This window comes from Somniosus microcephalus, unplaced genomic scaffold, assembly GCF_052327205.1.
Source record: "Somniosus microcephalus isolate GS21.2 unplaced genomic scaffold, FLI_Smic_1.0 unresolved_chr3, whole genome shotgun sequence".
NCBI lineage: Eukaryota > Metazoa > Chordata > Chondrichthyes > Squaliformes > Somniosidae > Somniosus > Somniosus microcephalus.
In genome coordinates this window covers 30092168-30164256 of record NW_028225181.1, presented here as the reverse complement: position 1 = coordinate 30164256, position 72089 = coordinate 30092168, and the positions used below count along the sequence as shown (strand labels likewise).

Below are 72089 nucleotides of genomic sequence, written 5' to 3'. Positions count from 1 at the left end.
GACAGAGAAAGAGAGAGCGACAGAGACAGACAGATAAACAGAGATTATGGGCAGGGAAAGAGACAAAAAGGGACAGAGAGGCACGAAGGGAGAGAAAGACAAATAGAGACAGTTAGTCAAAGAAGGAGAGTGATATAGACAGCCATACATACTGCCAGATAGAGAGAGAGAGAGAGAGAGAGAGAGAGAGAGAAAAGCGAGACAGACAGTGTGCGATACATACAGAGACAGAGAAACACATCAACACAGAGAGAGAAAGACAGCTAGCAGTGAGATGTATAGAGTGACAGAGGAAGATAGCTGGAGTCAGAGAGATATAAAGGAGCTGATACTGGGGCGGAGAGACAGAGAGACATTGACACAGAAAGGCAGTAAGAGGGACAGGAACATAGATTGAGGGAGAGAGAGACATAAAGCGAGACAGAGATAAGTGGAATCAGAGGGTGAGCAATAGACGGATGCATGGAGAGACAGAAACACAGAAATACAGAAATAGAGAGACAGAGTGAGAGAGAGAGAGAAAGACAGAGCGACCGAGAGTTATAGGGAGACAGATACAGAGACAGAGAGAGCTACAGCGACAAAGATGGGGAGAGAGAAAGACAGAGAGAGAGAGACAGCGTAATCATACATGGATAGACAGGGAGGGGAGAGAGGTAGATGGAGAGATGTACAGAGTGAGACACAGACTGATTGTGAATGGCAAAGAGAGAGAGGCAGAGATAGAAAGTGACATAGAGATTGAAAGAGAGAGATGGAGGGAGAAACATAGTGAGAGTGAAACAAGGAGAGAGAACGCTAGAGAAAGTGAGACAGATAGAGATAGAGAGAGAGACAGAGGGCGAAAAAGAGGGTGAAACACAGCGAGCGCGGCAGACATAGAGAGAGACAGGAGACAGGCTAAAATACAAGAGGCAGAGAGTGAGATCATCTGCATCGACTCCGTTCACCAGCCCTATCCCCTTATCCCTTGATGCCATTACAAGTCAAAAATGCATCGACTTCTGTTCTGAATATACCCAGTGACTGAGCCTCCACAGCTCTCTGGGGTAGAGAATTGCAAAGATTCACCAACCTCTGTTTGAAGAAATTTCTTCTCATCTCAGTCCTGAATGGTCTACCATTTATCCTGAGTCTCTCGCCCCTAGTTATAGACTCCCCAGCCAAGGGAAATATTCTCCCAACATCCAGCTATCAAGCTCTGTAATAATGCTGTATGCTTCATAGAAACATAGAAGCTAGGAGCAGGAGTAGGCTATTTGGCTCCTCGAGCCCGCTCCGCCAATTAATGAGATCATGGCTAATAATCTATATTCAGTACCCTGTCCCTGCTTTCTCCCTATATCCCTCTCATTCTTCTGAATTCAGGAGAATACAGGCCTAGTTTATTCAATCTCTTCAGATACGACAGTCCCGCCATCCCAGGAATCAATCACATGAACATCCGTTGCACTCCCACTAAGGCAAGTACATCCTTCCTTAGCTAAGGAGACCGAAATTGTACACCAAATTGTACACAGGTGTGGTCTCGCCAAGGCCCTATATAATTGTGGTAAGACTTCTTTACTCCTGTACACATATTGTCGTGTGATGAAGGCCGGCATATCATTTGCCTTCCTAATGACTTGCTGCACCTTCACATTGACTTTCATTTACTCATTTACAAGGACACACGTTGAGCTTCTGCATTCCCCAATCTTTCACCATGGAGGAAATACTCTGCCTTAATTTTTTTCTTCCAAAGTGGATAACTTCACATTTATCCACATTACATTCCATCTGCCATGATCTTGCCCACTCACTGAGCCTGTCTAGATCCCCTTGAAGCCTCTCCACATCATCTTCACAACTGACATTGCCACCTAGCTGTGTATCATCAGAAATTTGAAAATGGTACATTAAGTCCCCTCATCCAAATCATTGATATAGTTTGTGAATAGCTGGGACACCAGCAATGATCCTTGCGGTACCACACTAGTCACAGCTTGCCACCCTGAAAAAGACCAGCTTATCCCTACTCTTTGTTTCCTGTCTGTTAACCAATTCTCAATCCATGCTAGTAAATTACCGCCAATTCCATGTGCCCTCATTTTGTTCACTAACCTCTAGTGTGGGCCCTTATCGAAGGCCTTCTGAAAACCCAAATAAACCACATCGACCGGTTCCCCTTTGTGTACTCCACTAGATACATCCTCAAAGAAATCCAATAGGTTTGTTAAACAGGAAATCCATGTGGACTCTGCCCAATCTTACTATCAGTTTCTAATTGCCCAGTTGTTGCATCGTTTATAATAGATTCCAGCATTTTCTCAACTACTGATGTGAGGCTAACAGGTCTGTAGTTCCCCGTTTTATCTCTTCCTCCTTTCTTAAATAGTGTGGTTACATTTGCAATCCTCCAATCTGCAGGAACCGTTCCTGAATCTATAGAATTTTGGAAGATGAGAACTAATGCGTCCACTATTCCAGTGACCACCTCTTTTAAAGCCCTGGTATGTAGTTCATCCGGTCCTTGGGATTTATCGAATTTAATGCAGAAAGAGGGAAACAGGACAGAAAGAGGGTGTATATAAGAGAGACAGAGAAACAGAGAGGGGCAGAGAGACAGAGACAGACTGAGAGGAAGAGAGATAGCATGAGAGCGGGGGAATAAAACAGATACAAGGAGAGACAGAGATATTCAGAGTGAGGGATAGAAACAGAGAGAGAGAGTAAGAAATGAAAGTAAGTGAGACAAAGTGGGGGACAGCGAGAAAGAGAGACAGAACAAGAAAGAATGAGAGATAGAGCGTGAGCGAGGGAGATAGTAAGAGGGGGAGAGAAACTTCGAGATAGAGATTTAGACATAGAATAGAGAGAGTGACAGTGACGGGGAAAGAGAGGTAGACAGAGTGAGAGAAGAGGAAATATGCAGTGTGAGAGCAGTAGGCAGAGTAATAGATACATAGACAGAGAGGTACCGATTGGGACAGAGAGTGTGAGGGAGACAGAGAGAGAGAGAGTGACAGAGAGTAAGAAGGAGACAGAGAGAAAGAGACAGGTACAGTGGTATGGGAAAAGACAGATGGGGAGGGAGAGGCAGAAAAGGCGAGACCGAAGGAAAGGAAAAGAGTCCGGTGTGGGGAGACAGGGGAGGGAGCAGACAGAAGGAGGAGCGGGGAGGGTGTGAGAGACACATATTGGGAGTGAGCAATAGAGACCGACATAGAGAGACTGCGAGTGAGAGAAATAGAAATAGTGTTAGAGGGAGGTGTAGCTTGAAAGGGAGTGACATAGAAGATGGAGGGACACGGGGATAGTGAGAGAGACAGAGACGAATACAAGAGCAGATATGTAAGAGGAGGAGACAGAGAAAGACAAACAGACAGATAAACAGAGATTATGGGCAGAGAAAGAGACCAACAGGGACAGAGGGGGACAGAGAGGGAGAGAAAGGCAAACAGGGAAAGGTAGTCAGAGAAAGAGACAGTCAGAAAGAGAGAGAGACACAGAGAGCCAGAGAGAGAGAGGGAGAGAGTGAGAGAGAGAGCAAGAGAGAGAGAGCCAGAGAGAGAGAGAGAGAGCCAGAGAGAGAGAGAGAGACAGAGCGAGAGACAGAGAGAGAGACAGAGAGAGAGAGATGGAGAGCAGGAGTGAGGCATATCGCGGGAGACAGACAGAGAGTGGGAGTGGGTTGGAAAGTGGGAGTGATACGTTAAGCGGGAATGGCATGGGGAGCGGGAGGGGGACAGAGAGCAGGAGTGAGATGGAGAGCAGAATTGAGATAGAGATCGGGAGAGTGGGAGGCAGAGAGAGGGTGGAAGGGAGGGCGAGCGAGAAAGAGAGGCAGAGGGCGAGCGAGCGAGAGCGACAGAGAGAGATACGGGGAGCGCTGGATTGGGGAAGAGGATTGTTGTAGGAGAGGGGGGGAGATAACTTTGTATCTAACCCATGCTGCACCTGCCTTGTGAGTGTTTGCTGGAAAATTCTCGAGGGCGCTGCACTCTGTTTTAACCAGTGCTAAAACTGCCCTGGAGGTTTATGATGGGAAAGTGTAAAAGGACCTTAACTCTGTATCAAACACGTGACGTACCTGTACCTGCACTCGGAGTGTTTAATGGGACAGTGTAGACGGAGCTTTACTCTGTATCTAACCTGTGCTGTACCTGCCCTGGGATTGTTTGATGGTACAGTGTGGAGGGAGTTGTACTCTCTATCTAACCCATGCTGTACATGCCCGGGAGTGATTGATAGGACAGTGTAGAGGGAGCTTTACACTGTATCTAACCTGTGCTGTACCTGCAGTGGGAGTGTTGGCTGGCACAGTGTAGAGGGAGTTTTACTTTGTATCTAACCCATGCTGTACATGCCCTGGGAGAGTTAGATGGGACAGTGTAGAGGGAGCTTTACTCTGGGTCTAACCTGTGCTGTACCTGCACTGGGAGTGTTTGCTGGCACGGTGTAGAGGGTGTTTTACTCTGTATCTAACCCATGCTGTAAATGTCCTTGGAGGGTTTGATCGCACATTGTAGAGTAAGCTTTACTCTGTATTATATCCGAGCAAAACCTGACCTGGGCGTATTTTCTGGGACAATTTGAAGGGAGGTTAACTCTGTATCTAACCTGTGCTGTACATAGCTTGGGAGTATTTGATGGGACAGTGTAGAGGGAGCTTTACTCCGTATCTAACCCATGCTGTAACTGACCTTGGACTGATGGATCGGACAGTTTAGAGGGCGCTTTACTCTGTATCTACCTTGTGCTGTACCTACCGGGGCAGCAGTTTATTTATCGAACGTTTCTATTCCCCACACCTCACATTTCTGACCATTAAATTCAGAGATAGTGTTTGTGTTGGACAGTCCTTTTATTACAAACGTCTTTCTGATCACCCAGAATGTTCTGCCTCTCGCTGAGTTCAGGTTCCAAGGCTACTTCCTTCATGGTTCAGTGCTGAGCATTGCTATTGAACCACAGGAGGTGTCGCGGCCAGTTCCAATCGTGAACTACCTCAACAGGTTCCAGCCATTAACTCCATCCCTCTGCTCAGCCACAGTCTGAGGCTGAACCCCGGCATTTTACAACCTCGGGCGCATATTTGATCCTGAGCTGAGCCCCCGACCCCATATCCTCTCTATCAGCAAGACCACTACGGCCCTCTCCATAACATCGCCCCTCTCCGCTCCTGCCTGTGCTCATCTTCTGCTGGATCCTACATCCATGTCTTGGTTACCTCTAGACACGACTATTCCAATGCCTTCCTGGTTGGCATCCCACATCGCAGCTTCTGTAAACCTGTGGTCAACCAATCCTCGCCTGCACATGTCCTAACACGCACCAAGTCCCGTTCACCAAGTCCCGGTCACAAAGTCCCATTCACCCAGCAACCCTGTGCTCACCGACCTTCATTGGCTCCCCGTCTGGCAACGCTTTGCTTATAAAATTCCCATCCTCGTGTTCAGCCCCAATTCATTCCCAAGTGTACAGTAAAGGAATTGAATCCCCAAAATGCCAAACGTTATCTTGTCTTTAGTGTTCTACCGTAAGTACATTTCACCCCACGATAACAGTTTGATTCCTACAATTGGCATCAAAGGGGCAATAAGCACAGGAGCACCTTCACCAAACTGACTGCAGCGGCTCAAGAGGATGGCCCACCATTTTCTGTTGGGTAACCAGGGATGTGCAAGTAATGCTGGCCCTGTGAGCGTCACACATATCCTGAGAACAAATAAATAGAAATAATGGCCCAGAAATTCGGTTCGGGGGCTTCCTTGCCTTGCGCACCGGCCATTGAGCTGTGGGCCTACGCAGGATTCTGATCCTGGGCATGCGCCAGCTGCCAGCGCACAGTGCTTGCGTATCCCAGGGGCACAGTTCGTTCGATGCCTTCCCCTGGGATCACTTGGGCCATGGGGAGCCAATCGGAGCAGGGAATGCTCCATTCATATGATTGACAGGAAGACCTGTCAAAACTTATAAAAACTACGGCCCCAACACAGCACTAAATCTTCAAATAATTTTTTTTTAAATATCTCATTTTTTAAACAAACTATAAATTACATGAAATAGCTATTTTAAACAACAATTAAAATTTTTGAAAAATAAACTTACCTTGCTTTAAAGCATTTAAAATTATAAACCTGTGGAAAAAATGTTTTAATTTCAATTAATTCACCACTTAGTATGTAAAAAGCAGGCCTTACAAATTCTGTGTAAATTCTGGAGACTTACCTTCCCGGGAAAACCTGTAAAGGAAATTCAGTCTATGCACACACGCAGCCTCTCCTGTGCACGCGTTCGATCTCTGAACCCCTTCTTTCAGAGGATCAGAAGTGCGCGTTTCCCATGCATGCGCAGTGCATGCAGGAAACCGGCGCTTCCATGGGGCCTACGGGTGAGTACCCCATGCATACTCACCCGTGGAGACCCGAATATCTGGGCCAAAAAAATAAGAATACAATCAATGGTTTATAATTCACTTATTGAATCCCGACTAAGCCTATGATCAGAGCGGGGCCTCTTGCTCCGCTCAACAAATACACAGAATATACAGCACAGAAACAGGACATTCAGCCCATCTGCGCCATGCCTATCTTTATGCTGCACGTGAACCTCTTTCCTCCCCTCTTCATCTAACTCGATCAACATAACCGTCTATTCCTTTCTCCTTCTACTGTTTACCTCCCGTCCCCTGAAATACATCCACGCTATTCCCCTCCACTACTTCCTCTGGTAGTGAGTTCTCACCACTCTCTGGGTGCAGAAGTTTCTCCTGAATTCCTTATTGGATTTATTGGTGACTATCTTACATTCATGGCCCCTACCTTTGGTCTAATAATTATTTCATGATTTCAGTTATTTCAAATCTAATAACAATATTATCAACACACTTTGTCTCACCAGCCCAATGTGTTTGATTTTCGGATGTTGCCTTTATCAGAATACAAGTAACGATTAGAATCTGGCTCAAAAACTGCAGAACGCCGATTCTACAAATGAGATAATGTCTCAATGACTTCTGTTATCTCAGAATCATACATTACAGAAGGAGGCCATTCAGTCCATTATGCCTGTGCCGGCTCTTTGAAAGGCATCTTCAATTAGTCCCACTCCCCTGTTCTGTTCCCATAGCCCTGCAAATCCCTCACTTCCAGTATTGATCCCGTTCCATTTTGAAAGATATTATTGAACATGCTTCTATCACCTTTCCAGGCAGTGCATTCCAGATCACAACAACTCGTTGTGTGGAACAAATGATCGTCATCTTTCCTGTGGTTCTTTTGGCAATTGTCTTAAATCAGTGTCTGATGGTTGCCACCCCTTCTGCCACTGGAAACAGCTTCTCATTATCTACTCTATCCAAACCCTTCAACACCGATATTAAATCTTCCCTTAACCTGCTCTGCTCCAAGGGGAGAAATCTCAGCTTCTCCAGTCTCTCTATATAAGTGAAATGTCTCATCTTTGGTACCATACTCGTAAATCTCCTCTGCACCTGCTACAAGGCCTTGGTGTCCTTCATAATTGGACACGATACTTCAGCTCAGGCCCAACCAGTCATTTGTAAAGGTTTAGAATAACTTCCTTGCATTTGTACACTAAGCCTCTATTTAAAAAGCCAAAGATCCTCTATGTGTTTTTAACGATCTTATTAATGTGTCCTGCCACATTCAAAGATTTGTGCACATAAACTCGCAGGTCTCTCACTAACTGCAGTCCTTAAAAAAATTGTACGATTTAGTTTAAATTGTCTCTCCTCGTTTTCCTCCCAGAGTGTATCACTTCACACTTCACTGAGTTAAATTGTATCTGCCATGTGTCTGCCCATTTCACCAGTCTGTCTATGTGCTCCTGAGGTCTGCTACTCTCCTCACTGTTTACTACATTTCACCAGTCTGTCTCTGTGATCCTGAAGCTTCTACTCTCCTCTCTGTTTACTACATTTCACCAGTCTGTCTCTGTGCTCCTGAAGTCTGCTACTCTCCTCACTGTTTACTACATTTCACCAGTCTGTCTCTGTGCTCCTGAAGTCTGCTACTCTCCTCTCTGTTTACTACATTTCACCAGTCTGTCTCTGTGCTCCTGAAGTCTGCTACTCTCCTCTCTGTTTACGACATTTCACCAGTCTGTCTCTGTGCTCCTGAAGTCTGCTACTCTCCTCTCCGTTTACTACATTTCACCAGTCTGTCTCTGTGCTCCTGAAGTCTGCTACTCTCCTCTCTGTATAGTCCATTTCACCAGTCTGTCTCTGTGTTCCTGAAGTCTGCTACTCTCCTCTCTGTTTACTACATTTCACCAGACTGTCTCTGTGCTCCTGAAGTCTGCTATTCTCCTCACTGTATACTACATTTCACCAGTCTGTCTCTGTGCTCCTGAGGTCTGCTACTGTCCTCACTGTTTACTACATTTCACCAGTCTGTCTCTGTGCTCCTGAAGTCTGCTACTCGCCTCTCTGTTTACTACATTTCACCAGTCTGTCTCTGTGCTCCTGAAGTCTGCTACTCTCCTCTCTGTATACTGCATTTCACCAGTCTGTCTCTGTGTTCCAGAAGTCTGCTACTCTCCTCTCTGTTTACTACATTTCACCAGTCGGTCTCTGTGCTCCTGAAATCTGCTACTCTCCTCTCTGTTTACTACATTTCACCAGTCTGTCTATGTGCTCCTGAAGTCTGCTATTCTCCTCACTGTTTACTACATTTCACCAGTCTGTCTCTGTGCTCCTGAAGTCTGCTACTCTCCTCTCTGTTTACTACATTTCACCAGTCTGTCTCTGTGCTCCAGAAGTCTGCTACTCTCCTCTCTGTTTACTACATTTCACCAGTCTGTCTCTGTGCTCCTGAAGCATGCTACACTCCTCTCTGTTTACTACATTTCACCAGTCTGTCTCTGTGCTCCTGAAGTCTGCTTCTGTCCTCTCTGTTTACTACATTTCACCAGTCTGTCTCTGTGCTCCTGAATTCTGCTACTCTCCTCTCTGTTTACTACATTTCACTAGTCTGTCTCTGTGCTCCTGAAGTCTGCTACTCTCCTCTCTGTTTACTACATTTCACCAGTCTGTCTCTGTGCTCCTGAAGTCTGCTACTCTCCTCTCTGTTTAGTACATTTCACCAGTCTGTCTCTGTGCTCCTGAAGTCTGCTACTCTCCTCACTGTTTACTACATTTCACCAGTCTGTCTCTGTGCTCCTGAAGTCTGCTACTCTCCTCTCCGTTTACTACATTTCACCAGTCTGTCGCTGTGCTCCTGAAGTCTGCTACTCTCCTCACTGTTTACTACATTTCACCAGTCTGTCTCTGTGCTCATGAAGTCTGCTACTCTCCTCTCCGTTTACTACATTTCACCAGTCTGTCTCTGTGCTCCTGAAGTCTGCTACTCTCCTCTCTGTTTACTACATTTCACCAGTCTGTCTCTGTGCTCCTGAAGTCTGCTACTCTCCTCACTGTTTACTACATTTCACCAGTCTGTCTCAGAGCTCCTGAAGTCTGCTACTCTCCTCTCTGTTTACTACATTTCACCAGTCTGTCTCTGTGCTCCTGAAGTCTGCTACTCTCCTCTCTGTTTACTACATTTCACCAGACTGTCCCTGTGCTCCTGAAGTCTGCTACTCTCCTCTCTGTTTACTACATTTCACCAGTCTGTCTCTGTGCTCCTGAAGTCTGCTACTCTCCTCTCTGTTTACTACATTTCACCAGTCTGTCCCTGGGCTCCTGAAGTCTGCTACTCTCCTCTCTGTTTACTACATTTCTCCAGCCTGTCTCTGTGCTCCTGAAGTCTGCTACTCTCCTCTCTGTTTACTACATTTCACCAGTCTGTCTCTGTGCTCCTGAAGTCTGCTACTCTCCTCACTGTTTACTACATTTCACCAGCCTGTCTCTGTGCTCCTGAAGTCTGCTACTCTCCTCTCTGTTTACTACATTTCACCAGCCTGTCTCTGTGCTCCTGATGTCTGCTACTCTCCTCATTGTTTACTACATTTCACCAGCCTGTCTCTGTGCTCCTGAATTCTGCTACTCTCCTCTCTGTTTACTACATTTCACCAGCCTGTCTCTGTGCTCCTGAAGTCTGCTACTCTCCTCTCTTTTTACTACATTTCACCAGTCTGTCTCTGTGCTCCTGAAGTCTGCTACTCTCCTCTCTGTTTACTACATTTCACCAGTCTGTCTCTGTGCTCCTGAATTCTGCTACTCTCCTCACTGTTTACTACATTTCACCAGTCTGTCTCTGTGCTCCTGAAGTCTGCTACTCTCCTCTCTGTTTACTACATTTCACCAGTCTGTCTCTGTGCTCCTGAAGTCTGCTACTCTCCTCTCTGTTTACTACATTTCTCCAGTCTGTATCTGTGCTCCTGAAGTCTGCTACTCTCCTCACTGTTTACTACATTTCACCAGTCTGTCTCTGTGCTCCTGAAGTCTGCTACTCTCCTCTCTGTTTGCTACATTTCACCAGTCTGTCTCTGTGCTCCTGAAGTCTGCTACTCACCTCACTGTTTACTATATTTCACCAGTCTGTCTCTGTGCTGTGAAGTCTGATACTCTCCTCTCTGTTTACTACATTTCACCAGTCTGTCTCTGTGCTCCTGAAGTCTGCTACTCTCCTCTCTGTTTACTACATTTCACCAGTCTGTCTCTGTGCTCCTGAAGTCTGCTACTCTCCTCACTGTTTACTACATTTCACCAGTCTGTCTCTGTGCTCCTGAAGTCTGCTACTCTCCTCTCCGTTTACTACATTTCACCAGTCTGTCGCTGTGCTCCTGAAGTCTGCTACTCTCCTCACTGTTTACTACATTTCACCAGTCTGTCTCTGTGCTCATGAAGTCTGCTACTCTCCTCTCCGTTTACTACATTTCACCAGTCTGTCTCTGTGCTCCTGAAGTCTGCTACTCTCCTCTCTGTTTACTACATTTCACCAGTCTGTCTCTGTGCTCCTGAAGTCTGCTACTCTCCTCACTGTTTACTACATTTCACCAGTCTGTCTCAGAGCTCCTGAAGTCTGCTACTCTCCTCTCTGTTTACTACATTTCACCAGTCTGTCTCTGTGCTCCTGAAGTCTGCTACTCTCCTCTCTGTTTACTACATTTCACCAGTCTGTCCCTGTGCTCCTGAAGTCTGCTACTCTCCTCTCTGTTTACTACATTTCACCAGTCTGTCTCTGTGCTCCTGAAGTCTGCTACTCTCCTCTCTGTTTACTACATTTCACCAGTCTGTCCCTGGGCTCCTGAAGTCTGCTACTCTCCTCTCTGTTTACTACATTTCTCCAGCCTGTCTCTGTGCTCCTGAAGTCTGCTACTCTCCTCTCTGTTTACTACATTTCACCAGTCTGTCTCTGTGCTCCTGAAGTCTGCTACTCTCCTCACTGTTTACTACATTTCACCAGCCTGTCTCTGTGCTCCTGAAGTCTGCTACTCTCCTCTCTGTTTACTACATTTCACCAGCCTGTCTCTGTGCTCCTGATGTCTGCTACTCTCCTCATTGTTTACTACATTTCACCAGCCTGTCTCTGTGCTCCTGAATTCTGCTACTCTCCTCTCTGTTTACTACATTTCACCAGCCTGTCTCTGTGCTCCTGAAGTCTGCTACTCTCCTCTCTTTTTACTACATTTCACCAGTCTGTCTCTGTGCTCCTGAAGTCTGCTACTCTCCTCTCTGTTTACTACATTTCACCAGTCTGTCTCTGTGCTCCTGAATTCTGCTACTCTCCTCACTGTTTACTACATTTCACCAGTCTGTCTCTGTGCTCCTGAAGTCTGCTACTCTCCTCTCTGTTTACTACATTTCACCAGTCTGTCTCTGTGCTCCTGAAGTCTGCTACTCTCCTCTCTGTTTACTACATTTCTCCAGTCTGTATCTGTGCTCCTGAAGTCTGCTACTCTCCTCACTGTTTACTACATTTCACCAGTCTGTCTCTGTGCTCCTGAAGTCTGCTACTCTCCTCTCTGTTTGCTACATTTCACCAGTCTGTCTCTGTGCTCCTGAAGTCTGCTACTCACCTCACTGTTTACTATATTTCACCAGTCTGTCTCTGTGCTGTGAAGTCTGATACTCTCCTCTCTGTTTACTACATTTCACCAGTCTGTCTCTGTGCTCCTGAAGTCTGCTACTCTCCTCTCTGTTTACTACATTTCACCAGTCTGTCTCTGTGCTCCTGAAGTCTGCTACTCTCCTCTCTGTTTACTATATTTCACCAGTCTGTCTCTGTGCTCCTGAAGTCTGCTACTGTCCTCACTGTTTACTACATTTCACCAGTCTGTCTCTGTGCTCCTGAAGTCTGCTACTCTCCTCTCTGTTTACTACATTTCACCAGTCTGTCTCTATGCTCCTGAAGTCTGCTGCTCTCCTCACTGTTTACTACATTTCACCAGTCTGTCTCTGTGCTGTGAAGTCTGCTACTCTCCTCTCTGTTTACTACATTTCACCAGTCTGTCTCTGTGTTCCTGAAGTCTGCTACTCTCCTCTCTGTTTACTATATTTCACCAGTCTGTCTCTGTGCTCCTGAAGTCTGCTACTCTCCTCACTGTTTACTACATTTCACCAGTCTGTCTCTGTGCTCCTGAAGTCTGCTACTCTCCTCTCTGTTTACTACATTTCACCAGTCTGTCTCTGTGCTCCTGAAGTCTGCTACTCTCCTCACTGTTTACTACATTTCACCAGTCTGTCTCCGTGCTCCTGAAGTCTGCTACACTCCTCACTGTTTACTACATTTCACCAGTCTGTCTCTGTGCTCCTGAAGTCTGCTACTCTCCTCACTGTTTACTACATTTCACCAGTCTATCTCTGTGCTCCTGAAGTCTGCTACTCTCCTCTCTGTTTACTACATTTCACCAGTCTGTCTCTGTGCTCCAGAAGCCTTCTACTCTCCTCTCTGTTTACTACATTTCACCAGTCTATCCCTGTGCTCCTGAAGTCTGCTACACTCCTCTCTGTTTACTACATTTCACCAGTCTGTCTCTGTGCTCCTGAAGTCTGCTACTCTCCTCACTGTTTACTACATTTCACCAGTCTGTCTCGGTGCTCCTGAAGTCTGCTACTCTCCTCTCTGTTTACTACATTTCACCAGTCTGTCTCTGTGCTCCTGAAGTCTGCTACTCTCTGCTCTGTTTACTACATTTCAACAGTCTGTCTCTGTGCTCCTGAAGTCTGCTACTCTCCTCTCTGTTTACTACATTTCTCCAGCCTGTCTCTGTGCTCCTGAAGTCTGCTATTCTCCTCTCTGTTTACTACATTTCACCAGCCTGTCTCTGTGCTCCTGAAGTCTGCTACTCTCCTCTCTGTTTACTACATTTCACCAGTCTCTCTCTGTGCTCCTGAAGTCTGCTACTCTCCTCACTGTTTACTACATTTCACCAGCCTGTCTCTGTGCTCCTGAAGTCTGCTACTCTCCTCTCTGTTTACTACATTTCACCAGCCTGTCTCTGTGCTCCTGAAGTCTGCTACTCTCCTCATTGTTTACTGCATTTCACCAGCCTGTCTCTGTGCTCCTGAAGTCTGCTACTCTCCTCTCTGTTTACTACGTTTCACCAGCCTGTCTCTGTGCTCCTGAAGTCTGCTACTCTCCTCTCTTTTTACTACATTTCACCAGGCTGTCTCTGTGCTCCTGAAGTCTGCTACTCTCCTCTCTGTTTACTACATTTCACCAGTCTGTCTCTGTTCTCCTGAATTCTGCTACTCTCCTCACTGTTTACTACATTTCACCAGTCTGTCTCTGTGCTTCTGAAGTCTGCTACTCTCCTCTCTGTTTACTACATTTCACCAGTCTGTCTCTGTGCTCCTGAAGTCTGCTACTCTCCTCTCTGTTTACTACATTTCTCCAGTCTGTCTCTGTGCTCCTGAAGTCTGCTACTCTCCTCACTGTTTACTACATTTCACCAGTCTGTCTCTGTGCTCCTGAAGTCTGCTACTCTCCTCTCTGTTTACTACATTTCACCAGTCTGTCTCTGTGCTACTGAAGTCTGCTACTCTCCTCACTGTTTACTACATTTCACCAGTCTGTCTCTGTGCTGTGAAGTCTGCTACTCTCCTCTCTGTTTACTACATTTCACCAGTCTGTCTCTGTGGTCCTGAAGTCTGCTACTCTCCTCTCTGTTTACTACATTTCACCAGTCTGTCTCTGTGTTCCTGAAGTCTGCTACTCTCCTCTCTGTTTACTATATTTCACCAGTCTCTCTCTGTGCTCCTGAAGTCTGCTACTGTCCTCACTGTTTACTACATTTCACCAGTCTGTCTCTGTGCTCCTGAAGTCTGCTACTCTCCTCTCTGTTTACTACATTTCACCAGTCTGTCTCTATGCTCCTGAAGTCTGCTGCTCTCCTCACTGTTTACTACATTTCACCAGTCATTCTCTGTGCTGTGAAGTCTGCTACTCTCCTCTCTGTTTACTACATTTCATCAGTCTGTCTCTGTGTTCCTGAAGTCTGCTACTCTCCTCTCTGTTTACTATATTTCACCAGTCTGTCTCTGTGCTCCTGAAGTCTGCTACTCTCCTCACTGTTTACTACATTTCACCAGTCTGTCTCTGTGCTCCTGAAGTCTGCTACTCTCCTCTCTGTTTACTACATTTCACCAGTCTGTCTCTGTGCTCCTGAAGTCTGCTACTCTCCTCACTGTTTACTACATTTCACCAGTCTGTCTCCGTGCTCCTGAAGTCTGCTACACTCCTCTCTGTTTACTACATTTCACCAGTCTGTCTCTGTGCTCCAGAAGCCTTCTACTCTCCTCTCTGTTTACTACATTTCACCACTCTATCCCTGTGCTCCTGAAGTCTGCTACACTCCTCTCTGTTTACTACATTTCACCAGTCTGTCTCTGTGCTCCTGAAATCTGCTACTCTCCTCACTGTTTACTACATTTCACCAGTCTGTCTCGGTGCTCCTGAAGTCTGCTACTCTCCTCTCTGTTTACTACATTTCACCAGTCTGTCTCTGTGCTCCTGAAGTGTGCTACTCTCTGCTCTGTTTACTACATTTCAACAGTCTGTCTCTGTGCTCCTGAAGTCTGCTACTCTCCTCTCTGTTTACTACATTTCACCAGTCTGTCTCTGTGCTCCTGAAGTCTGCTATTCTCCTCTCTGTTTACTACATTTCACCAGTCTCTCTCTGTGCTCCTGAAGTCTGCTACTCTCCTCTCTGTTTACTACATTTCACCATTCTGTCTCTGTGCTCCTGAAGTCTGCTACTCTCCTCTCTGTTTACTACATTTCACCAGTCTGTCTCTGTGCTCCTGAAGTCTGCTATTCTCCTCTCTGTTTACTACATTTCACCAGTCTGTCTCTGTGCTCCTGAAGTCTGCTACTCTCCTCTCTGTTTACTACATTTCACCAGTCTGTCTCTGTGCTCCTGAAGTCTGCTACTCTCCTCACTGTTTACTACATTTCACCAGTCTGTCTCTGTGCTCCTGAAGTCTGCTACTCTCCTCTCTGTTTACTACATTTCACCAGTCTCTCTCTGTGCTCCTGAAGTCGGCTACTCTCCTCTCTGTTTACTACATTTCACCAGTCTGACTCTGTGCTCCTGAAGTCTGCTACTCTCTGCTCTGTTTACTACATTTCAACAGTCTGTCTCTGTGCTCCTGAAGTCTGCTCCTCACCTCTCTGTTTACTACATTTCACCAGTCTGTCTCTGTGCTCCTGAAGTCTGCTACTCTCTTCACTGTTTACTACATTTCACCAGTCTGTCTCTGTGCTCCTGAAGTCTGCTACTCTCCTCACTGTTTACGACATTTCTGAGTTCAGTGTCATCTCCAAAATTTGAAATGTTGCCTTTAGACTTTAGTCCAGGCCATTAACGTCGAACAAAAACGTTCTTTTTCTTTCACAGCTGGTGCAGTCGGGAGAGCAGGAGGACAGTAACTGGTGAGTTTAAAAGCTCACCTTTCGCGGGCTTTTTCTTTCACAGCTGGTGCAGTCGGGAGAGCAGGAGGCCAGTAACTGGTGAGTTTAAAAGCTCACCTTTCGGGGGCTTTTTCTTTCACAGCTGGTGCAGTCGGGAGAGCAGGAGGCCAGTAACTGGTGAGTTTAAAAGCTCACCTTTCGGGGGCTTTTTCATTCACAGCTGGGGCAGTCGGGAGAGCAGGAGGCCAGTAACTGGTGAGTTTAAAAGCTCACCTTTCGGGGGCTTTTTCTTTCACAGCTGGTGCAGTCGGGAGAGCAGGAGGCCAGTAACTGGTGAGTTTAAAAGCTCACCTTTCGCGGGCTTTTTCTTTCACAGCTGGTGCAGTCGGGAGAGCAGGAGGCCAGTAACTGGTGAGTTTAAAAGCTCACCTTTCGGGGGCTTTTTCTTTCACAGCTGTGGCAGTCGGGAGAGCAGGAGGCCAGTAACTGGTGAGTTTAAAAGCTCACATTTCGCGGGCTTTTTCTTTCACAGCTGGTGCAGTCGGGAGAGCAGGAGGCCAGTAACTGGTGAGTTTAAAAGCTCACCTTTCGGGGATTTTTCTTTCACAGCTGGGGCAGTCGGGAGAGCAGGAGGCCAGTAACTGGTGAGTTTAAAAGCTCACCTTTCGCGGGCTTTTTCTTTCACAGCTGGGGCAGTCGGGAGAGCAGGAGGCCAGTAACTGGTGAGTTTAAAAGCTCACCTTTCGCTGGCTTTTTCTTTCACAGCTGGTGCAGTCGGGAGAGCAGGAGGCCAGTAACTGGTGAGTTTAAAAGCTCACCTTTCGGGGGCTTTTTCTTTCACAGCTGGGGCAGTCGGGAGAGCAGGAGGCCAGTAACTGGTGAGTTTAAAAGCTCACCTTTCGCGGGCTTTTTCTTTCACAGCTGGTGCAGTCAGGAGAGCAGGAGGCCAGTAACTGGTGAGTTTAAAAGGTCACCTTTCGCGGGCTTTTTCTTTCACAGCTGGTGCAGTCGGGAGAGCAGAAGGCCAGTAACTCTTATATAGGTGGAGCTGTTGCTAAACCCGAAACACTACAGTGTAGTGTCTCCCACCCTTCCACCTCCTCTAACCTTTTAGGGGTTAGGGGAAGTTGAAAGGGTAGGTTCAATTTATTTTATTTCAGGAGCCTAACCTAGGTGGAAAAGGTTCCAGGACAGGAGGCGGCAGTGAAAATACAACACCAGAAAACAGGTAGGTGACTGGTTGGTGAGTCCTTTCACAAACTTATTCTAAGTAGAATTCAATAATTAAGCTAAATCGTAGTAAATAAAAGGGTATTGTAAGGGTTAAGTCATGGAAGGGCAGCTCGGACCCGTGTCATGCTCCTCCTGTGCCATGTGGGAATTCAGGGACACTGTCCCTGACAACTATGTGTGCAGGAAGTGTGTCCAGCTGCAGCTCCTAGCGGACCGCATGGCGGCGCTGGAGCTGCGAATGGACTCACTCTGGAGCATACGCGATGCTGAGGATGTTGTGGATAGCACATTCAGTGAGTTGGTCACACCGCAGGTAAAGGCTAGCTCAGACAGTAAATGGGTGACCAAAAGGCAGGGTAAAGGCAGGAAGGTAGTGCAGGAGTCACCTGCGGTCATCTCCCTCCAAAACAGGTTTACCGTTTTGGGTACTGTTGGGGGAGATGACTTATCAGGGGAAGGCACCAGCAGCCAGGTTCAGGGCACCATGACTGGCTCTGCTGCACAGAAGGGCGGGAAAAAGAGGGATAGGGCTATAGTGATAGCGGATTCAATTGTAAGGGGGATAGATAGGAGTTTCTGTGGCCGAGACCGAGACTCCAAGATGGTATGTTGCCTCCCTGGTGCAAGGGTCAAGGATGTCTCGGAGCGGGTGCAGAGCATTCTGAAGGGGGAGGGTGATCAGCCAGTTGTCGTGGTACATGTAGGTACCAACGATGTAGGTAAAAAGAGGGAGGAGGTCCTACAAGCTGAATTTAGGGAGTTAGGAGCTAAATTGAAAAGTAGGACCTCAAAGGTAGTAATCTCTGGATTGCTACCAGTGCCACGAGCTAATAAGTTTAGAGAGAGTAAGATAGATAAGCTAAATACGTGGCTTGAGCAGTGGTGCAAGGGAGAGGGATTTAAATTCTTGAGGCATTGGAACCAGTTCTTGGGGAGGAGTGACCTGTACCAAGGGGACGGTCTACACCTGAACTGTGAGGGAGCCGATGTCCTCGGGGTAATATTTTCTAGGGCGGTTCGGGAGGATTTAAACTAATTTGGCAGGGGGATGGGAACCTAGGTAGTGGAAAAGAGGGAAGTCATATGAAGTCAGAAATAGATGGTAGAAAGGTGAGAAGCAATAAGCAAAGGAGAGAAACACAAAGGGCCAAACTAATTCATAATGAGAGTGTGAAAAAAGCAAGCCTGAAGGCTTTGTATCTTAATGCTAGAAGCATTAGGAACAAGGTGGATGAATTAGTTGTGGAAATAGAGGTAAACAAGTATGATTTGATTGGGATTACAGAAACGTGGCTGCAGGGTGGGCAAGGCTGGGAACTTAACATCCAGGGATATACAATATTTAGGAAGGATCGGCAAAAAGGTAGGGGAGGTGGGGTAGCATTGCTGGTAAAGGAGGGGATTAATGCAATGGAAAGGAAGGATATTAACTCGGATGAAACGGAATCTGTATGGGTAGAAATGAGAAATAGGAAGGGGAGGAAAACGTTAGTGGGTGTGATATATAGGCCTCCAAATAGTAATATGGAGGTGAGGGAAGGCATAAAAAGGGAAATTAGAGAAGCGTGCGATAAGAGCACAGCTGTCATCATGGGTGACTTTAATTTACATATTGATTGGACTACCCAAATTAGTAAAAATTCTGAGGAGGAGGAATTTCTGGAATGTTTTCGGGACGGTTATCTGGACCAATATGTCGAGGAGCCGACTCGAGATCAGGCCATTTTAGACTGGGTATTGTGCAATGAGAAGGGACTTATCAGCAATCTTCTTGTACGAGGCCCCTTGGGTCAGAGCGATCATAATATGATCGAGCTCTCAGTCGAGATGGAGAGTGAGGAAATTGAATCAGAGACTAAGGTCCAGAACTTAAATAAAGGGAATTACGAGGGTATGAGACGGGAATTGGGTAAGATTGATTGGGTGGTGTTTCTGGGGGGATTGACAGTGGATAGACAATGGCAAGCATTCAAAGATAGAATGGAAGAATTCCAGAACATGTTTATACCGGTTTGGCATAAAAATAAACCTAAAAAGGTGACTCAACCGTGGATAACGAGGGAAATTAGGGACAGCATAAAATCAAAAAAAAGGGCATATCAACTGGCAAAAAAAAGCACCAGACCGGAAGATTGTGGGCAGTACAGGATACAGCAAAAGAGGACAAAGGGATTAATCAGGAAGGGGAAAATAGAATACGAAAGTAAACTTGCAGCAAACATGAAGACAGACTGCAAACGCTTTTATCGGTATATCAGGAGGAAAAGACTGGTAAAATCCCAAGTCGGTCCCTTGCAGTCCGATTCGGGAGAATATATAATGGAGAATAAGGAAATGGCAGACCAATTAAACTCATACTTTGGTTCTGTATTCACAAAGGAGGACACAAATAACCTCCCAGGAATATCGGCAAACATAGGGACTAATGAGAGGGAGGAGCTGACAGAAATTAGTATCTCTAGGGATATGGTGTTGGGTAAGTTGAGGGGACTGAAGGCCGACAAATCCCCGGGGCCTGATAAACTACATCCTAGGGTACTTAAGGAGGTGGCCCTGGAGATAGCAGATGCTCTAAGGATCATCTTCCGGAACTCCATTGACTCAGGAACAGTACCCGTGGATTGGAGGGTAGCTAATGTTACCCCAATATTTAAAAAGGGGGTTAGAGAGAAAGCAGGGAATTATAGACCAGTAAGCCTTACATCGGTTGTGGGCAAAATGCTAGAGTCCATTATTAAGGATAAAATAGCGGAGCACTTGACAAATGGGGAAAGGATCGGACAGAGTCAACATGGATTTACAAAGGGTAAATCGTGTTTGACTAATCTGCTGGAATTTTTTGAGGAAGTAACTGGTAAAATAGATGGGGGAGAGCCAGTGGATGTGGTGTACCTTGACTTCCAGAAAGCCTTCGATAAGGTTCCACACAAAAGATTATCATGCAAAATTAATGCTCATGGGATTGGGGGCAAAGTATTAACGTGGATAGAGAACTGGCTGGCGGATAGAAAACAGAGAGTTGGAATAAACGGCTCGTTTTCGGAGTGGCAGGCAGTGACCAGCGGGGTGCTGCAAGGATCTGTCCTGGGACCCCAGCTGTTCACAATATATATAAATGATCTGGATCAGGGAATTGGATGCAATATTTCCAAATTCGCTGACGACACTAAACTAGGAGGAGGGGTGGGCTCTGATGAGGATGTCAGGAGGCTACAGTGCGATTTGGACAGGTTGGGGGAATGGGCGGATACGTGGCAGATGCACTATAATGTGGATAAATGCGAGGTTATCCACTTTGGGGGTAAAAACAGGAGGGTAGATTATTATCTAAATGGCAATAGATTGGGAGATGGGGAAGTGCAGAGGGACCTGGGTGTTCTTGTGCACCAGTCACTGAAGGAGAGCATGCAGGTGCAACAGGCGATTAAGAAGGCAAATGGTATGTTGGCCTTCATATCAAGGGGGTTCGAGTATAGGAATAGGGATACCTTACTACAGCTGTACAAGGTGCTGGTGAGACCGCATCTGGAGTATTGTGTACAGTTTTGGTCGCCCCATCTGCGGAAGGATGTTCTTGCCATGGAAAGAGTGCAACGGCGATTCACCAGGCTGATACCTGGAATGGCGGGAATGACCTACGAAGAGAGATTAAATAGTTTGGGCTTGTACTCACTGGAGTTTAGAAGATTGAGAGGGGATCTCATCGAAACATATAAAATTATGGCAGGCCTGGACAGGCTGAATTCAGAGAGAATGTTTCCAATGGCCGGGGAGCAAAGAACCAGGGGCCACAGTCTAAAAATAGCGGGCAAATCATTTAAAACAGAGATGAGGAAGAATTTCTTCACTCAAAGAGTGGTGAGCCTGTGGAATTCCCTGCCACAGAGGGCTGTGAAGGCTAATTCAATAAATATTTTCAAGAGAGAATTGGATATATTTCTGAAGGCTAAGGGGATTAAGGGTTACGGAGAAAAGGCGGGGACGGGGTACTGAACTGGTAAGATCAGCTATGATCTCAGACGAAGATCAGCCATGATCTCATTGAATGGCGGAGCAGGCTCGAAGGGCCGAATGGCCTACTCCTGTTCCTATCTCTCTAAACCCTCTAAACTCTAATATCAGCCCCTGGGGGACACCACTGTACACTTCCCTTCTGTCTGAAAAACTACCTTGCACCACTACTCTCTGTTATCTGTCCCTCAGCCAATGTCGTATCCACGCAGCCACTGCCTCTTTAATTCCATGCGTTTCCGTTTCCCTATCAAGTCTATTAAGTGGCACTTTATCAAACACCTTTTGAAAGTCCATATACACAACATCAACCATACTACCCTCATCAACACTCTCTCTTAGTTCATCAAAGAATGCAATCAAATTAGTCAGATGGACTGGACTTTAAAAAATCTGTGCTGGTTGTCATTTATTAATCCATGTTTTAAAAATGACAGATCATTTTTTTCCCTGGAAAATGGCCTATAGAAGTTTCCCCACCACTGACGTTAGGTTGACTGGCCTGTAGTTACAGGATTTATCCATCTCTCCTTTTTCAAACACGGTGTAAAATTTGGAACTCTCCAGTCCTCTGGCACCAATCCCATATCCGAGGAGGATTGAACGATTCTGGCCAGTAACTGCGCTATTTCCACCATTCCCTCCCTCAGCAACCCTCATACATTCAATTCGGTCTGGGGAAATGTTCTACATTTCGTTGGTGCAAAAAGTGCTCGATTGAAAGGGGTTAACTGAATCTGTTTGTTCAGTGACTATAATTAATGTTAGCCTCCACGGGTTCACTGAAGCTGTTTGTTCAGTGACTTGAATTAATGTCATTCTCCATGGACACTAATTGTATCAGCACAGGGTTTCCCTCTTCTATTAATAAGGGACTCCTTTCAATGTGTCATCCCACAGTGTCAGTGAGAGCATCACCTCTGGCACTAACAGGGATCAGCGCACTGCTCTACTGAGAGCGAGTCAGAACCTGAGAACAGTAGATTGGAATGCTGCAACAATGGATCGGAATCTGAGAACAGTAGATTGGAATGTTACAACAATGGGTCGGAATCTGAGAACAGTAGATTGGAATGTTACAACAGTGGGCAGGGGTTTCATCTGGCAGTTCGACGTGCTTTCAGAATATTATGATATATTTTCATTCGATTTCCGTATCTATGTCGCACTTCAGATTATTCAATACATTTACTATCCCCTCCTTGCTGCTGTTGGTATTCCTGGTAAGTTTCTCTATTCAGCTATTAATTCTATAAACCATGTTTTACTGTATTACTGTTCTTGTCGTTTACTTTTCCCTCCTTCTTGCGGTTGTTGTACCAGATAAGTCTCAATATCCAGCTATTAACTCTGCAGAGCTTTGCTAACTGTATTACTGTTCTTGTAATTAACTCTCTCATCTTTGCTGCTGTTGTTGTCCCTGGTAAGTCTTTATATCCAGCAATTGGATCTGAAAACCATAATTCACTTTATTACTGTGTTTATCATTTAAAACTTTGGAAGAGCAAAGCCATTATCTTCTGTGCTCGTCACAAACTCTGTTCTCTATCTATCGACTCCATCCCCCTCCCTGGTCAATGTCTGAGGCGGAACCAGACTGTTTGCAACCTCAGCGATCTCTTTGTCCCTGAGCTCAGTTCCGACCTCATATCCTCTGAATCACCGGTCCTGCCTACTACCACCCCCAAAATTTCACCCATCTCCGCTCCACCTCAGCCCTACCATTGCAGAAAACATCATCCACGTCTATGTTACATTCAGACTCGACTATTCCAATGCTCGCCTGGCCAGCCTCCCAGCTTCAAGCCTCCATAAAGTAGAGCTCATCCAAAACTCTGCTGCCCACTTCCTAATTCGCATGATGTCCCGTTCCCCCATCACCCCTGCGCTCGCTGACATACTTTGGCTCCCGACCCAGGACACCTCGATGTTAATATTGTCATGCTTATGTTCAAATTCCACCATGGCCTCACCACTGCAAATAATCCCATTCCCCTGCTATTTCCCAGATTCGTTCAAATTGTTCCACTTCAGGTATTTATCCAATTCCCCTTTAAAAGCTCATTTATTTCCCTCTGCACCTCTCCCTGTCTTTCAGTCACTATTTACATTTCTCTCTTTCTCACTCTCTCTCTCCCTCTTCTCTCTCACCCTCTCTCTGTCTCTGTCTCTTGCTCATTGAATTATAGATCAGTACAGCACAGAGACCATTCGGCCCATCGGGTCCGTGCTGTCTCTTTGAAAGAGCTATCTAATTAGTCCTCCACTTTAATCAGAGCCCTGTAAAACTTTACCCTTCCACTAATTATCCAATTCCCTTTAGAAAGTTACGATTGACTCTGCTTCCACCATGTTCTCCGACAGTGCATTCCAGCTCATAACTCACTGTGGAAAAGAAATTCTCCTCATCTTTCCTCTGGTTATTTTGCCAATTGCCTTAAATCTGGAGCCTCTGGTTACCCACCATTCTGTCCCTGGAGACAGACTTACTTAATCTATCAAAACCCATCACAATCTTGAACATCTATATTCAATCTCTCCTAATGGAAAAGGACGAGTTGAGGTGTAAAGGTTTTGACAAGGTTTAAAAGTTTTCATTTGGGGAAAGGCCAATTTTACTAAGCCGAGATGTGATTTAGCCACAGTGGACTGGAAACAGCTACTTGATGGGAAATCAGTGTTAAAACAGTGGGGTGCATCCAACGAGGAGGTAGTGAGGTTTCAGAGCAAATTTATTCCCACAAAGAAACTGGATGGGACTTCCAAATCTAGAGCCGCCTGGACGTCAAGTGGAATACAAGGTAGGATAAGGGAACAAAAAGGGAAGCTTTTGTAAGATAACACAAGCTCAATACTACAGAAAGGCTAGATGTGTATAGAAAGTACAGGGGTTAAGTTAAAAAGGAAATTAGGAAAGCAAAGAGAGGGCATGAAAAAATATCGTCAATTAAAATCAAGGAAAACACAAAGGTGTTTTATACATACATCAAGAGCAAAAGGATAACGAAGGAAAGAATAGGGCCTACTGAAGACCTAACCATTAATCTGTGTGTAGAGGCGGAAGACATGGATATGGTTCTTAATAACTACTTTGCATCTGTCTTCACAGAAGAGTGAGACGATGCAGACATTATAGTTAAGGAGAAAGAGTGTGAAATATTAGATTAGATAAATATAGTGAGAGATGAAATATTAAGGGGTTTAGCATTTTGAAAGTAGATAAATCACGAGGCCTGGATGAAATGTATCCCAGGCTGCTAGGAGAGGCAAGGGAGGAAATAGTGCTGGCTCAGAACATATTTTCCAATCCTCTCTGGCTGCAGGCGTGGTGCTGGATGACTGCTAACTTTGTACCATTGTTTAAAAAGGGAGAAAGGGATAGACCGAGTAATTACAAGCCAGTCAGCCTAACCTTGGTGGTGGAAAAAATATTGGAAAAATTCTGAGGGACAGTATAAATTGGCATTTAGAAAGGCACAAATTAATCAAGGACCATCAGCAAGGTAATGTTAAGGAAGGTCGTGTCTGAAAAATTGACTGAATTTTTTGAGGAGGTAACGAGGAGCATCAATGCGGGCAGTGCATTTGATGCAGTCCATATAGGTATTACTAAGGCCGTTGACAAGATACCACATGACAGGTTGGTCATGGGATCCAAGGGAAAGTGGCAAGTTGGATCCAACATTGGCTGAGTGGCAGGAATCACAGGGTAATGGTCGAGAGGTGTTTTTGTGACTGGAAGGCTGTTTCCAGTGGGGTTCCACAGGGCTCAGTACTAGGTCCCCTGCTATTTGTTATAAATATCAATTACATAGAATTCAATGTTGGGACCATGATGAAGAAATTTGCAGATGATACTAAATTAGGCCATTTTGTTGATAGTGACGAAGGTAGCTGTAATCTGCAGGAAGATATCAATTGACTGGTCAGGTGGGCATAAAACTAGCAATTGGACTTCAATTCGGAGGAGTGTGAGGCAATGCATGTGTGGAGGGCTAAATAAAAGGGAATACACAATACATGGTAGTATACTGAGAAGTGCAGAGGAACAGAGGGACCTTGGAGTACATTTCCACATATCTATGAAACTATCAGGACATGTCGATAGGGTGGTTAAGAAGGCAAATGGGATATATTTTTTTAGTAACCGAGGCATAGATTATAAAAGCAGGGAGGTTACACTACAACATTATAAAACACCAGTTAGGCCACAACTAGAATACTGCGTGCAACTCTGGTCAGCACATTACAGGAAAGATGTGATTGCAGTATAGATGTTATAAAGGAGATTTACGTGCATGTTGCCAAGACTGGAGAATAGCCTGGGATTATTTATATTGGAACAGAGGAGGCTGAGGGATGATTTAATTGAGGTGTGTAAAATTATGAGGGGCCTAGATAGACTGGAAAGGAAGCACCTATTTCCCCTAGCAGAGAGGTCAATAACCAAGGAGCATAGATTTAAAGTAATTGGTAGTGGGATTAGCGGGGAGATGAGGAGAATTTCTTTCCCCCAGAGGGCGGTGGTGGTCTGGAACTCACTGCCTGAATAGCTGGTAGAGGCAGAAACCCTAATGTCTTTTAAAACGAACTTGGATATGCACTTGAAGTGCCATAACCTACAGGGCTCCGAACCAAGAGCTGCAATGTGGGATTCGGCTGGATAGCTCTATTTCGACCAGCGCAGATACAATGAGCCAAATGGCCTCCTTCTGTGCCATAAATTTCTATGATTCTATAATTCTATGATTCTTAAACTTCGCTGCTCTAAAAATTACAATTCCAGCTTCTCCTGTCTCTCCACGTAACTGAAGTCCCAGATCCCTGTTACCATTCTGGTCAATCTCTTCTACACCTTCTCTAATCCTTGACATGCTTGGCAAAGTGTGGTGCTCAGAATTGGACGCAATACTACAGCTGGGGCCTAACCAATGATTTTTAAATGGTTCGCATTTCTTTCAGGATTTGTTACTGTGTCTCTGTTTGTAAACCCAAGGACTCCGTATGCATTAACAGCCATTGCTACTTGTCCTGTCACCCTGAAAGGGTTGTGGAAGCACACCCTAGATCGCTATGATCGTGCACTCGCTTTAAAATTGCACCGTTTATTTAATATTACCTCTGCTCATGCTTCTTATCAACATGTATCACTTCACCCTTCTCTGCATTAAATTGTATCTGCCATATGTCTGCAAATTTCACCAGTCTGTCTATGCCCTCCTGAAGTCTGTTACTATAACTCTCACTGTTCATTAACATTTACAAGTTTCCTGTCATGTGAAAACTTTGAAATTATGCACTGTGCACCCAAGTCCATAGCATTGATATTCATGAAATGGGCAATTGTCCCAACACCGAACCCTGGGGAACACTACTGTAGACTGATTCTGAAAAACAACCGTTTACCACTACTCTCTGCTTTCTGTCTATTAGCAATTTTCTGAGCCATGTTTCCACTACCAATTTAATCCCATGGCCTTCAATTTTCGTATTATGTGATACTTTTCAAGCACATTTTTACAGGACAGGGCAATTGGGAAAGTATGGGCAGTATCAGTCATAGAATCATGGAACTGGTGAGCCCATTTGTACGACAATTTCTTTAGTGGAGCATGATTCTGATCACAGGCCTCGTCTGTGTACAAAGAATGAATTACAAAATCATTACATTGATTCTCATTTTATTAATTCTATCTATTTGTCCTCCGTGTATGGGTAACGCTGTCAAGACTGGTATCACTTACCCATTCCTAGTTACCCTTGTGAAAATGGTGGGCCGTCATCTTGAGACAATGCAGCCCCTGTGGTGAAGATATTCCCACAATACAGTTAGGGAAGGAGTTTCAGGCTTTTGACCCAGTGACAATGAAGGAATGACAATATATTTGAAGGGTATGGTAGCATAGTGGTTATGTTGCTGGATTGATAAACCAGATTCCTGGACAAATGATCCAGAGGCATGGTTTCAAATCCCACCAGCGGGGGAGTTTAAATTCAATGAATTAATCATATCTGGAATAAAAAGCTAGTGTAAGTAATGGTGACCATGAAGCTATCGGATTGTCGTAACAACCCATCTGGTTCACTGATATCCTTTAGGGAAGGAAAACTGCCATCCTTACCCAGTCCAGCCGAAATGTGACTCCAGACCCAGAGCAATATGATTGATTCTTAACTGCCCTCTGAAATGATCTTGCAAGCCACTCAGTTGTATAAGGAGGTTCACCTTCTCAAGGGCAGTTATGGATGGACAATAAATACTGGCCTTGTCAGCGATACCCACATCACGTGAATTAATAAATAATAATGCCCCAGTATGGATGGTGTGTGACTTGAAGTGGGGATCTTGGAGGTGATGGTGTTTGCACTACAGTCCGAGCCGATTTCTACCCCCTCCCCTGTGCCTCTTGTCCCTTTGATGCCATTTGTGGAAATCCACCTGTGGCCCTGGGGATCAAGTATGCTTACGGTAATGTACTAAACATAAACTAATGATTGGCATTTTCAAGATGCAAATCCTTTACTGGGCACTTGGCGATGATTTGGGGCTGAACACGAGGATGAGAATTTTTAAATCCAGGCGTTGCCGTTCCGGGAACCAATGTAGGTCAGTGAGCACTGGAGTGATGTGTAAAGTGGACTTGATGCGAGATAGGACATGGACAGCAGAGTTTTGAATGAGACAGAAATGCTTGTAATTAATTTTAGATCTAATTCCTATATCTCCCCACCCCTCGAGCAATCTGTCTTGGATGATAACAAATGGCTCTGAATGGGTTCATGTCGAGCCTTTCAGAGGCAAATTCTTAATCCAATTCGTCAGCACGCTGTGACATTTCATATCTGCTGTTGTCTGCAGAAAAGGGCTGGGAAATTCTTCTCGGGCGGTGGGTGAAACCATTACACGCAGTGCCTGATATTCAGTTCCACTGCAGTCAGTGAAGGATTTCTAGGCCTAGAGCTTCAGTTCTTAACATTACTTTTCCAGCAAAGGTTTCTCCGTAACTCAGTGAAGTCACTTCAGTATCAAAGAACTAACACTGCACCATCACCACCCCTATGGATCCAAAATCCATGGTACCCTATTTAAAAAAAGATCCATTCTGACGCTTCTTAATTATACAACATGAAATGAAAACTTAAACCAGAGGGTAGAACCATAGCCAAGGAAACATAAACATTCACACAGGCTTTTTAAAGTGACAAGTTCAGTCACACAGGCTTTTAAAGAGACAGGACCAGTCACACAGGCTTTTTAAAGAGACAGGAGCAGTCACACAAGCTTTATAAAGAGACAGTACCAGACACACAGGCTTGAAAAAGAGACAGGGCCAGCCACACAGGCTTTTAAAGTGACAGGATCAGACACAGAGATGTTTTAAAGAGACAGGACCAGACAAACAGGCTTTCAAAAGAGACAGGATCAAACACAGAGATGTGTTAAAGAGATAGGACTTGTCACACAGCTTTTCTCAAGAGAAAGGCGCAGTCACACACGTTTTCTAAAGAGACATGATCAGTCACACAGGCTTTTGAAAGAGACAGTACCAGTCGCACAGGCGTTTTAGAGACAGTACCAGTCGCACAGGTTTTTAAATAAACAGGACCAGTCACACAGGCTTTTCAAAGAGGCAGGAGAAGTCACACAAGCTTTTTAAACAGCCAGGATCAGACACAGTGATGTATTAAAGAGACAGGTCCAGTCACACAGGCTTTTTTAAGAGACATGGTCAGTCTCACAGGCCTTTTAACGAGACAGGACCAGTCACACATGCTTTTTAAAGAGACAGGATCAGTCACACAGGCTTTTTAAAGAGACAGGACCAGTCACACAGGCTTTCTAAAGAGACAGGTCCAGTCACACAGGCTTTTTAAAGAGACAGGACCAGTCACACAGGCTTTCTAAAGAGACAGAACCAGTCACACAGGGTTTTTAAAGAGACAGGACATTTCACACAGGCTACTTAAATAGACAGGATCAGAAACACATGCATTTTAAAGAGACAGGCACAGTCACACAGGCTTTTTAAAGAGACAGGAACAGTCACACAGGCTTTTTAAAGAGTCAGGACCAGTCACACAGGATGTTTAAAGACACATTTCAGTCATAAAGGCTTTTTAAAGAGACAGGACCAGTCACACAGGCTTTCTAAAGAGACAGGTCCAGACACACAGGCTTTTTAAGGAGACAGGACCTGTCACACAGGCTTTCTAAAGAGGCAGAACCAGTCACACAGTGTTTTAAAAGAGACAGGACATTTCACAAAGGCTACTTAAATAGACAGGATCAGAAACACATGCATTTTAAAGAGACAGGCACAGTCACACAGGCTTTTTAAAGAGACAGGACCAGTCACACACGCTTTTTAAAGAGTCAGGACCAGTCACACAGGCTTTTTAAAGACACATGACCAGTCACACAGGCTTTTTAAAGAGACAGGACCAGTCACACAGGATTTTAAAGAGACAGCACCAGTCACACTGGCTTTTTAAAGAGACAGGACCAGTTAAACAGGCTTTTTAAAGAGACAGGACATTTCACACAGGCTACTTAAATAGACAGGATCAGAAACACATGCATTTTAAAAAGAAAGGCACAGTCACACAGGCTTTTTAAAGAGACAGGACGAGTCACACAGGCTTTTTAAAGAGTCAGGACCAGTCACACAGGCTTTTTAAAGACACATGACCAGTCACACAGGCTTTTTAAAGAGACAGGCCCAGTCACACAGGCTTTCTAAAGAGACAGTTCCAGTCACACAGGCTTTTTAAAGAGACAGGACCAGTCACACAGGCTTTCTAAAGAGACAGAACCAGTCACACAGGGTTTTGAAAGAGACAGGACATTTCACACAGGCTACTTAAATAGACAGGATCAGAAACACATGCATTTTAAAGAGACAGGCACAGTCACACAGGCTTTTTAAAGAGTCAGGACCAGTCACACAGGCTTTTTAAAGACACATGACCAGTCACACAGGCTTTTTAAAGAGACAGGACCAGTCACACAGGCTTTTAAAGAGACAGCACCAGTCACACTGGCTTTAAAAGAGACAGGACCAGTTACACAGGCTTTTTAAAGAGACAGGACCAGTCACACAGGCTGTTTAAAGAGACTGGACCAGTCAAATAGTCTTTCTGAAGAGACAGGACCAGTCACACAGACTTTTAAAAAGACAGCACCAGAAACACAGGCTATTTAAAGAGACAGGACCAGTTACACAGGCTTTCTAAAGAGACAGAATCAAACACACAGGCTTTTTAAAGAGACAGGACCATGCACACAGGCTTTGTAAAGCGACAGGACCAGTCACCCAGTCTTTTTAAAGAGACAGGACCAGTCACACAATTTTTTTAAAGAGACAGGACCAGTCACACTGGGATTTTAAAGAGACAGGACAAGTCATACAGGCATTTTAAAGAGACAGGATCAGTCACACAGGCTTTTTGAAGAGACAGGACCAGTCACACAAACTTTTAAAGAGACAGGACCAGTCACACTGGCTTTTTAAAGAGATTAGACAAGTCACACAGTCTTTTTAAAGAGACAGGACCGTCAAACAGGATTTTTAAAGAGACAGGACCAGTCACACAAGCTTTTAAAAAGACAGGACCAGTCACACTGGCTTTTTAAAGAGGCAGGAACAGTCTCACATGCTTTTAAAGAGACATGACATGTCACACAGGCTTTTTAAAGCGACAGAACCTGTCTCACAGTCCTTTTAAAGAGACAGGACCAGTCACACAATCTTTTTAAAGAGACAGGACCAGTCACACAGGCTTTTTAAAGAGACAGCACCAGTCACACAGGCTTTTCTAGAGACAGGACCAATTATGCTGGCTTTTTAAAGAGACAGCACCAGTCACACAGGCTTTTTAAAGTGGCAGGACCAGTCACACAGGCTTTTCTAGAGACAGGACCAATTATGCTGGCTTTTTAAAGAGACAGGAGCAGTCACACATGCTTTTTAAAGAGATAGGACCAGTCACACCGGCTTTTTAAAGTGGCAGGACCAGTCATACAGGCATTTTAAAGTGGCAGGACCAGTCACACAGGCTTTTTAAAGTGACAGGACCAGTCACACAGACTTTTTAAAGAGACAGGACCAGTCATACATGCATTTTAAAGAGGCATTACCAGTTACACAGGCTCTTTAAAGAGACAGGACCAGTCATACAGGCATTTTAAATGAGACATAACCCATAACACAAGCTTTTAAAAGAGACAAGACCAGTCATATATGCATTTTAAAGAGGCAGTACCAGTCACACAGGCTTTTTAAAGTGACAGGACCAGTCACACAGACTTTTTAAAGAGACAGGACCAGTCATACATGCATTTTAAAGAGGCATTACCAGTCACACAGGCTATTTAAAGTGACAGGACCAGTCACACAGACTTTTTAAAGTGACAGGACCAGTCACACAGGCTTTTTAAAGAGACAGGACCAGTCGCACAGGCTCTTTAAAGAGACAGGAGCAGTCACACAGGCTTTTTATAGAGGCAGACCATTCACACATGCATTTTGAAGAGACATGACCGGTCACACAGGTTTTTACAGCGAGAGCGTGTCACACAGGCTTTGCAAAGAGACAGGGCCAGCCACACAGGCTTTTTAAAGTGACAGGATCAGACAGAGAGACGTATTAAAGAGACAAGACTAGTCACACAGGCTTTTGAAAGAGACAGTACCAGTCACATAGGCGTTATACGAGGCAGTTCCAGTCACACAGGTTTTTAAAGAGACAGAACCAGTTACACAGGCTTTTTAAAGAGACAGGAGCAGTCACACAAACTTTTAAAAAGACAGGATCAGACACAGTGACATATTAAAGAGACAGGACCAGTCCCACAGGCTCATTTAAGAGACAGGAGCAGTCACACAAGCTTTTTAAAGAGACAGAAGCAGTCACACAGGCTTTTTAAAGAGACAGGACCAGTCACACAGGCTTTTTAAAGAGACTGGACCAGTTACACAGGCTTTTTAAAGAGACAGGAGCAGTCAGACAAGCTTTTTAAAGAGATAGGATCAGACAAAGAGACATATTAAAGAGACAGGACCAGTCACACAGGTTTTCTCAAGAGATAGGCACAGTCACACAGGCTTTTAAAAAGGCAGGATCAGACACAGTGACGTATTAAAGAGACAGGACCAGTCACACAGGCTTATTTAATAGACAGGACCAGCCACACAGGCTTTTAAAGAGACAATACCAGACACACAGGCGTTTTAAAGAGACAGTACCAGTCACACAGGTTTTTAAACAGACAGGACCAGTCACACAGGCTTTAACAAGAGGCAGGAGCAGTCACACAAGCATTTTTATGAGACAGGACCAGTCACACAGGCTTTCTAAAGAGACAGGACCAGTCACACAGGATGTTTAAAGAGACAGGACATGTCACACAGGCTATTTAAATAGACAGGATCAGAAACACAGGCATTTTAAAGAGACAGGCACAGTCACACAGGCTTCTTAAAGAGGCAGGATCAGTCACACGGGCTCTTTAAAGACACAGGCACAGTCACACAGGCTTTTTAAAGAAACATGGTCAGTCACACAGGCTTTTTAAAGAGATAGGACCAGTCACACAGGCTTTTTAAAGCGACAGGACCAGTCACACAGGCTTTATAATGAGACAGAACCAGTCGCACGGGCTTTTTTAAAGAGACAGGACCAGTCACACAGGCTTTTTAAGGAGACATGAGCAGTCACACAGGATTTTAAAGAGACAGGACCAGTCACACAGGCTTTTTAAAGAGGCAGGACCTGTCGCACAGGCTTTTTGAAGAGGCAGGACCTGTCAAACAGGCTTCTGAAGAGACAGGACCAGTCACACAGGCTTTTTAAAGAGGCAGGAACTGTCAAACAGGCTTTTTAAAGAGACAGGCCCAGTCACACAGGCTTTTTAAAGAGACAGGACCAGTCACAAAGGCTTTTTAAATAGACAGAACCAGTCAAGCAGGCTTTCTAAAGAGACAGGACCAGTTACACAGGCTCTTTAAAGGGACAGGACCAGTCACACAGGCTTTTTAATGAGGCAGGACCTGTCACACAGGCTTTCAAAAGAGAGAGGACAAGTCACACAGGCTTTCTAAAGAAGCAGGATCTGTCACACAGGCTTTTTAAAAAGACAGGACCAGTCACACAGGCTTTTAAAAGAGACAGGACCAGTCACACAGGCTTTTTAAAGAGGCAGGACCTGTCACACAGGCTTTTTAAAGAGGCACGACCTGTCACACAGGCTTTTTAAAGAGGCAGGACCTGTCACACAGGCTTTCTAAAGAGACAGGACCTGTCACACAGGCTTTTTAAAGAGACAGGACTCGTCACACAGGCTTATTAAAGAGGCAGGACCTGTCACACAGGCTTTCTAAAGAGACAGGACCTGTCACACAGGCTTTTTAAAGAGACAGGACTAGTCACACAGGCTTATTAAAGAGGCAGGACCTGTCACACAGGCTTTCTATAGAGACAGGACCTGTCACACAGGCTTTTTAAAGAGACAGGACCAGTCACACAGACTTTCTAAAGAGACAGGACCAGTCACACAGGCTTATTAAAGAGACAGGACCAGTCACACAGGCTTTTTAAAGAGACAGAAGCAGTCACACAGGCTTTTTAAAGAGACAGGACCAGTCGCACAGGCTTTTTAAAGAGACAGGACCAGTCACACAGGCTTATTAAAGAGACAGGACCAGACACACAGGCTTTTTAAAGAGACAGGACCTGTCACACAGGATTTTTAAAGAGACAGGACGAGTCACATAGGCTTTTTAAAGAGGCAGGACAAATCAAACAGGCTTTCTAAAGAGACAGGACCAGTCACACAGGCTTGTTAAAGAGACAGGACAAGGCACACAGGATTTTTGAAGAGACAGAACCAGTCACACAGGCTTTTTAAAGAGACAGGACCAGTCACACAGGCTTTTTAAAGAGACAGGACCAGTCACACCGGCTTTTTATAGAGACATGAGCAGTCACACATGCTTTTTAAAGAGACAGTACCAGTCACATAGGTTTTTAAGCAGACAGGACCGGTCACACAGGCTTTTCAAAGAGGCAGAAGCAGTCACACAAGCATTTTTCTGAGACAGAACCAGTCACACAGGATGTTTAAAGAGACAGGACGAGTCACACAGGCTTTTAAAGAGACATGGTCAGACTCACAGGCATTTTAAAGAGACAGGACTAGTCACACATGCTTTGTGAAGAGACAGGACCAGTCACACAAGCATATTAATGAGACAGGACCAGTCACACAGTCTTAATAAAGAGACAGGGCATGTCACACAGGCTATTTAAATAGACAGGATCAGAAACACAGGCATTTTATAGAGACAGGCGCAGTCACACAGGCTCCTTAAAGAGGCAGGATCAGTCACACGGGTTCTTTAAAGACACAGGCGCAGTCACACAGGCTTTTTAATGAGATAGCACCAGTCACACAGATTTTTAAAGAGACAGGGCTAGACAAACAGGATTTTTAAAGAGACAGGATCACACAGAGAGACGTATTAAAGAGACGGGACCAGACACACAATCTTTCTAAAGAGACAGGACCAGCCACATAGGCTTTTTAATGAGGCAGGACCTGTCACACAGGCTTTCAAAAGAGACAGGACAATTCACACAGGCTTTTTAAAGAGGCAGGATCTGTCACACAGGCTTTTTAAAAAGACAGGACCAGTCACACAGGCTTTTTAAAGAGACAGGACCAGTCACACAGGCTTTTTAAAGAGGCAGGACCTGTCACACAGGCTTTTTAAAGAGGCAGGACCTGTCACACAGGCTTTCTAAAGAGACAGGACCAGTCACACAGGCTTTTTAAAGAGGCAGGACCTGTCACACAGGCTTTTTAAAGAGGCAGGACCTGTCACACATGCTTTTTAAAGATGCAGGTCCTGTCACACAGGCTTTCTAAAGAGACAGGACCTGTCAGACAGGCTTTTTAAAGAGACAGGACCAGTCACACAGGCTTATTAAAGAGGCAGGACCAGTCACACAGGCTTTCAAAGAGACAGGACCTTTCACACAGGCTTTTTAAAGAGACAGCACCTGTCACACATGCTATTTAAAGAGTCAGGACCAGTCACACAGGCTTATTAAAGAGACAGGACCAGACACACAGGCTTTTCAAAGAGACAGGACAAGTCACACAGGCTTTTTAAAAAGACTGGATCAGTCCCACAGGCTTTTTATAGAGACAGAACCAGTCAAACAGGCTTTCTAAAGAGACAGGACGAGTCACACAGGCTTGTTAAAGAGACAGGACAAGTCACACAGGAATTTAAAGAGACAGGACCAGTCACACAGGCTTTTTAAAGAGACAGGTCCAGTCACACAGGCTTTTTAATGAGACAGGACCAGTCACACAGGCTTTTTAAAGAGACACGAGCAGTCACACAGGTTTTTTAAAGAGGCAGGACAAGTCAAACAGGCTTTCAAAAGAGACAGTTCCAGTCACCCAGGCTTTTTAAAGCGGCACCGCGTTGCAAACAAAAGGGCATAGAAATTTCTCCTGGTTGCTGACACAAAGCGGGCCGTTTTAAATCGGTACTTCCAATCGGATATTCTCGGCCCTCATATCTGTTCTTACAGATTATTAGTCCAGTAATTTAAATTCACAATGCTAACCATGTCCTGAATATGACTGCTTAGAACCTGCTTATTTTGCAGAAATTTGGTTTCAGTATTTGTACGTGTTCTTAATATTGAGAAATATATAATACTGTGGCGTTACCACTTTGGGAAACACTGTGTCTATGTAGATAAACCTGTATAATCCCCTTTTAACTGCTGTATTCCCCTCCCCCCACAAGACAGTTGCAAGCTGAGAGGAATAAGACACTTTCAGAATTGCCTGCTGCTGATAGAAGGAAAACCAATCAGGTTCCAGCAGGTGACCAATCCGTGAGTCTTCACAGGTTCGTGGGCTTCACGAATTCAGTACTGTATTGTGAGAGTTGGAGTAAAGACCTATTTCCTGTAGCTCGCTGTGTTGCCTATTTCTTTATGTGGGAGACCGTAGTCCCCCACATTGGTGACCCCGAATGTCGGCGGCCGAAGCCCCCGACTCACACAGCCCTACAGAGGCCAGCAACGACCCGATGGCAACTAGCAGCAGCTTGATGTCGGCCGGCGCCGCGTCCTTGAAGCTTCCCACCTTCTGGGAACACCAAGCACCAGCTTGGTTCACACACTCGGAGGCCCAATTCACCCTTCGCAGGGTCCAAGACGATGAAGAAAGGTACCTCCACGTAGTCTCAGCACTAGCAAGCTCTACCGCCGCTGAAGTTCTCGACCTGCTGGGGAACCCATCACAGACCGGCAAGTACTCAACCATTAAGGGCCGCTTGCTGCAGGCTTATGGCCTGTCCAAGGAGGAGAGCGCCCACAGGCATCTCTCACTACCAGGCCTCAGTGATTCTACCCCGACCCAGTTGATGAGCTGGATGCTTGTGCTCCTGGGCTCTGAACCGCAGTGCTTTTTGTTTCGGGCCCTTTTCCTCAGCCTGCTTCCTCAGCAGCTACAGACTGCCCTCGCAGTGTCCCCGATCATGGACTGCGTACAACTGGCAGCCACCACGGACAAAGTTTTTGCCGTCGCCCAACTCGGCTGTGCAGCCGCAAGGCACCCCGACACCACCGGGTGTGCGCCGCCACGCCAGGCCGCAGAACTATGCTACTACCACGCGCGTTTCGGCCACAAGTCCCAATGCTGCAGAGTACCCTGCTTTTTCAATCAAACCAAGATGGCCGCCCCGCCCAATGCACCAGCCCCGCGCCGCCGCATAGGCCCAATTGACCACACCCCCGCTGCCACGATGGCCATTGGCACCACAGGTAAACTGCTGTACATATCCGACTCTCTTTCAGGGCGCAGATTCCTTTGCGACACCGGAGCCCAATGCAGCATAATTCCTGCCTCCCAGCTCAACATCCAGGCAGACCACAGTGGCCCACCCCTTGTGGCGGTAAATGGCGCAGCCATCGCTACTTTCAGAAAGTGATGGTCCGAGGTTTGTTTCAATGGCCAGCGATTTACGTGGGATTTTGTGATGGCCTCGGTGGCACATTCATTGCTGGGCGCTGATTTTCTTTGCGCCCACGTACTCCTGGTTGACATCCGTGACAGGCGCCTGATCAACGCAGCAACTTTCGCTTCACTGGCATGCCAGCAGAGCAACAGCCCGGCCCTTGTCGGGTCCTGCTCCGCCCCGGCGCATGACGACTATGCCCGCCTGCTCGCAGATTTCCCGAGGCTCACACAACCGACCTTTTCAGCCGTGGCAGCCAAGCATGGGGTCGAGCACCACATCACCACTACGGGACCAGCAGTGTTCACTCGAGCCAGACGCCTGGACCCAGCCAAGATGGCAGTGGCCAAGGAAGAATGCGCCACGATGGAAAAACTGGTCATCATCCGCCGCTCAAACAGCCCTTGGTCATCCCTCCTCCATATTGTGCCCAAGCCGGGCGGTGGCTGGCACCCCTGCAGCGACTACAGATGGCTCAATGACGCCACCATGCCCGATAGATACCCCATTCCGCACATCCAAGACTTCTCGGCACACCTAGCAGGAAAGTCCGTCTTTTCCAAGGTCGACCTGATTCGTGGCTACCATGAGGTCCCGTCCACCATGCAGACATCCAGAAGATGGCGGTCATCACCCCCTTCGGACTGCTCGAGTTCCTGCGCATGCCTTTCGGGCTTAAGAACGCCGCACAGGCCTTCCAACGGCTCATGGACTCCGTCCTACAGGACCTGAGCTTCCTATTCATCTATCTGGACGATATCCTCGTGGCCAGTACCAGCAAGGCCGAGCACATCGCGCATTTGTGCTCCCTTTTCCAGCGTCTCAGCCAACATGGGCTAATCGTCAACCCGGCCAAATGCCAGTTCGGAGCAGCCCAAATTGACTTTCTCGGCCACAGAATCTCGCCAAGGGGAGCCATTCCCCTACCTTCCAAGGTGCAGGCAGTAGCGGACTTTCACCAGCCCACCTTGGTTAAGGCGCTGCAGGAGTTTTTGGGGATGGTCAATTTCTATCATCGGTTCATGTCCAAGGCAGCTGCACTCATGCGCCCCCTCTACGAAGCCACCAGGGGCAAAACGGGCAAAGAGCAACTCACCTGGTCCAGCGAGATGGCGACAGCCTTCCTCCAGACCAAAAGCACCTTGGCCAACGCCAAACTACTGGCCCACCCCATCCCGGGCACCAAGACCTCCCTCACCATGGACGTCTCGGATTACGCCATCGGCGCCGTCCAGCAACAGTGGGTCAAAGGCGTGTGGCAGCCCCTGGCATTTTTCAGCCGACAGCTGCGCAAGAACGAGCAGGCTTAAAGCACGTTCGACAGAGAGCTCCTGGCCCTGTTCCTGGCAATCCAGCACTTTCGTTTCCTTCTGGAGGGCCGGCCATTCACCGCATTCGTGGACCACAAGCCGCTCACTTTCACCATGGCGAAAGTAACCGAACCCTGGTCCGCGCGCCAACAGCGCCAACTCAACTTCATCTCGGAGTTCACCACGGACATCCGCCACGTCGCCGGCAAGGATAATTTGGTGGCCGACTGCCTCTCAAGACCCTCGCTCCACGCAGTGCACCTGGGCGTCAACTACGCCAGCATGGCGAGAGACCAGGCTGCTGATGCAGAGATCCAGGCCCTCAGGACGTCAAGTACCAGTCTCACCCTGGCTAACATCCACTTACACGCAGCCGGCACAACCCTCCTGTGCAACGTCTCAGTCCCTTCACCTAGGCCGGTCCTTCCATCCGCCTGGCGCAAGTGAGTTTTCAACATCATCCACGGCCTCTCACATCCAGGGTTGCGTGCGTCTCAGAAACTTATGTCCGCCAAGTTCGTCTGGCCTGGACTCCACAAGGATGTGAGAGACTGGACCAACACATGCGTGCTGTGTCAGAGTGCTAAGGTCCAGCAGCACACCAAGGCGTCATTGGAGTGTTTCCGGTGCCCGAGAGGCGTTTCGACCACGTCCACGTCGATCTGGTAGGCCCCTTGCCGCCATTGCACGGTTTTACACACCTGCTCACGATCGTCGACCGCATCACCAGATGGCCCGAGGTGGTTCCCCTCGCCTCCACCACCACGACCGACGTCGCGCGAGCATTCGTCTCGACATGGGTGGCCCGGTTCTGCATGCCGACCGACATATCCTCGGACAGAAGCCCCCAGTTCACCTCCGACTTGTGGAATGCCATCATCGCCGGCCTCGGCACCAAGTTGCACAGGACAACAGCCTACCACCCGCAGGCCAACGGGCTCTGCGAGCGCTTTCATTGTTCTTTGAAAGCCTCTCTCCGTGCCAGCCTGGTCGATACCAGCTGGATCGACAAACTACCCTGGGTTCTCCTGGGATTGCGTACCGCACCCAAAGAGGACCTCCGCGCCTCTGCGGCCGGGATGGTCTATGGCCAACCGCTCAGAATACCAGGCGACTTCCTCCCCCTGACAACGGAGCCGTGGTCGGCCGCCAGACAGCTTTCCCTGCACCAGGACGCGGCCCAGCAATTCCGTCCAGTGCCCACTTCACAACACGGCCCGCAGCCGTCCTACGTGCCTCGAGACTTACGACATGCGGAGTTTGTCTTCGTGTGCTGGGACGCACACAGAGGCCCGCTGCAGGCACCATACACTGGCCCCTTCCCAGTATTGGAGACGGGGGACAAAGCTTTTCTTATCGATGTTGGCGGGAAGCTGGACCTTATTTCAGGAGACCGCCTCAAACCGGCGCACCTGGACCTTAGCTTCCCGTTTTGGCCGGCTCTTCCCCCACAGCGGGGCAGACCTGCCGCGTTGGTGGCGGCCCCACAAGAGGTCCGAGACACGCCAGAACCTTACTTTCCGGCCGCCGCCTCACCTTCGCCGGCAGCCCGTCCAGCCAGCCCACCGGCAGACCAGCCACCAGACCAGCCGACGAACCAACCGGCCGACAGCCCAGACAGCCGTCCTCACACGCCAGATGGCTACTACAGCTGCTACGGCTGCTTCGTCAAACCTCCGCAGAGACTGACTTTTACAGTTAACGAGCATTCTGGGGGGGCCGTATGTGGCATTGCCACATTGGGGAAACACTGTGTGTATGTAGATAAACCTGTATAATCCCCTTTTAACTGCTGTATTCCCCTCCCCCCGCAAGACATTTGCAAGCTGAGAGGAATAAGGCACGTTCAGACTTGCCTGCTGCTGATAGATGGAAAACCAATCAGGTTCCAGCAGGTGACCAATCCGTGAGTCATTACAGGTTCGCGGGCTTCACGAATTCAGTACTGTATTGTGAGAGTTGGAGTAAAGACCAATTTCTTGTCGCTCGCTGTGTTGCCTATTTCTTTATGCGGGAGACCGTAGTCCCCCACAATACTGTTATTATAATTAGTAAGCTCTTCCTCACATGTCATTTCTGTGTACAGACAGTGATCCATAACGCTCTTGACTTATGCCTTGTAGGTGTTGGTGAAGCTTTGGGGAGTCAGCAGGTGAGTTACTCACCACCGAACACCCAACCTCTGAGCTGCTGTAGCAGCCACGGCATTTCTGTGGCTGGTCCAGTTGAGTTTCTGATCAATGGTGACCCCTAGGATATTGTGGTGGAGGATTGGGTGATGGACAAGCCTTTGACTGTCAGGTGGAAGAGGTTAGACTCCCTCTTGTTGGAGGAGGGCATCGTCTGCCACTTGTGTGGCGAGAATTTACCAAATAACACCAGGGAAGAGGGATTTCAGTTGTGTGGTGAGACGAGAGTGGTTGGGATTGTTCTCGTGGTAGCAATGAAGGTTAGGGGGAGATGGAATAGTGTTCAAAATGGTGAGGGGTTTTGATACAGCAAGCATGGAGAAACTGTTTACACTACTTAACTTGTCATTACCAAAAGGATACAGATTATACGATAAATGGCAAAAGAAACAGGGAGCAGATGAGAAGTACTTTGGTCATGCAGTGAGATTTAAGATCTGGAATGAACTCGGAAATTCTGGTGGAGCAGACTCAGTAGGCTCAGCTCGTAGCACGCTTGTCTCTGAGTCAGAAGTTTGTGGGGTCAAGTCCCACTCCAGCGACTTGAGTACAAAAATCTAGGCTAACACTGAAGTTCAGTATTGAGAGATCGCTGCAGTGTTGGTGGGGCAGTACTGAGGGAGCGCTGCACTGTCAGAGGGGCAGTGCTGATGGAGCAATGCACTGTCAGAGGGGCAGTACTGATGGAGCAATGCACTGTCAGAGGGGCAGTACTGAGGGAGCACTGCATTGTCAGAGGGGCAGTACTGACAGAGCAATGCACTGTCAGAGGGGCAGTACTGAGGGAGCGCTGCATTGTCAGAGGGGCAGTACTGAGGGAGCGCTGCACTGTCAGAGGGGCAGTACTGAGGGAGCACTGCATTGTCAGAGGGGCAGTACTGAGGGAGCACTGCACTGTCAGAGGGGCAGTACTGAGGGAGCAATGCACTGTCAGAGGGGCAGTACTGAGGGAGCGCTGCGCTGTCAGAGGGGCAGTACTGAGGGAGCACTGCATTGTCAGAGGGGCAGTACTGAGGGGGCGCTGCACTGTCAGAGGGGCAGTACTCAGGGAGCAATGCACTGTCAGAGGGGCAGTACTGAGGGAGCGCTGCATTGTCAGAGGGGCAGTACTGAGGGAGCGCTGCACTGTCAGAGGGGCAGTACTGAGGGAGCACTGCACTGTCAGAGGGGCAGTACTGAGGGAGCAATGCACTGTCAGAGGGGCAGTACTGAGGGAGCGCTGCACTGTCAGAGGGGCAGTACTGAGGGAGCGCTGCGCTGTCAGAGGGGCAGTACTGAGGGAGCACTGCATTGTCAGAGGGGCAGTACTGAGGGGGCGCTGCACTGTCAGAGGGGCAGTACTCAGGGAGCAATGCACTGTCAGAGGGGCAGTACTGAGGGAGCGCTGCACTGTCAGAGGGGCAGTACTGAGGGAGCGCTGCACTGTCAGAGGGGCAGTACTGAGGGAGCACTGCATTGTCAGAGGGGCAGTACTGAGGGAACGCTGCACTGTCAGAGGGGCAGTACTGACGGAGCAATGCACTGTCAGAGGGGCAGTACTGAGGGAGCGCTGCACTGTCAGAGGGGCAGTACTGAGGGAGCACTGCATTGTCAGAGGGGCAGTACTGAGGGAGCGCTGCACTGTCAGACGGGCAGTACTGAGGGAGCAATGCACTGTCAGAGGGGCAGTACTGAGGGAGCACTGTATTGTCAGAGGGGCCGTATTTCAGATGAAATGTTAGACGTTAGTCTGTCCTCTAAGGTGGAGGTAAAGGATCCCATGGAACTATATCGAAGAAGAGCAGCAGAGTTAACCCCGGTGTTCTGGACAATATTTATCTCAATTAACATCACTGAAGCAGGTTATCTGGTCATTATCACATTGCTGTTTGTGGGAGCTTGATGTGCGCAAATTGGCTACTGTTGGTGAAAAATAGATTCACTCGAGTCTGTCTTAAAGCAAAAGTACACAGTTTATTAATAGAACGTTCTGGGAGAATAGCCATAGTCCCCGCGGTCTAGTGATCACCTTCTAACCATTACAGTGATATCAAACTTCTTTTATACAGGCAAAACACTAGACACAAATGTGTTCACCCAATTATGTTCCCCCAGCAACAATTCTCTTGTCCTCATCCAATCACTTTCCCCCAGCAACAAATGTGTTCATCCAATTATGTTCCCCCAGCAACATTTCCCTTGTCCTCATCCAATCACGTTCCCCCAGCAAAAACGTAGGGAAGCTTCTTTTATACATTATAGCAAAATATTACACACAGGTGTCTTCAACCAATCACGCTCCCCCAGCAACAACTCCCCTGTCCTCACAGGAATGATATGGAACCTTCCAGAACACTGGGCGCCTTTTAATAGTTAATTACAAAAATGGGTAGTTTTGCATCTACCAATTACTGTAACTCATCAATACACACAATTTTGATTCATCGAATTTGCATTGTAGAATAGTAGAATTACATTAATACATCCAAAGTGCTTCCAGCAAATAGTTTGCAGAAGGCTGCACCACTGAATAATTGTGAAATATTTAATGTTTCCCACATTCAATAACTGTTCAACAATAATGTCAAGCACAACGGTTTTAATGGGGGCAGACACAAACAATTAATTCCTGCCCCCTCTTAAGCTGAGTTGTTTTGCCTTGTACCATTGTTTCTTATTTACAAATTCACTTCTTACAATACATTCTTTAACACATTATGTTGATGCTTTAAGCTATATAATTTTCACCCTAACAGGTACCATGTTTCATACAGTACAACAGTGACTACACTTCAAAAGTACTTCATTGGATGGAAAGCGTGCTGGGACATCCCAATATCGTGAAAAGCATTATATCAATGCAATTCTTTCTTTGTTTCTTAACTGTAAAGTCCAAAAGATAATTGGATTTATACTTCGAAAGGAGAAACTTTCAGGGCTACGTGAAAACAGCTCAGTTTTTCATTACCATTCACGACAGGATATGACTGCTTTAAAATAGTCTGATCTGTTGGTTGTGGGACCGCCTGGCTCTGTCCAAATTCATTCCATTGATCACCATGGTAGTGGCACATGATGTAATGGAGGGTGGCCTCAGGGTGAAGGTGAGAATTATTCTCCACACATAATGTGCAGTGGTCAGTTCTACCAATATCGTCATGGACAGATACATATGCGATAGGTAGGTTGGTGAGGCCGAGGTCAAGCAGGCTATTCTCTCATCTTGGTTCTCCCACCACCTGCCGCAATCCCAGTCTGGCAGCTGTGTTCTTCAGGGCTCAGTTAATGATGGTACTTCCGAGTCACTCCTGGTGATGGACATTGAAGGTTCCCCCTCCCGACCCAGAGCATAATGTGTGCCATTTCTGCTATCGGTACTCCCACCAACTGGTGTTCATCATGAAGATGTACCAATTCATAAGCTGAGGGAGGGCGGATGTGGTAATCAGCAGGAAGTTACCTGGCCCATGCCTGACTGGAAGCCAAGAGACTTCATTATATCCTTAGGCAATGTTGATGACTCGCAGGGTCTCGCCCACGCGACTGTGAAACACTGTTCCCCCACCTCTGGTGGGCCTGTGCTGCCAGTGGAACAGAACACAGCCTCGGATGATGATGGAGGATTCGGGAAATTGAATGATAGTTATGATTCTGTGTGTGTGACTATGCGAGAAGTCAATGTTTACAGAGCGTTTCATGGAGTATTGAAGTGCTGACACGCAAGTTATCTCATTGGTTAATATTTTACACATTTTGCTTTGATTCCCTGGTATCCACGCTTTGCTCCTTTTAATTTTTATTCCCATCAGTCGAGCACGATGACGTCTTTGTCTGGGTAAGGTCAATCTTTAGAAACATGTTGTTCTTGTTCTAGTTCTAGATTCAGGCAATAGGGAAATGAACTGGGAATAAAATTCCTGGACTGAGGTAGGTGCAGAGCAATCTAGGAAGCCCTGGGCATGAATTTCCTGGACTGAAGTGGGAGCAGTGTAACCATGTGGCCCTAAGAATAAACTTCCAGGACTGGGATGGGAGCAATGTAATCTTGGCAGCCCTGGGAATTAAATTCCTGGATTGAGGCAGGAGCAGTGTAATCTAGCTGTCCCTGGGAATGAAATTCCTGGACTGAGATCGATGCAGTGTAATCTGGGCAGACCTGGGAATGCAATTCCGGGATTGAGTTTTGCAGCAGTGTAATCTAGGTGGCCCTGGGAATGAAATTCTAGGATTGAGGAGGAAGCAGTGTAATCTATGCGGCCCTGGGAATTGAATTCCTAAACTGAGGCAGGAGCAGTGTATACTAGCCGGCCCTGGGAATAAAATTACTGGACTGAGGCAGGAGTAGTGTAATCTAGGCGGCCCTGGGAATTTAATTCCTGGACTGAGGAGTGAGCAGTGCAAACTAGGCGGCCCTGGGAATAGAATTCCTGGACTGAGGAGGGAGCAGTGTAATCTAGGTGGCCCTGGGAATTGAATTCCTGGACTGAGGAGGGAGCAGTGTAATCTAGGCGGTCTGGGAATTGAATTCCTGGACTGAGGAGGGAGCAGTGTAATCTAGGCGGCCCTGGGAATTGAATTCCTGGACTGAGGAGGGAGCAGTGTAATCTAGGCGGCCCTGGGAATTAAATTCCTGGACTGAGGAGAGAGCAGTGTAATCTAGGCGGTCTGGGAATTGAATTCCTGGACTGAGGAGGGAGCAGTGTAATCTAGGCGGCCCTGGGAATTAAATTCCTGGACTGAGGAGGGAGCAGTGTAATCTAGGCGGCCCTGGGAATTGAATTCCTGGACTGAGGAGGGAGCAGTGTAATCTAGGCGGCCCTGGGAATTGAATTCCTGGACTGAGGAGGGAGCAGTGTAATCTAGGTGGCCCTGGGAATTAAATTCCTGGACTGAGGAGGGAGCATTGTAATCTAGGCGGCCCTGGGAATTGAATTCCTGGACTGAGGAGGGAGCATTGTAATCTAGGCAGCCCTGGGAATTTAATTCCTGGACTGAGGAGTGAGCAGTGCAAACTAGGCGGCCCTGGGAATAGAATTCCTGGACTGAGGAGGGAGCAGTGTAATCTAGGTGGCCCTGGGAATTGAATTCCTGGACTGAGGAGGGAGCAGTGTAATCTAGGCGGTCTGGGAATTGAATTCCTGGACTGAGGAGGGAGCAGTGTAATCTAGGCGGCCCTGGGAATTTAATTCCTGGACTGAGGAGTGAGCAGTGCAAACTAGGCGGCCCTGGGAATAGAATTCCTGGACTGAGGAGGGAGCAGTGTAATCTAGGCGGCCCTGGGAATTAAATTCCTGGACTGAGGAGGGAGCATTGTAATCTAGGCGGCCCTGGGAATTGAATTCCTGGACTGAGGAGGGAGCATTGTAATCTAGGCAGCCCTGGGAATTGAATTCCTGGACTGAGGAGGGAGCATTGTAATCTAGGCGGCCCTGGGAATTGAATTCCTGGACTGAGGAGGGAGCAGTGTAATCTAGGCGGCCCTGGGAATTGAATTCCTGGACTGAGGAGAGAGCAGTGTAATCTAGGCGGCCCTGGGAATTGAATTCCCGGAGTGAGGAGGGAGCAGTGTAATCTAGGCGGCCCTGGGAATTAAATTCCTGGGCTGAGGAGGGAGCAGTGTAATCTAGGCGGCCCTGGGAATAGAATTCCTGGAGTGAGGAGGGAGCAGTGTAATCTAGGCGGCCCTGGGAATTGAATTCCTGGATTGAGGAGGGAGCAGTGTAATCTAGGCGGCCCTGGGAATTGAATTCCTGGACTGAGGAGGGAGAAGTCTAATCTAGGCGGCCCTGGGAATTGAATTCCTGGACTGAGGAGGGAGCAGTGTAATCTAGGCGGCCCTTGGAAAGAAATTCCCGGAGTGAGGAGGGAGCAGTGTAATCTAGGCGGCCTGGGAATTGAATTCCTGGACTGAGGAGGCAGCATTGTAATCTAGGCGGCCCTGGGAATTGAATTCCTGGACTGAGGAGGGAGCAGTGTGATCTAGGCGGCCCTGGGAATTGAATTCCTGTACTGATGAGGGGGCAGTGTAATCTAGCAATCCCTGGGAAAGATGTTATTGGATTGTAGCGGGAGCTGTGAGAATCTAGGCATCCATGGGAATGAAATTCCTGGACTGGGGTAGGAGCTGTGTAATCTAGGCTGTCCTGTGAATTAAATTCCTGGATTGAGGTGGCAGCAGTGTAAACTAGGCTGCCCTGGGAATGAAATTTCTGGACTGCGGCTGGAGCAGGTTAAACCAGTCAGCCCTGGGAACTAATTTCCTGGATTGAGGTGCGACCAATATAAACTAGGCAGCCCTGGGAATTAAATTGCTGGATTGAGGCGGGAGCACTGCCATGTAGGCGTGTCCCACAGTTCAGTCACTGGGATCATCTCTGAGATCCTGCCATTTAAGACTATTTACTTATGTTTTTTTCATCTGATGACCTAGTATGGAATAAATCAGCGACAAAGAGTCGGGAAATCCATTTTTTTCAGTGGTATAAAGAGAGTGAACCTAAAAGGAATGTTTCTAAACAGAGTGCTAAGGTTCTGAATCTGGAGCCAAAAAATTTCCAGTAGATTAGTCAAGCACGATTTACCTTTTTTGAATAGTGGGGTAACATTAGCTACATTCCAATCCATGGGAACTGTTCCAGATTCCATCGAATGTTGGAAGATGACCAGCAATGCATCTACTATTTCTAGGGCACTTCCTTAAGTACCCTAGGATGTAGATTATCAGGCCCTGGGGATTTATCGGCCTTCAATCTCGTCAATTTCCCTAACAACATTTCCCTACAAATACTGATTTCTTTCAGTTCCTCCCTTTCATCAGCCCCTATGTTCCTGGACATCTCTGGGAGGTTATTTGTGTCCTCCTTTGTGAAGACAGAACCAAAATATATATTTAATTGGTCTGCCATTTCTTTGTTCCCCATTATAAATTCCCCTCATTCTGACTGCAAGGGACTTACGCTTGACTTCACCAATCTTTTTATCTTCACATATCTATGTCCTGCACTTCTGCTCTCACCCCTTCCACTCCCTCCCAGAAACACGATAGTGTTCCCCTTGTCCTCACCTTTCACTCCACAAGACACCACTTTCAACGTACCAACCCCGCCATTTCCGCCACCTCCAGCGTGATCCCACCACCAAAGACATCTTCCCCTCACATCCACTTTCAGCGTTCTGAAGGGATCGCTCTCTCCGTGGCATCCTGGTCCACTCATCTATCACCCCTTCCCCTTTGCCTGGCACCTTCCCATGCAAGCGCAGGAGATGCAGCACATGCCAATTATCTCCTCCCTTCCCACTGTCCAGGGCCCCAAACACTCCTTCCAGGTGAGAAAGCGATTTACTTGTACTTCTTGCGATTTAGTATACTGTATTCGCTGCTCACGATGTGGTCTCCGCTACATTGGGAGATCAAACGCAGATTGTGTGACCGCTTTGCGGAACACCTCCGTACAGCCCGTAAGGGTGACCCCGAGCTTCCGGTCGCCTGTCACTTTAATTCTCCGCTCCACTCCCACTCAGACCTCACCATCCTCGGCCTCTTACTCTGTTCCAATGAAGCTCAGCGTAAGCTCCAGGTGCAGCACCTCACCTTTCGATTAGGCACTTTACAGCCTCCTGGACTCAACATAGTGTTCAACAATTTCAGATCATAACCTCGGCCCCTATCCTTTTATGCCCAATTTTTTTTCTCTCCCACATGGCAGCTGTCTTTCACTCTGCCAGTACCATTTACACTTACTCTAGAGCAATTGTTGTTTCTTACTTTGTCCCATTACCACATCCTTTTGCCTTGCACCATCTCTTAATCTCTCTTAATCTTTCCTGCCTTCCATCATATCACAGACCTTCCCTTTTGTTCTTTCCTCCCCTCCCCACTTTCCCTGCCTCTGCACTTGCTTAAAAATCTGCTCCATCTCCAGTTTTTTCCAGTTCTAACGGATGGCCATCGATCTGAAATGTTAACTCTGTTTCTCTCTCCACAGATAATGCCTGGCCTCATTGAGTATTTCCAGCATTTACTGTTTTTATTTCAGATTTCCAGCATATGCCGTATTTTGCTTTTGTACTAGAAATGCTGGCTGTACTTACAGCAGATAAGTCACCAGGAGAGGATGGGATGCATCCTAGGATGCTGAGGGAGGTAAAGGTGGATATTGTGTATGTACTGGCCGCAATCCTCCAATCTTCCTTAGATAGATAGGGTGTGTTGCCAGTGGACTGGAGAATTGCAAATGTTACACCCTTTTTCAAAACGGGTGTAAAGATAAACCCAATAAATATAAGCCAGTCAGTTTACCCTCGGTGGTTGGGAAGCTTTTAAACCGGATAATCCGGGACAAAATTAACAGGCACTTGGTCACGTGTGGATTAATTAAGGAAAGCCAGCACGGATTTGTCAAATGCAAATCGTGTTTCAGTAACTTGATCGTGTTTTTTGATTATTTAATAGAGAGGGGTGATGAGTGCATTGCGGTTAATGTGGTGTACATGGACTTGAACAGACGTGGATAAAGTGCCACATAATAGACTTGCCAGCAAAGTTGAAGCCCATGGAATAAAAGGGACAGTGGTAGCATGGGTACGAAATTCTCTAAGTGACAGGAAACAGAGAGTAGTGGAGAATGGTTGTTTTCTGGACTGGAGGAAGGTATACAGTGGCGTTCGCCAGGGGTCAGTACGAGGACTACTGCTTTTCTTGATATATGTTAATGACTTGAACTTGGATATACAGGGCACAATTTCAAAATTCGCAGATGAAACAAAACTTGGAAGTCCAGTGAACAGTGAGAAGGATAATAATAGACTTGAAGAGGACATAGACATGCTGGTGGAATGGGCGGACATGTGGCAGATTAAATTTAATGCAGAAAAGTGTGAAATTATAACATTTGTTAGGAAGAATGAGGAGAGACAATATAAACTAAAGGGTACAATTCTAAAATGGGTGCAGGAACAGAGAGACCTGGGGGTATATGTGCACAAATCGTTGAAGTTTGCAGGGCAGGTTGAGAAAACGGTTAAAAAAGCATACGGGATTCTGAGCTTCATAAATACCGGCATAGAGTACAGAAACAAGGAAGTTATGATGAACCTGTATAAAACACTGGTTCGGCCTTAACTGGAGTATTGTGTCCAATTCTGGGCACTGCACTTTAGGAAGGATTTGAATGCTTTAGAGCAGGTGCAGAAAGGATTTACAAGAATGATTCCAGGGATGAGGGACTTCAGTTACGTGGATAGACTGGAGAAGCTGGGGTTGTTAACCTTAGAGCAGAGGAGGTTGAGAGGAGATGTGATAGAGGTGTTCAGTACCATGAGGGGTCTGGACAGAGTAGAGAGAGAGAAACTGTTCCCATTGGTGGAAAGGTCGTGAATCAGAGGACACAGATTTAAAGTTATTGGCAGAATAACCAAAGGGGACATGAGAAAAAACATTTTTACGCAGCGAGTGGTGAGAATATGGAATGCTCTGCCTTAAATGGTGGAGGCAGATTAAATCGTGGCTTTCAAAAGGGAATTGGATAAGAACCTGAAGGAAAAAAGTTGCACGGCTTCGGGGAAATGGCAAGTGAGAGGGACTTGCGGATGTTCTCTTACAGACAGCCGCCATGGGCTCATTGGGCCGAATGTCCTCTTTCTGCATTGTAACCTTTCTAGGATTCTATCTTTTAAGAAAGAAAGACTTGCATTTATATAGCACCTTTCACGACCAGCGTACATCTCAAAGTGCTTTACAGCCAATGAAGTACTTTCAGAAGTGTAGTCACTGTTGTAATATGGGAAACGCAGCAGCCAATTTGTGCACACCAACTCCCACAAACAGCAATGTGATAATGACCAGATAATCTGTTTCTGTTATGTTGATTGCGGGATAAACATTGGCCAGGACACCGGGGATAACTCCACTGCTCTTTCTTTAGAAATAAGAACATAAGAACATAAGAAATAGGAGCAGGAGTAGGCCAATCGGCCCCTCGAGCCTGCTCCGCCATCCAATAAGATCATGGCTGATCTGATCCTAACCGCCAATCTACTATCACAGAACCATCTCCTGAATCTAACAGAATTAGACACACGAAATAGGAGCAGGATCAGGCTACACGGCCCCTGGGCCCGCTCCGCTACCCACAGGGCCATGACCGATCCGAACCTAGACTCATGTCCAAATTCCTGCCCGCTCCCCGTAACCCTTAATTCCCTTTACTTCAAGGAAACTGTCTATTTCTGTTTTAAATTTATGTAATGATGTAGCTTCTAAAGCTTTTTGGGGCATCATATTCCATGGGCCTACCACCCTCTGAGTGAAGTTGTTCCTCCTCATCTCAGTTTTGAAAGAGCAGCCCCTTATTCTAAGACTATGCCCCCTAGATCGAGTTTCACCCATCATCGGGAACATCCTCCCCGCATCCACCCGATCCAACACCTTCACAATCTTATATGTTTCAATAAGATCGCCTCTCATTCTTCTGAACTCCAATGAGTAGAGTCCCAATCTACTCAACCTCTCCTCATATGTCCATCCCCTCATCCCCGGTATTAACCGAGTGAAACTTCTTTGTACTGACTCGAGAGCAAGTATGTCTTATCTTAAGTATGGACACCAAGACTGTATGCAGTATTGCAGGTGCGGTTTCACCAATACCTTGTACAACTGAAGCAATACCTCCATATTTTTATATTCTATCCCACTAGCAATGAAAGCCAGCATTCCATTGGCCTTCTTAATCACTTGCTGAACATGCATACTAACCTTTTGAGATTCGTGCACCAGGACCTCCAGATCCCTTTGTACTTCAGTGCTTTCCAGTTTCTTGCCAATAAGATAATAACTTGCTTTACGATTTTTCCTGCCAAAGTGCATAACCTCACACTTTCCAGCATTGTATTCCATCTGCCAAATCTCTGCCCACTTACTTAGCCTCTCTATGTCCCCTTGCAGGTTTTTTATGTCCACCTCACTCATTACTTTCCCTCCCATCTTAGTATCATCTGCAAACTTTGATATGTTACACTCGGTCCCATCCTCCAAATCGTTAATATAGTTTGTAAAGAGTTGGGGACCCAGCACTGACCCCTGCGGAACACCACTAGTTACTGATTGCCAGTCTGAGAATGAACCATTTATCCCAACTCTCTGCCTTCTGTTAGATAACCAATCCTCTATCCATGCCAGAATATTACCCCCAATCCCGTGATTTTCTATCTTAAGCAAAAATCTTTTGTGTGGCACCTTGTCAAATGCCTTTTGGAAGTTTAAATACACTGCATCCACTGGTTCCCCTTTATCCACCTTATATGTTACTTCCTCAAAGAACTCCAGCAAATTTGTCAAACATGACTTCCCCTTCATAAAACCATGCTGACTTTGTCCTATTAAATTATGATTATCCAAATGTCCTATTGCTGTCTCCTTAATAATGGACTCCAAAATTTTACCTACCACAGATGTTAGGCTAACCGGTCTATAGTTTCCAGCCTTCTGTCTACTGCCCTTTTTAAATAAGGGTGATACATTAGCAGTTTTCCAGTCTGCCGGGACCTTTGCTGAGACCAGGGAGTTTTGGAAAATTATTACCAATGCATCCACAAACCCTACCGCCACCTCCCTCAAGACCCTAGGATGTAAGCCATCAGGTCTAGGTGATTTATCCGCCTTGAGTCCCATTATTTTACCGAGTACCACTTCCTTAGTGATTTTAATCGTGTTTAGCTCCTCCCTCCATATAGCCCCCTGTTTGTCCAGTGTTGGGATATTCTTAGGCCTAGAAATTCATTGACGCCACTTTTGGGGCGCTAAAGTGTGGCGTCCGCTAAAGTTTGCGGCAGCCGCCAAATCTATGCCAGTTCTCCGATGTTCATTAGCTTCGCCCTACGAGTTTGGGCGAGCGCTAAAACTGCTGCTGGACGCCTCTCTTTGGGCGCTAAGCCGGAGGTGGTGATCGATAGCGCCAAGGCCGGGCGCAGCGCAGGTGTGGCCATCTCGTGATTGACAGCAGACACCCTGGTGCCGGCCAGCTCTTAAGGGGGAAGGGTCGACTGTGTCTGCTGCCATGCCCTGGATAGTGGAGCCCTCCAGCTAGGCCTGAACACTGCTGCTGGACCCAAATAGCGCCTGAAGACATGGAGAAGGCCCATGAACGTGCGCAGCGCTTCTCAGAGCGTGATCTGAGTGCGCTGATTGCTGCTGTGGAGAAGAGGCGCCATATTTTGTACCCGGACAATGGCAAGAAGGCGACGGTCCGCGTCTACAGGAGAGCCTGGAGGCATGTCGCCACCAAGCTGTCAGCCAACAGCGACGTCCCCAGGAGCGGTGCCCAATGCCGCAAAAAGTTAAATGACCTCACACGCATTGTCAGGGTGAGTACCCTTTCCAGTGACCTCCTCATCCTTGCATGTGCACCTCACATTATGGGCAAAGAGACCTGAAAGCTCTAATGGCCAGCCTTCATCCAGCAGCTATGGGACAGGCATGAGCATCAATTGCACATTCTGCACTTAACACACTGGCCAAGCTATTCCACCATGGGAGGCATTGCACACCAGATCATGGCGACACACTGGCCAGGCTATTCCACCATGGGAGGCAGTGCACACCAGATCATGGCGACACACTGACCAAGCTATTCCACCATGGGAGGCATTGCACACCAGATCATGGCGACACACTGGCCAGGCTATTCCACCATGGGAGGCAGTGCACACCAGATCATGGCGACACACTGGCCAGGCTATTCCACCATGGGAGGCAGTGCACACAAGATCACGGCAACACACTGTACTTAGAGGCCGTTCTTTCTCTTGCAGGGCAAGCTGGCGAATAATCGCAAGAGCCGGACTGCGACTGGGGGAGGCCGACCCCATATCCAGCCACTCACCGACCTGCAACATCGCGTGGAGTGCCTCATGGGTGGCCGGGTGATTGGGCCCATTGCATGTGGAGATGCCGACCCTGTTCTGGGCAGCAATGGTAAGGACATCACCTTTTGCACCTCTCTCGTCCCACTTGCGCATCAGATCTACATCCTTTGCCACAGTCCGACCAATGACCTGAATACCACCACTCATGCATCCCGCACTGACGCCCTCTCCTCACTCTAAAGCTACTCTTGTGCCTTCTTGCTTTCAGATGGTCAAGAGGAGGTCCCTCAACTTGCCAGTGACAGACCCTCCAAGGAGGAGCAGGAGGAGGAGCAAGAGGAAGGCGGCCCATCAGGGGAACCCTCAGCTGCGGCCACCCAGGCCAATGTAGGGGACACGTCTTCCCTGGAGTGCAGCGTGGCGGAAGTGTCGAAGGGGAGGGGAGCTCCTGGGACCTGCATGCTGCAGGAAGGCGGGAGGGGGGGTGGAAGCTCGGCGGCCTTCTCCCCAGAGGGGAGATGCATCGGAGGGGAGTCCAATTGCTGGGCCCAGCGGCCTCCAGCAACGCAGGAAGGGTAGGCCAGCTCGGCGGCCTTCACCCCAGAGGGAGAGTCCGGCCTCCAGTCAGGAGATGCTCTTCGCTGAGGAGATGGAATGCCTCGAAGACTTGTCCGTGGACTCGGAGCGCCGGCACATGGAGCCCATGGCGGCAGTGGCACGGTTGCCTGAGTCCATCGATTCCCTCTCTCGGAGTGTGGCCGAGTTCGGGCCCTTAGAGGCCACCAGTCGGGCAGAATACCGGGCAGATCTGTCAGCGACTGGCCAGGTGATCAGTGGTGCCGTCCAGTCACTGGCTGCTCTGATGCGGTCAGTGAACAGGTCAACACGGGCACTCACTGCTGCCACACTCGCTGTGTCAGCCAGGCATCGCCAGGACACTCGGCGCGCTGCAGCAGCACAGCGGTCTGTCCCTCGGCAGATTGGTGCGCATGCTGCAGTGCTGGTCCGGGCGAGTGCCAGTGTCTCAGGCGACCAGCGAGTGCCTGCCATCCACCAGCTTGCCGCCATTCCTCCAGCCGCCACTGCCACTCCCCCAGTGGAGCTGCCAGGAGCTGCTGCAGCGACTGATGCTGGCCAGCCACAGCTGCAGCAATCAACAGCCGCACGCTTGACGGCCAGACCTCGACTAGGCCGACCCCCAAGGGCATCTGCCATCACGACATGTGCCCCTCAGGAGCCTGCCCCCAGCCTTGCAGCAGCCAATGGCCTTACTTTGAGGTGAAGCAGCAGGGTGGGCAGGGGCCACCCAAAGATGGCCAAGGCATCGCCCTAGCGGGCCAAATAGTCGAATGTGTGGCCATTTGTGTTTGTTTCTTGAGGCCGAGAATTGGATGTTTGTTTTTTGAAGGCCGATGATGTGATGTTTGTTTTTGACGAAGGCCGAGAATGACGGCCATTTTAGTTGCCCTCTTTTGTTAATCCTCTCCAGGTTGTGGGAGCGAGTAATGTGTTTGAGTGTTTTTTGGGGGTTTCGTCTGTTTTTGGTTTTCATGTGGGAAGGGCCCAGAGTTTGTACAATAAAGCATTTTATTTATTCACATTGTCCATGTTTGATCTTTGAAGTGTTTGTTGCCTTAACCGGTTGAGGGCTTGCGGAGCAGCTGCAATCATGTTCTATCATTGGCACAAGCCATTCCCTGACAGGGGCCTAGAAGTGACGTTCAATAAGCCGCCGACGGGCAGCCCTTGGACCTTTTGCGTCCCTCCTGGGCTGGTACTCCTCGTCCTCGTCATCCTCATGCTCCTCCTGCTCCTCCTCCTGAGGTGGTGGTCCAACTTGAGGTGGCAGTGCCTGAGTCCTGCAGATAGCTAGGTTGTGCAGCATGCAGCAAACGACGACGAATTGGGAGACTCGATCCTGCGAATACTGGAGGGCTCCCCTGGAGCGATCGAGACAGTGGAACCGTTGCTTGAGCACGCCGATTGTTTGTTCTATGAGGTTCCTCGTCACGTGATGGCTCTCGTTGTATGCCTCTTCAGCAGGGGTCGTGGGCGCGCTGAGCGGGGTCATGAGCCAGGTACACAAAGGATAGCCTTTGTCCCACATAAGCCATCCTCTTGGGGGAGGCTGTGCCTGGAACATGTCAGCCACAGTTTTCTGTCGCAGGATAAAGGCATCGTGGCTGCTGCCTGGAAAGCGGGCATTGACAGCTAGGATGCGCTGCCTGTGGTCACACACCAGCTGTACATTGAGGGAATGGTAGCCCTTCCGGTTGCGGCACTCCTCGGCATGCTCAAGAGGTGCCCGCAAAGCCACATGCGTGCAGTCAATGGCACCCTGCACCATGGGGAAGCCCGCTATTCTTGCAAACCCCACTGCACGCTGCTGCTGCTTGTCCAGGGTCATGGGGAAGGAGATGAATTGATGTCTCCTTCTGAAAAGGGCTTCGGTCACCTGGCGGATGCAGCAATGCACGGCGAACTGGGAGATGTTAGCGATGTCCCCAGTAGCGGATTGGAAGGAGCCGGAGGCATAGAAGTTGAGAGCCACCGTCACCTTCACTGCCACCGACAGAGACGTCCTGCGCATCAGCTGTGGCTGCAGATCTCTCTGAAGCAGCCGGCAGATGTCTGCAACCACCTCCCTTCGGAATCGCAGCCTCCTAACACACATCGCGGCAGACATGGTCAGATAGGAGGTCTGCTGGCGGTATACCCTGCGTGGGTAAGGCCTCATTTGGCGATGCCTGTTGCCCCCTCTGCGTCTAGCCAGGGCTGCCACTCTCTCACGGCGTCTGTAAGCCCTTCTGGCGTAAGGCTGAAATTCAGCATTGCCACCCAATGCAGCCCCCATTATATGCTGGCAAACACTGAGCTCTGAATGAAGGCTAAGATAATTGGTAAGCTCTGGCCTGAGCCAAAAATACCTGTCCAAGTGTTGGTCCAAACCAGTAAACTCTCCTCCTTGGTCTCTGTCCAAAAAACCGTTGCACAAGAGTGAATGCTGCAAAATGGCTGGCCTTTATACTGCTGGGTAAGTGCCCTTTAATTAGCGTTCCCCGTGGCCCGGCTGGCCTGCGTACCATTCCACTTCACAGTCGCTCGGGCCGCCCGGCGCACAATGGGCCGGCGCGAGTGAAGTTCCGGTTTGGGGTGCAGAAAGGGCGTTGCACTATTAAATGACGTCATGATCTGCGCGCGCAGCAGGGCACGCGCTAAGACTTTGCGTCAGCGCTAAATGTGTCCTGAAGTTGGGGAGAGGCACAGATCACGCTGCGCCCGGGCGATAAGCGCCTAGCGCTCGAGATCTACTCCTCCTAAGGTGCTAACGGCTGGCGCGCCCAACTGAATTTCTAGGCCTTAGTGTCCTCTACTGTAAAGACTGATACAAAATATTCATTCAGTGTTTTTGCCATCTCCATATTTCCCACCATTAATTTCCTGGTCTCATCCTCTAAGGGACCAACATTTACTTTAGCCACCCTTTTTCTTTTTATATAACTATAAAAACTCTTACTATCTGTTTTTATATTTTTTGCTAATTTACTTTCATAATCTATCTTCCCTTTCTTAATCAATCTTTTTGTTATTTTTTGCTGTCTTTTAAAGTTTTCCCAATCCTCTATCCTCCCACTAGATTTGGCTACATTATATGCCCTTGTTTTTAGTCGAATACTATGCTTAATTTCTTTACTTAGCCACGGATGGCTGTATTTCCTTTTACACCCTTTTCTTCTCAGTGGAATATATATTTTTAGGAAGTTGTAAAATAACTCCTTAAATGTACACCACTGATCATGTTTCGTTTTACCCTTTAATCTATTTTCCCAATACACTCTACTCAATTCCGCTCTCATACCTTCATAGTCTCCTTTATTCAAGTTTAGCACGCTTGTTTGAGATCCAACCATCTCACCCTCTAATTGAATATGGAATTCAACCGTGTTATGGTCACTCATTCCAAGGGGATCCTTTACTAGGACATTTTTAATTAATCCTGTCTCATTACACAGGACCAGATCTACGGTTGCTTGCCCCCTGGTCGGTTCAGATACAAACTGCTCAAGAAACCCATCCCTAACACACTCAATGAACTCATCCTCAAGGCAGCCCTGCCCAATTTGATTTGTCCAATTAATATGACAGATAAAATCCCCCATAATTATAGATGTTCCCTTATTACAAGCCTCAACTATTTCCTGATTGATACTCCGTCCAACAGAGTTGCAATTGTTCGGAGGCCTATAAACTACGCGCATTGTGTTCTTTTCCCCTTATTATTCCTTACCTCCACCCAAATTGTTCCATTATCCTGATCTTTTGAAGCAATATCATTTCTCTGTGTTACAGTGATTCCTTCCTTTATTAACATAGCCACCCCACCTCCCCTTCCTTCCTGCCTGTCCTTCCTGATCGTTAAATAACCTGGTATGTTCAATTCCCAGGCATTGTCACCCTGCAGCCATGTTTCTGTAATGGCCACAAGATCATACCCATATGTAGTTATTTGTGCCATTAACTCGTCTATTTTGTTACGAATGCTACGTGCATTCAGATAGAGAACTTTCAAATATGTTTTGTGACACTTAGTTCCTGCTTTTGCCCTTTTTATTACTTTAACTTTTACTCCATACCTTCTGCTCCTTCCTGACACGCTCTGGTTTTTAATTTACCCACTGCAACCACGTCTATGACCTTCTCTGTTGTCATTTTTATTATTTGCTATCGAGGAACCTCCCCCCCCCACTAGTTAGTTTAAAGCCCTCTCTACAGCCCTAAATATATGATCCGCCAAGACTCTAGTCCCAGCACTGGCCAAGTGAAGCCCGTAACAATGGAACAGCTCGCTCCTGCCCCAGTACTGGTGCCAGTGTCCCAGGAAGCAAAACCCATTTCTCCCACACCAGTCTTTGAGCCACGCATTTAACTCTCTAATTTTATTTGTCCTAGCCAAATTCTCTCGTGGCTCAGGTAATAATCCAGAGATTATTACCCTTGAAGTTCTGTTTTTTAATTTGACCCCTAGCTGCTCATACTCCTTTAACTGAAACGGCTTCCTAGTCCTATCTACGTCGTCTGTACCAACATGGACCACGACAACTGGATCCACCCCCTCCCACTGCAAGTTTCTTTCCAGCCCAGATGAGATGTCCTTAACCCTGGCACCGGGTAGGCAACAGCCTTCGGGATTCTCGCTCTCGGCTGCAGAGAACTCTATCTATCCTCCTAATAATACTATCCCCTACCACTACAACATTTCTATTTACTCCCCCCTCTTGAATGGCCCCCCGTTCCACGGTGCTGTGGCCAGGTTGCGCAGCCTCCCTGCAGTCCCTGCTCCTGTCCCCACAGGGAGTAAGAGCCTCGAACCTGTTGGCTGTGGCTCCTCCAGCTCTACCACCTGGATCCCCGTACCTGCCTCACTCGTACTCACACCGTCCTGTCCCTGACCATGGGCTACATCTGAATTAATTAACTTCATAGCTGTGACCACCTCCTGATACACAGAGTCCTGGTACTGCTCCCCCTCCATGATGTGTCACAGTGTCTGAAGCTCAGATTCCAGCTCATCAACACGGAGCTGGAGTTCCTGTAGCAGCAGACACTTGTCACAGATGTAATCACCGTGAGCCTCAGTGGGGTTCACCGGCTCCCACATCTCACAATAGTAACACATCACCTGCTCCATTCTATATAATTAATTACATTTTTTATTGTTAGTTATGGACACCTTCTGCCCGATTTTAGATGCTAGTATCCCCTTTAATTAATTGGATTTAAATTAAATCAATCCCACTAGTTACACCAGTTAAATGGTTTACCAACAGTCACTCTGCACCAGAAAGGCCTTATTAACTAAAACCCACAGAGTTAAAGTTTGAAAAGAGCACCTAACACCGCACTTACCCGAACTCACACTTACCAAAACTCACAGCACTCTTTGATGACTCGCACTCAGTGCTTACTCGTACTAGGACTGGTCCTTTTATGCTGTTTGTTTGTTTACAGCCAAATGAGTCTCCCCTGCTGATTGGTTATAAAACTGGTTTCCACTGCCTGCTGTACCAATTTACTCCTACTGCAGTGTAACCTTGTTTTACTCTTCTTAAACCAACAGAATCCCAAATATTTAACTTTTCCCCTTTACTTAAACTGCTTAAGTAATCTTATCAATAATGATTTAAAGAGAAAAAGCAATTAAAGTAAAGGACTCTCACACTTACACAAACTCACAGCACTCGTTGATGACTCGCACTCAGTGCTTGCTCGGACGAGGTCATGGGATATTTATGCCCACCTGAGAGCACAGACAGGGCCTCGCTTTAAAGTCTCATCCGAAAGGTGGCACCTCCGACATTGCAGCACTCCCTCATCACGGCACTGGGGTGTTAGCCTAGATTCATGTGCTACAAGTCCCCGGAGTGGGACATGAACCCACAACCATCTGAGTCAGAGGCGAGTGTGCTACCCACTGAGCAACAGCTGACACATTATTCCTTCTTTCTTCTGTCACTTTCCCATCTTTTCTTCTCAGCTTTAGATCAATACAGGAAGAGAAACGCCCTTCTCACTGTTCTGTCCTCAGTACTTTTGGACTCTACATGAATCAAGGGATATGAGGATGGGGTGGGTGTGGGGGAGTGTGTGTTTGAGGTCGAAGATCAGCCATGACCTAATTCAATGAAGGGCTTGAAGGGCCGTATGGCCTACTCCTGCTCCTAATTCTTACCTTCTTTTGTTTATGGGCGGGTGAAATATTCCATATTCGCTAACTTTTAAATTAAAACTGTGTGTACAATAAGATGAGCTAGATTGTATTGCAGTAAAGTGTTGTGGTGACAGTGGTTCAATGAGTCTGTTTGTTCAATGAATATAATTAATGCCAGTTACAGTGAGGCCTAATGATGTCACTCCGGGATTTATCTCTAATCTAAATAAGGAGCTCCCTTCACTGTGTCACCTCACACAGTCAGCGCCCTGCCTCCAGAACAAAGACCACCAGGCACTCACAGAAAGGAAGGCATGGATTGGGGTGAAGTGTTTAGGATATTAGGAATATGTTAAGATATAAAAAATATGTACTATCCCCTATTCACTGCTGTTGGTGTTCATAGTAAGGATCTATGTCAAGTTATTAATTCAAAGTAATGGAGAGGCCCAGAGAAAGGGCTGGGCGCTTCAGTGATGAGGCATCGGTGGCGCTGGTTGGTGCTGTTGAACGGCGATGGGCAGTGCTGCTCCGAGAGAATGGCAGGAGGTCATTGCCCTGGGAGTTTAGTAGGGTGAGGGGGGAGGAGGCTAAGCACAACTCCTCGAGGAGCCTGATGCCGAGGGCTCGCACCCAATGTCGGAAGTATTTCAATGACCTCACTCGGGTGGTCAGGGTGAGTGGCTGCTTTTCAATACCTCTAAATCCCTCCATCTCAACTTCACTCTGTGCCCAGAGGGTTTACAAACCCAAATGCCCAAAACTCATCCAAGTCATATGGCCATCTCATAAAACACACATGCACATCCCACACCTTGCACACATTAACGGATATTCAACTATGGGAGGCACATTTGCCAAACAAATGATTGCACACAAAACGGATATTCAACTACGGGAGGCACATCTGCCAAACACATGGTTGCACACAAAACGGCTCTTCAACTATGGTAGTCACATCTGCCAAACACATAACTGCACACAATAAGTGCCATTGCCGCTGGAGAGGTCGACCCATTTGGGACATCAATGGTACATTCATCAGCTTTTTCATCTCTCTCACACCAATGCCACCTCACAACACCAGCCTTTTACACTTGCAATCCAACTAACTGTCTCCAGCCCTTACTCCATTCCTGCCCCCCGCCCTCACGCTGAAACCACTCTTGTACCTTCCTGCTTTCAGATAGCGAACCACCAGCTGAACAGCCTCTCCCTCAGACTGCCAGTTGCACAAATGCACCAGGTGAGGAGGGAGAGCAAGCCAGAGCCTCACCGTCTTTTTGTCTCCAGGGTGACAGATCAGACACTGGGGCTACGCCTTCCCTGGTGGGGAACAGGCTGATAGGGTCTGATGAGGGCAAAGCTACTGGTCCCAGCGGGCTGCATCATCACCAAGGGGGAAGGGAAGCTCTGGGCCATCTCCGCTGAGGTTGAGTAGGCGCATGAGTTCTGCTGCACAGGACACGGATGAGGACCTCGGCATCAAGGCCATGAATACCCAGCATGCACACTGAGCTGATGGGTGCAATGGCAATTGTGCTCGACAGCATGGCTGCTCTCGCTAGGAGCGTGGAGGAGTCTGCCTCTAGCACAGCTGTCATCTGTGCACAAACCTTTGAACCCATCCTTGCCTTGTTGCAGATGCTGGATGAATTGCAGAGAGACCATGGGCAATCAGAGACCATGCCACGTGTAATGGGTGAGGTGTCATGATCCATTGCAGCACCTGCCGATGCAAAGCAATGGCTTAGTGCTGCAATGGAGTCATTGGCTTAAGCCATCCAGTCTCAGTCTGTTCTCATGCAGTCTCAGGCTGAGGTCACGTAAGCACTGACTGCTGCCACCCTCGCTGGGTCGCCCACAGACCCCCGGAATCTCACAATACTGCAGCAGGCTAGCAATCTGTGCTCGAGCTAAGGTTCTGCCCCAGGGGAGTTGCAGTGCGATGGACGAGCAGAAAGGTGCTGTCCTCTCTCAGGATGACACATTCCTGCTCCCACCACTGCCTCTTCCCAATTGCACTTGGCATGGCCTGCAACACAACTGCCCATGCAGAGTTGGTGCAGTCTGCAGCCGGGCCCTCCAGGCCCAGATCTAATCGAGGGCGACCTTAAAGGCAATCTTTGGATTCAGCATTCAGCAGGCTTCCACCAGACTATCTGCAGCCACTGGGGCCATATTAGGAGGTGCAGTAGGGTGGGAAGGGGTGAAGTGCGCAGGGGATGGAGGTCACCCTCCAAGGCCCAACAGTACAATCTGTAAATAAATGGGGGAATGTTTGTAGGAAAGTTCGAAGTTCTTGTTATTGTATTTGTTGACTGTTTTGTCGTTTATCTCCATGTTGTGAGAACGAGTTTTGTTATTTCATGAATTGTTGGGACTGTTTCTAAATGTTTGTCATGAATAAATGACAGAGTTTGTAACATAAATATTTTTTCTTATTGTTACTTAACATCTTTCCTGATTTGACTCAATCCAGCTTTGCCCGGCATAGGCGGGTGCGGGATGCTTTCAATGATGTGCTTCTTCGTCCCAGAAACCATCTTCTCAGTAAGCAGTTACAAGCGATGTCTTATGAGCCATTCACAGACAGCCCTTGCAGTGGCAACATTGTGCGCCTCCCTCCCACGTTGGTGCTGCTGATCCTCCTCTCCCTCTTCCTCCTCCTCCCCCTCTCCCTCTTCCTCCTCCTCAAGAGGCGGTGCTCCAATCCCTGGTGGCAATGGCTGGGTCCTCCTGATTGCAATGTTATGAAGCATGCAGTACACAACAATGAAGAGTGAGATTCGCACGGGACAGTACTGCAGGACTCCTCCTGAGTGGTCCAGACACCGGAACCGTTGCATCAAGACACCGATCGTCTGCTCTATGAGGTTCCTGGTGCCGCTATGGCTTTCATTGTATTGCAGCTCGGCAGGGGAGTTGAGGTTACGGAGCGGAGTCATCAGCCAGCTGCAGAATGGATAACCCTTGTCCCCGCAGAGCCATCCATTAGGTTGACATGGTGTTTGGAGGTGGTCCGCAACACTGGTCTGGCGCAGGATAAAAGTATCATGCCTGCTGCCAGGATGATGGACATTGACGTTGAGGATGAGCTGCCTGTGGTTACAGACCAACTGAACATTCAGAGAGTGGAAGCCCTTGTGGTATCGGAAGACCTCTGCATTCTCATGCGAAACCTGCAATGCCACATGCTTGAAGTCAATGGCGACCTGTATCATGCCACATGCGCGTTCGTGCTCTTTGTTCCGGATCATGGGGAGAGATGTATTGGCATCTCCTCCTACACAAATCCTTTGTCACCTCCCGGATGCAACAATGAACAGTGCACTGGGAGATATTCGCTATATGCCAAGTAGAAGCCTGAAATGAACCGCTGACTTAGAAATTCCGAGCCACTCTGACCTTCACTGCCACTGACAGACACATCCTGGTCCTGAGCTGCAGCTGCAGATCTGGTTGCAGGAGGTGGCAGCGCTCAGTGACCACCTCCTTGCTGAAGCGCAGCCATTGGAAACACTGCTCCTCAGACAACTGGATATAGGAGGAGAATTGCTCCTGGAATACCCTAGGAGGGTAAGGTCTCCTGTGCAGATGCCTGTTCGCCCTCCTCCCCCTGGCAATGTTTGCCACTCTCTCTCTCTCTCTGTGTCTGCTGCCTCCGAAAGTGAAGCTGGACGATGCCCGAGTTAGTGCAGCCCAAATACAAGTTTCTAAATATGGTAACTGTGAAGGTCAAATAAATATTAACCTGAAAAGTGGTGCTCAGGACACAAACTCCTTTGGTCTTCATTGAACCTCTCCAGACGTCTTTCTCCCTCTCAACCAGCATGTACCAAAAATTTCACTGACACGAAAAGGCAGGAAACGACCGGCTGTAGATCTTTCTCCGCCAGCCGCTTCCTGAGTTGAAAACGTTCCCCCCTACCTGTCATTCCTAACGGCAGGTGCAAAAGCAGGGGACACGACTCAGTATCCTGTCCTGGGCGCTACCAGGGCATTGCACACTCGCATGATGTCACGAACTGCGGGCGCAGCAGATCCTGGCGGCAGTGTTTAGCACCAGTGCAGAGCGACTGGACAATTTTGCGAGCGGCATTAAAATAGTTGAAGGTGCTAAGTGGAGATGCTAACCAACCGACTATTCTCCACTTGTTTAACTGTGTTTCTCTCTTTGTCATTCCCCATCTCATCCGCACTGCCGTCAGCTATTCATTCTGAAGGTGATATCATGTTACCCAGATTCAAAAGTTCTGCATTCAACTCAAGTACATTTATTGGAGGTGACTCTTTATTTAACGAATTTCAGTCTACTACCTACACTGAACATTAGTATCTGATTAGAAGAATGCTGTCTTGGTTTAGGAGACTTTTCAGCTAATGGCGAAAGGTCATCGACCTGAAACTTTAACTCTGTTTCTCTCTCTCTCTCCACAGATGCTGTCTGACTCGCTGAGTATTTCTACCATATTCTGTTTTCATTTCAGATTTCCAGTATCTGCAGTATTTTGCATTTGTTTTCACATAATGCTCGGTATGGTTACTTACAAATCACAGGAACAAATCCTGCAGATCACATCCACATCTTTAAATGCCTGAAATATCCGCTAATCATTCAGTTCCAGTCAGTGTCTCCTTTCCCACCCTATCCAAATCTGCATTAGTGGCACTGCTTCTGATGGTTAAAGTAGGATTACAAGGATAATTTAAATTCTCACAAAATGTTCATTCAGCCAGATGTCAATACATTTATTTCCAATCATTGATTTGAATTCACAATTGGAGCCCATGCCCGTCTGTCACAGTTCAGTGAATCTCTCAGTGAGATCCAGAGTGATTCTCTATTGCCTCCTGCTGTACTTCAGGATAAACAATACCAGCTGATTGTCACTGAAATACTGAGAATAAGAATTCTTTGATATCTTCTCGTCTAATATTCTGTGCACAAGTTGGAAAACAACAGTTGTAAAAGTACAAGGATAAATCTCTTCCATTTCCCCATGTAAAATTTCAATTTTCAAAACACATCTGAAAGCCCAGTTATCTTTATAACTGCAATGCACGTGTATTTATTATCTCAGCACTTGCATATTAGATCAGTACATGTTACATACAATTGCCTGTAATTATTGCATGCCAAGGTTGCAGTTTCTGTATTTTGTTGTTGCATTCATTTTCAGTTCTAAATATAATGGATATTCTAACCAGGAGCAGGAGTCCAAGCAGGATTTCCTGCTCCCCTAACACAGGGGCTCAGAAGCGAATTGCACCGCTCCAAATGCTGACTGATCCCGGGACATAGAAACATAGAAGATAGGAGCAGGAGTAGGCCATTCGGCCCTTCGAGCCTGCTCCGCCATTCAATGAGATCATGGCTGATCATTCAAATTCAGTACACTGTCCCTGCCTTCTCCCCATATCCCTTGATCCCTTTAGGCTCAAGAAATATATCCAACTCTTTCTTGAACATATTTAATGAACTGGCCTCTACCGCCATCTGTGGCAGATAATTCCATAGGTTCACCACTCTCTGGGTGAAGAAATTCCTCCTCATTACAGTCCTAAATGGCTTACCCCTTATCCTTAGACTTTGGCCCCTGGTTCTGGACTCCCCGGCCATCAGAAACATCCTTCCTGCATCTAGCCTTTCCAGGCCTGACAGAATTTTATAGGTTTCGATGAGATCCCCTCTCAATCTTTTAAACTCCAGTGAGTATAAGCCCAATCGACACAATCTCTCCTCATACGTCATTCATGCCATCCCAGGTATCAGCCTGGTGAAACTTCGCTGCACTCCTTCCCTGGCAAGAAAGTCCTTCCTCAGGAAAGGCGACCAAAACTGCACACAATACTCAAGGTGCTGTCTCACCAAGGCCCTGTACAACTGTAGCAAGACATCCTTGTTCCTGTACTCGAACCCACTTGCTACGAAAGCCAACATACCATTTGCCTTCTTAACCACCTGCTGCACCTGCATGCTTACCTTCAGCGACTGGTGCACAAGAACACCCAGATCTCTTTGCACCTCCCATTCTCCCAATCTATTGCCATTCAAATAATAATCTGCCTTCCTGTTTTCGCCACCAAAGTGGGTAACCTCACATTTATCCACATTATAGTGTATTTGCCATGTTTCTGCCCAATCACCCAACCAGTCCAAATCGTACTGGAGTTTCACGACATCCTCCTCACAGCTTACCCTCCTCCCAGCTTTGCGTCATCAGCAAATATGGAGATATTACATCTAATTCCCTCGTCCAGGCCATTAATATATATTGTGAACAGCTGGGGCCTTGCAGCCATTCAATGACTCCCTTGTCCCTGGCACCAGGGAGGAAACAAACCATCCTGGAGTCACGTCTATGGCCACAGAAACGCCTATCTTTTCCCCTTACGATAAAATCCCCTACCACTATTGCTCTCCCACACTTTTTCCTCCCACCCTGAGAAGCAGAAGCTCCCCTGGTGCCAGGAAGTTGGCTGCTGCTGCCTCCCTCTGGTAAGTCATTCCCCTCAAAAGTATCCAAATCGGTAATCTGTTTGAGAGGGGGCTGGCCACCGGGGTCCCCTGCACTACCTGCCTGCCTCTACTGCTCTGCCTGATGGTCACCCATTTCCCTTCTGCCTGTGCAGCCCTTACCTGCGGCGTGACCGACAACTAAACGTGTTATCCACGACACTCTAAGCATCGCGAATGCTCCAAAACGCATCCATCTGCAGCTCCAGTGCCGCAATATGGTCTACTAGTAGCAGCAGCTGGAAACATTTCTGGCACACATGGTCGTCAGGCACACAGGCAGCGTCCCTGATTTCCCATACAGAGCAAGCGGTGCATAACCCGGGGCTCGTCTGTCCTGACATGATTTACCCTTTAATTAATTTAAATTAAATCAATACCACCAATTTAATGATATACTCAAGGGCGCTTGCCTGCCAGCAATCCCCGCTACACCACAGAGACCCTAGGAACTATAAAACGCAGAATTTATGTTTTGTGAAGAGGGAGAAAGAGTAAATACTTACCAACCAATCACTTAAAGGTTCTGGTCCTTTGTGTCCCGAGTACCTCGGGCTGTGCAGTTGTCTGCTGGGCTAAATATAGATCGATCATTTAATCTCTCCTTGTTCAAACATCTGTTACTTTCATATTGTATTTATTCCCATTTAATTTATTGATTCCACAATGTACTTCTGATTATTCACACAATAAACCCTGTATTCAGCTACACAGGTAAATTAATTAGATTATATCAATGAATGTCGTTACTGAGTTTCAGATTTCTCCCCGAATTCCACCAAACTGCTGCTTTTGCTCCCAGCCTGATGTATAATTTATCTGTTTATTTCCCTTCCTCACAGTGAATTTAGTGACGATTGTGATCCTGTCTCGGGGAAAGTGCGGTCTCTCCAAATGTGTCACTCGCTACCTGGTGGCCATGGCAGCAGCGGATCAACTGGTCGTTATCCTCGACCTGATATTGAGACACATTCCGATTGTTTATAGTGAACAGTTTATCTTCGTGTGGTCCATCCAAGTGTGTAATATCCACGCCGTCCTGCTATTCACAGCCACAGACTGTTCTGTCTGGTTCACCGTCACTTTCACCTTTGATCGATTTGTGGCCATTTGTTGCCAGAAGCTGAAAACTAAATATTGCACCGAGAAAACGGCGGCTGTGGTTCTGGGAACAGTGACTGTGCTGAGCGGTTTAAAGGATATTTCCTGGTATTTTATGTTCACAGGTCAGTATTGGCGTGTGAACCTCCCCTGGTTTTGTGAGGTCACAATGGATGTTCAGTTGTCACGGGTCTGGGGAGCAATCGAGCTCCTTCATTATATTCTCACCCCGTGTGTCCCATTTGTGGTGGTTCTGCTGCTCAATGCTGTTACCGTCAGACACATTTTAGTGTCCAGCAGAGCGCGCAGGAGACTCCGTGGTCCCAGCAGTGGGGAGATCCACAGAGACCCAGAGATGGAGAGCCGCAGGAAATCCATCATTTTACTGCTTGTTATCTCCAGCAATTTCATCCTGTTATGGGCTGCGTTTTTGGTGAATTCTATATGGTGCCGGATGGTTGATTTGGGGTATGAATCACTACTTCTACCTGATTATGTAATGGAACTGGGATTCATGCTGCAGCTGCTGAGTTGCTGTACAAACACTGGGATTTACGCTGTGACCCAGACTAAGTTCAGAGAGCAGTTGAAGAATGTGGGAAAATATCCCTTTACTCTGATTGTAAAATTCATTAAAGGATGAGAAGATGCAGAGATTTTACAGCTTTAGAGTTAAGAATTCACTGGGCCTGATATTGTGGCGCCCTGCACAAAGATGGCGGCTCTGGGGCCCCAGACAAAAAGGCTGGGACAGGTGCTCCGCACAAAGATGGTGGCTCCGGTGCTCCACACAATGATGGCGGAGCTGGGGCCCCGCAGAAAAATGGTGGATCCGCAGACCCGCACAAAGATGGCGTCTCTGGGTATCCGCATAAAGATGGCGGCACACACGCCATGTACAAAGATGGTGGCTCACACGATCCACACAAACTGGTGACTCTGGAGCTCCTCGCAAAGATGGCGGCTCTGGGGCACAGCTCACATATGGCGGTTCTGGTGCCACGCCAAATTTTGCAGATCAGTGGCCATGCACAAAGATGGTGGCTCTGCCGCCACTCACAAAGATAGCGACAAGCGAGCCCAGCAAAAATATGGAGGCACACGCACCATGCACAAACATGGTGGCACCCATGAACCATGCAAAGATAGCGGCTCTGGGGCCCCGCTCAAAGATGGGGGCTCTGCGACCCAGCACAAGGATTGGGGCTCTTGCACCCCGCACAATGATGGGATCTTTGTGACCATGCACAGAGATTTCGGCACCCGTGACCACAACAAAGATGGCGCATCTGGGGTTCTGCACAAAAATGGCGGCTCTGGAGACACGGCACAATGTTGGCGGCTCTAAGGGCCCGGCACAAAAATGGCGGCTTCCGTGACCTGCACAAAGATAGGCTGCTCTGGGGACCCGGACAAAGTTGGTGGCACCCGCGCTGCGCACAAAATTGCCGGCTCCCTCGACTGGCACAAAATGGCCGATCTGGCACCCCGCCGAATCTGCAGCTCTGGCGCACCACACAAAGATGGCGGCTCTGGGGTCCAGCACAAAGGTGGCGGCTCTGGAGACTGGCACAAAAATGGCAACACGCACGCTCCACACAAATAAAGCATCTCTGTGGCCACGCACAAAGGTATCGGCTCTGGGGTCCACACAAAGATGGCGGCTGTCACTTGGAGCCTTTCCCTGGTGGCGAGAGGCGAGCTTCCCAAGAGCGGCTTCAGCTGGAGTCTGGGAGTAGCCCAGCCCAGGGAGGAGGATGCCCGGCTCATAGAAACATAGAAATATAGAAGATAGGAGCAGGAGTAGCCCATTCGGCCCTTCGAGCCTGCTCTGCCATTTTATGAGATAATGGCTGATCATCCAAAATCAGTACCCTGTCCCTACTATTTCCCCAGATCCCTTGATCCATTTAGCCTTAAGAAATACATCTAACTCCTTCTTGAATATATTTAATGAAATGTCCTCAAATGACTTCTGTGGTAGAGAATTCCTGAGGGTCCACAGGTATGGGATGCATCAGGTGTTCCACAGGTGTGGGTTACATCAGAGTGTTGCAGAGTGGCATGGGGTATGTGAGTATTACAGTGAGGTGTGTGGGATATATGAGTGTGTTACAGTGAGGGCCGTGGGGTATATCAGTAAGTTACAGTGAGTCGTGTGGGGAATATCAGAGTTTTAAGTGAGGGGTGTGGGGTATACCAATGTTACACTGAGGGGTATGGGGTATATCAGATTCTTACAGTGATGAGTGTGGTGTATATCAGAGTGTTACAGTGAATGATGTGGGGTATTTCAGTGTAACAGTGAGGGCTGTGGGTTACATCGGCATGTTGTAGTGTGGTGTGGGGTATTACAGTGAGGGGTGTAGGATATATGAGTTTGTTAGAGTGAGGGCCGTGGGGTATATCAGTGTTGCATATAAAGTTGTATGCTACATCAGGGTCTTAAAGAGAGTGGTGTGGGGTATATCAGAGTGTTACATTGTGGGGTGTGGTGCATATCAGAGTATTAAAGTGAGGTGAGTGGGGTATGTCGCTCTGTTGCAGAGAGCTGTTTGTGAAATGCAAGAGAGGATTTAAGACAATGGTGCCTGGTCTATCAGAGTGTTAAAGGGAGGTGAGTCGGATATATCGGTCTGTTACAGTGAAAGGTTTGGGATATGCAAGAGCGGATTAAAGTGAGGCGTATATCAAAGTGTTAAAGTGAATGCTGTAGGGTGTATATTGAAGAGTATATAGGAGTAAACTTGAAGAGGCCAATATCTACAGCATCACTACGCTCATCATGCAGCATCAACTCCAATGGATTGGACATGTCATTCGCATGTCAGACTCACGTCTCCCAAAAGAGGTTCTGTACTCCCAGTTGAAGGAAGGGCAGAGGTCTCCTGGTGGTCAAAAGAAGCGTTACAAAGATAACATAAAAGTAATTCTTAAAAAGTTACATATCTATATTAATAACGGGAGGAAATCGCACTGGACAGAGACAATTGGAGAAAATGCATCCACAACGGTGCTGCATTACATGAAAAGAATCTCCAGCGTGCCACTGAGGATAAACACAGGCGCCGTAAGGAGAGCCAACTACTTAAGAAGACCCTTACTCCAGTCACTGCCAATAGTCTTACATGCCCACACTGTAGTAGAGTCTGTGGATCTCGGATTGGCCTCCACAGCCACCTGAAGATCCACAATTAGATGACTGATGAAGGACATACCATATTCGAATTCGAGTGGTCGCCGATGATGATGAGGGTATATCGGTGTGTTACCATGAGGAGTGTGTGGGGTATATCAGAGTGTTATAATCAGGGAAGTGTGTTTAGATCAGAGGGTTACTGCGAGTGGTATGGTCTATATCAGAGAATGTTACAGTGAGGGGTGTGGGGTATATCAGTGTTACAGTCAGGGGTGTGAGCTATATCAGAGTGTTACAGTGAGGTGCTTTCGGTATCTCATTGTTATAATGAAGGGTGTGGGGTATATCAGTGTGTTACAGTGGGAGGTTTGTGGTATTTAAGAGAGTGGGGTCTATCTGAGTGTTTCAGTGAGGGGTGCTAGTTATATCAGAGTGTAGTGAGGTATATCAAAGTGTTAGATTGAGGGTTATGCGTTATATCAGAGTGTTCCATTGAGGGGTGTGGGGTATATCAGGGTGTTAAAGTGAGGTGAGTGGGGTATATAGGTCTGTTACAGTGAGAGGTTTGGGATATTAAAGAGATGATTAAAGTGAGGGGTATATCAGAGTGTTAAAGTGAAAGGTGTGGGGTATATCAGAGATTTAAAGGGAGGTGAGTTTTGTATATTGGTCCGCTACAGTGAGATGTTTGGGATATGTAAGAGAGGATTAAATTGAAGTATATATAAGAGTGTTAAAGGGAGGTGATTGGGGTATATCGGTCTGCTACAGTGAAAGGTTTGGGATATGTAAGAGAGGATTATAGTGAAGCGTATATCAGAGTGTTACAGTGAGGTGTGTGGGGTATATCAGAGTGTTACATTGCGGGGTTGGGTATAATAGATTGTTAAAGTGAGCCGTGTGGAGTATATCGGTCTGTTACAGTGAGACGTTTGGAATATGTAAGAGTGGATAAAAGTGAATGTTGTGGGGTATATCACAGTGTTAAATTTAGGTGAGAGGAGAATTAATCTGTATTTTATCCATGTGTACCTGCCTGTTGCAATGAAATTTCAACGACCTGAAACGTTAATTATATTTCTCTCTCCACAGATGCTGCCTGACCTGCTGAGTATTTCCAGTATTTACTGGTTTTGCTTCAGAATTCCAGCATCCGCAGCATTCAGCTTTTGTGTGCCTGACTGGAATTGT

The 72089-nt window shown here is 47.3% G+C and overlaps 1 protein-coding gene across 1 annotated transcript; it reads left to right on the top strand.

Moving 5' to 3' along the window:
- The first annotated feature begins 21958 nt into the window (after positions 1 to 21958).
- LOC147091339 (putative G protein-coupled receptor 139) lies at positions 21959 to 68406 on the top strand. Its single transcript, XM_085976538.1, has 2 exons — positions 21959 to 22270; positions 67501 to 68406. The coding sequence occupies exons 1-2, from the start codon at positions 22048 to 22050 to the stop codon at positions 68400 to 68402; spliced, it is 1125 nt and encodes a 374-aa protein (XP_085832664.1). The 5' UTR covers positions 21959 to 22047; the 3' UTR covers positions 68403 to 68406.
- Positions 68407 to 72089: the final 3683 nt, after the last annotated feature.

Excerpts from the sequence above, each read along its gene's own strand:
- LOC147091339 (XM_085976538.1), top strand. The coding sequence starts at position 22,048 with ATGGATCGGAATCTGAGAACAGTAGATTGGAATGTTACAACAATGGGT. Across the intron at positions 22,271-67,500 it reads TGCTGCTGTTGGTATTCCTG|TGAATTTAGTGACGATTGTG; the intron begins GTAAGTTTCTCT and ends CCTTCCTCACAG.